General features: G+C 29.0%; 3 protein-coding genes and 2 pseudogenes across 5 annotated transcripts in view; 3 read left to right on the forward strand and 2 right to left on the reverse strand.

The window, feature by feature from the left end:
* The window catches only part of LOC113869527 (pentatricopeptide repeat-containing protein At4g20740-like), a 2456-nt gene extending 10 nt beyond the window's left edge, over positions 1-2446 (forward strand). Inside the window, exons 1-2 of the mRNA XM_027505888.1 lie at positions 1-2202; positions 2298-2446. The exon at positions 1-2202 is cut by the window's left edge and continues 10 nt beyond it. Coding sequence (XP_027361689.1) covers positions 1-2156 — 2156 coding nt within the window. The 3' untranslated portion in view covers positions 2157-2202; positions 2298-2446. The remainder of the gene's footprint in view (positions 2203-2297) is intronic.
* Positions 2447-2883: 437 nt separating this feature from the next.
* On the forward strand, positions 2884-6078 carry LOC113870463 (annotated as a pseudogene).
* A 628-nt stretch (positions 6079-6706) lies between these two features.
* LOC113868806 lies at positions 6707-13674 on the reverse strand (annotated as a pseudogene).
* Positions 13675-24569: 10895 nt separating this feature from the next.
* On the forward strand, positions 24570-32314 carry LOC113868375 (bZIP transcription factor 16). Of its 2 annotated transcripts, none has more exons than XM_027503854.1 (13): positions 24570-24965; positions 25440-25548; positions 25639-25695; positions 25781-25855; positions 26840-26929; positions 27025-27084; positions 27198-27367; positions 28364-28418; positions 29174-29216; positions 29339-29628; positions 31093-31170; positions 31278-31403; positions 31810-32314. In XM_027503854.1, the coding sequence occupies exons 2-13, from the start codon at positions 25480-25482 to the stop codon at positions 31924-31926; spliced, it is 1230 nt and encodes a 409-aa protein (XP_027359655.1). In that variant the 5' UTR covers positions 24570-24965; positions 25440-25479; the 3' UTR covers positions 31927-32314. The 2 variants fall into 2 exon arrangements, with proteins under 2 accessions (XP_027359655.1, XP_027359656.1); XM_027503855.1 differs by having other exon boundaries at positions 24618-24965; positions 31278-31362; positions 31810-32217.
* A 7952-nt stretch (positions 32315-40266) lies between these two features.
* LOC113868374 (putative disease resistance protein RGA3) lies at positions 40267-43913 on the reverse strand. Of its 2 annotated transcripts, XR_003505359.1 has the most exons (3): positions 41284-43913; positions 40739-41132; positions 40267-40555 (listed from the first exon to the last, which is right to left on the reverse strand). XR_003505359.1 is itself a non-coding variant. In XM_027503853.1 (2 exons), exon 1 carries the CDS (start codon positions 43837-43839, stop codon positions 40768-40770), a length of 3072 nt encoding a protein of 1023 aa, XP_027359654.1. In that variant the 5' UTR covers positions 43840-43913; the 3' UTR covers positions 40268-40555; positions 40739-40767. The 2 variants fall into 2 exon arrangements, 1 of the variants encoding a protein (XP_027359654.1); XM_027503853.1 differs by having other exon boundaries at positions 40268-40555; positions 40739-43913.
* Positions 43914-72089: the final 28176 nt, after the last annotated feature.

The raw sequence follows: 72089 nt of genomic DNA on the forward strand, positions 1-72089 counted from the left end.
AAGTTCCCGGACCAACTAAACCCAACAAGAAGTTATACTTCTTCTACGGTCACCGCAAACCCTCCCAGAATCGCCCAACCGTTCGTGGAGGCCTCTTTTCTAATCGCGAAACCCTCACAAACCGTTGGAAACCCAACAAGACCCAACCCTTTGACATTAACAAGTGGGACCCTCACTTGCTCTCCAACCCAAACCCCTCACCATCACCATCACCAGAAGCCTCGTTCTCAGCCTCCATACGCCTATCTCCGATTGCGCGTTTCGTGCTCGACGCATTCCGCAAAAACGACGACAATTGGGGTCCTGACGTGGTGTCGGAGCTCAACAAACTCCGAAGGGTGACCCCCAATGTGGTTGCGGAAGTGCTCAAAGTGCAAACCAATTACACTATTGCTTCCAAGTTTTTTCATTGGGCTGGCAAGCAGAAAGGTTACAATCACAATTTCGCATCCTACAATGCCTTTGCGTATTGTTTGAACCGCGTCAATCAGTTCCGGGCAGCAGATCAGCTCCCGGAACTGATGGACTCGCAGGGCAAACCGCCGAGCGAGAAGCAGTTTGAGATTTTGATTAGAATGCATTGTGATGCCAACCGAGGGCTTAGGGTTTATCACGTTTATGATAAGATGAGGAATAAGTTTGGAGTGAGGCCTAGGGTGTTTTTGTACAATAGGGTTATGGATGCATTGGTTAGGACAGGGCATTTGGATTTGGCGTTGAAGGTTTATGATGATTTCAGGGCGGATGGGCTCGTTGAGGAGCGTGTGACTTTTATGGTTTTGATTAAGGGGCTGTGTAAGGCTGGGAGGGTTGATGGGATGTTGGAGGTTTTGGGGCGGATGAGGGAAAAATTGTGTAAGCCGGATGTGTTTGCATACACTGCTTTGGTTCGGATTATGGTTCCAGAGGGGGATTTGGATGGGTGTTTGAGGGTTTGGGAGGAGATGAAGAGGGATGAGGTGGAGCCAGATGTCATGGCTTATGCTACCCTGATCACGGGTCTGTCTAGAGGGGGGAGGGTTGAGGAGGGGTATCAGTTGTTCAAGGAAATGAAGAGTAAAGGTTGTTTGATTGATAGAGCGATATATGGATCGCTGATTGAGTCATTTGTGGGAGGGAATAAGGTTGACTTGGCTTTTGATTTGTTGAAGGATTTGGTGAGCTCAGGGTATAGGGCTGATTTGGGGATCTACAATTCCCTTATTGAAGGTTTGTGCAATTTGAAGCGGGTTGAGAGGGCTTACAAGCTTTTCCAAGTTGCTGTTCGGGAGGGTCTTGAGCCGGACTTTGTAACCATTAAACCATTATTGGTGTCTTATGCTGAAGAAAATAGATTGCAAGAATTTTGTGAGTTGGTCAAGCAGATGAAGAAATTGGGTTTTTCGGTTATTGAGGATCTCTCCAAATTTTTCTCCCTCTTGGTGGAGAAGAAGGGACCGAAGATGGCATTAGAGGCATTTACTCACTTGAAAGCAAAAGGTTACGTTAGTGTTGAGATATACAATATTCTTATGGATTCTTTTCACAAGATTGGTGAGATGAAGAAAGCATTATCACTATTTGATGAATTAAAAAGCTCAAACTTGAAACCTGACTCATTTACATATAGTGTTGCGATTCTATGCCTTGTTGATCTTGGTGAAATTCAAGAGGCATGTGGTTGTCACAATAACATCGTTGAGATGTCAAGCATCCCTTCTGTTGCTGCTTATAGATGCCTTGCTAAAGGTCTTTGCAAAATTGGAGAGATTGATGAAGCCATGATGCTTGTCCGCGATTGCTTAGGCAATGTTACTAGTGGACCAATGGAATTTAAGTATAGTCTTACCGTTATTCATGCATGTAAATCAAATGATGCTGAAAAGGTGATTGATGTATTAAATGAGATGATTGAACAAGGTTTCCCTCCAGATAATGTCATATATTCTGCTATCATCTCTGGCATGTGTAAGCATGGAACAATTGAAGAGGCCAGGAAGGTTTTCTCAAACATGAGGGAGCGCAATTTCTTAACAGAATCAGACACAATTGTGTATGACGAATTACTAATTGATCATATGAAGAAAAAAACAGCAGACTTGGTGCTATCAGGTTTAAAGTTCTTTGGTCTAGAATCTAAATTAAAATCAAAGGGTTGTAAGCTGTTGCCAAGTTGAAGACAATTGTGGAGACTGTTCTCATTTTTGTTCAACATGTTGAATGCAGAAAAGCATTTACGGTCAGCCATTGTTTTATTTGGTTCTTGAGTGTCTTCCTTCTGGTATCTGATATATTCAATTTAGTGGCTGTGAACACTAATATATTACCGAGAATTAGGCATGTGTTGCCAGATATTGTTGCATATCCTATAACAACGGACTGTTGCATGATGGAGGTCCTAAGTTCTGAGTTTTCATAGATTGCATCCTTTAACAAACCAAGTCACTCAAGAAAGGTCATTTGACATCAAACCATAACATAAACTCGTACGTGCTTCATTAGTATATCTATAATATATAAAGCCAGTTTTCAGTAGTCTCTCTTTTTTGGTTGCTTCTGTATTTGCTGAAGTTAATGTCAAGTGAGTCCAAAAACAGTTAATTATTACTCAATTGGAGGATAGGAGAAATGACAGAGACTGGGAAATGTGAGTAGTTGAGGAGAGAAAGATACAATAGTTTGTCTCTTAAATACTGTTGTGGTTGGAGCAGGGATGCAAGACTAATCCATGTATATATACAGCTTTATTGTGTTTTACATCTACTTTTTTTGTTGATTTCTTGTTTCCAGCAAATTGATCTGTGATGGAATTTTCTCAACTTTGCAACTCTGACACCATTCCCCTTCCCTTTTGACAATTTGCCAACTATTAAATCAAATTTTAAGCATATTTATTTTCCTCTTATGCAGAATGCATTTCTTGAATTTGCAAAGGTATTGAAAGCCAAAGAACAGGTGGTAGCAGGTAAGATATATTATCTTACCCTGGAAGCAATTGATGCTGGAAAGAAGAAGATATATGAAGCCAAAATTTGGGTGAAGCCATGGATGAACTTCAAGCAATTGCAGGAATTCAAGTGTGCTCATGTCATCCCTCCCTTTAGGAGTTCAAATCTTGGTGTTAAGCAAGGTAACTTTTTGCTTAAATCTACTCATGAATTTCCATGTAGAACATTCTTTTCTTCACCCCTTTCCTGCACCCTGTTTCCCCAATTCTATGTTGAATTTAGATTTACTTTTAGGTAGCACAGAAGTTATTTTTTTTAATCTGTACAATGTGCAGAATTTTATCTCAGATGTTAGCAATTTCATTGTTAGGTAGGAAATGAAAATGGTAAGGTCTGTTGTGTTATAGTTTCCTTTGTGATATATGAACTGGACTGCATGGTGTCCGCTAAAGGTTGCAAAAATATTATGGATAGAAACAGCAGTCCATTTTAGCATGGAGTTTATTCTTTTAACAATTGATAATAGATAAACATAGCCATAACTTGTATACCTGGAGGTTTTTATAATTTTCTGTCGTATCATTTGGAGTTGTTATCAGTGGATTTGGCAATGTTTGAACTTATTTTGTCCCTCTTGTAAGTACTTGAATTCATCCAACTAAACAAACAATTCACCCCCCAGTTGGCTAAAAAAATAAAACAGAGAAAATTTAAATATCTTTACTGGAGAAATAATTTTTAGCTTCATCTGACAAGTTAACTTTATAGTTACTGGAACTTGAATTACTACTAATAGTTATATAATGGTCTAAAATTAATCAAGACCATCTGTTTTTACTGTATAAATAATTAAGCCATCATTTGGTTGATGAAAAGAAAATGAAAAGGGTGAAAATAGGTAGATAGAAAATGGCAAAAAAACGATTAGAATTTTACATTGTTTTGTATTGAGAGAAAAAGAAAGAAAATGAACAAAGCCAAAGTCAATTTCTCTCTTTTCTTGTTTGGATAAATAGAAAAAGGTAATAGAGAAATTATTAGTTCATGTAAAAGACAAATATGACCCTGCATATAGTTGAAAATGAAGAACAGAAAAAACACAAAACAAAACTCATGAGACCCATGCTTGGTATTAATTTTCATATTAAGTATGCACTTGCAGGCTGCAATCGCTAAGCTACAAGGGAGATGAAAGGTAGTACTGTCATAGCAAGAAAATTAAGGGGGTGTTTAGTTTGAGATGTATTCATTTTTTGTTTTGACTTTTAATTATAAAATTATTATTTTGTTTAATTTAAATTTGATTCTTATTTGTATTCCTGTACAAATCTTTGAAAACAGGAAACAAAGCAAAAACAAGGTGGCATTTTTTGTCATTAAATGTGGAAAAAAAATAAAATTCTCATACCAAATGGTCCTGAAGGTATCTCTCCCGTTGTTTCTGTGTAAATTGCAAAGAATGAAAAACTTCACAGTATCCACACTTGTTTTATCTGTCACCCATTTTTTCTGCTTCACCAAACTAAACAAATTCTCTTCTCCTCACTTTCTCTCTTTCCAAATTCTTTCTTTTTTCTGTCTTCTTTACTCTACATAGTGCAAATATGAACTCTATCCGTAGTGGAGTCAATAGCTTTGGATTCAGTTGCAGTTTACCCTAGGCTGCTTGTAACATAGCACTTGCGAGGGAAAGCCCTTATCAAAGGGTAATTGAGATGAGCTTGAAAGACCCTTTTCCAGCTGGGGAAGCTTTAGTTGGAGTTCTCTTCTCTAGATGATTCTGTTTTCAAAGGCTGATGAGGAGGAAAGCAAGGGTATGGAACAAAGGGTTCCTACGTGGCACTTCTTTTTGGATCAAAGAGAAGAGAAAATTGCTGTCTGTTAGTGGAAGTTTGATGAATTTCTGGAACAGTTGTTTCTATTCCTTGGCATTATTAAATGCAAAGTTTGTTCGTGACTACATGAATATTTTTTATTGCTTCAGATTAAAGTGATCTCTTGGTTTCAACTTCTCTTGCAAAATAAACTCATTGCTTGAAACCTTCAAATGTTTTTCCTGTGTTTTCAATATCCTGTGCAATGGAAAAGAACTTCCCACTTAGTTTACAAACTTCGGGTTTGTGGCTCCTTATTACCTCTCCCCCGCACATGCTTGAGTTTGGTGTCATGAACAAAAGGCTCAGCACCTCTTGTCAGCAGTTGATAAGAAACTAGAGGGCATTGTATTTTCTCCCCCCTTGAGCTGACAGTAAGTTCTCTTTATTGGACTAGTTATATAGCAAGGACTGACTATGTGACGTTTTGGCTATAAAGCTCTCAAGAGGTAGTTGAATTTTACCTTATATTGTTGCAGGAGTTGAGCAATGATTTTATAGTGCAAATTCGTCATTTTCATTCTTCACCTCTACCATAATTTCTGGGTCATTTAAAGATATGCTGAGAGAAGTGATACTCCATCACCCCTCCAAAACTTTCTAAATTTCAACTGTACATACACATAATAACTTATTATTAAGTATGTATTGCACCATCAAGTTTTTGTTTGATTCTCTGCCCCTGCTTGTGCTGATTTTGACTGCACAGTTGTTTCTCCTAGCTTCTCCCTCTTTCTTTTATTTCTTAAATTGTTATTTTCCATTTAAATATCAACTATTGTTTCTAACAAGTGTACCGCTTTTAATTCAGAGGGACCCAAATTAGGATGGCATGAAGCAGCAATTCATGCTCCTGAGGTCAGGGATGCTGCAAATTATGCTGTCAAGTCCATTGCACAGAGGTCCAACTCTGTCTCCTTATGAACTTCTGGAGATTGTTCTAGCCAAGACCAAGGTGAGCAGTTCTATTATTAATTTCTGTTAATAGCATGCTTTCTGTATCTGAGTATTCAATCTCCATTTATTGTACACTTCTGCCCCTTTAATAATTGTTTCTTCCCCTCCTTTCTAGGTACTTATTTCTATTGCTTTTTATGCTTATTTATCTTCTCAATTTACATTCTTTGGTAAAAATGCAGGTCATCAATGATTATGTCAAATTTAACTTGCTTCGGAGGGTAAGCAGGGGAATCAAAGAAGAGAGATTCAAGGTTGAAGTAAAGAAGAAACTAGGAGGAAAGTTTTATGTGAGCTGGATGGAAAAAGATCATTCCTGAGTTGATCAACTAACTGTATTTATTGATGCCAGTGGAGTGATGCTGTATGAAAAATTTACTTTTAGTTTGAACGTGTTACTGTTATGTGCATTGCTCTGAATGTTGTAAAGGGTAGGTAATACGTATACGAACTATTTGAGATACATATGCTACATACCTTTCATGTTTTATCTGTAAATAGTGAGTATATAATTAGTTTGTCTTGTAAATCCATTCTGTTTTAGTGTTCTTGTTTGTATACATGCTTTGTGTTTCTTTTGGTAAAATACCTTTACTACGTTTGTGAAAAGATAACCGATGCGTCGTTGACTAGTTGATGGAGCATGCATATACTCTCACCTGCTATTTCATTTGTCGAGAAATTTTTTATGAGCATAGAACTAACAGTGCATTCATAATCAATCAAAGTATTACAATACATTAGAAGAGAGACAACATGGAAAAATTATGAGAAGGGATTGTTTTGTGTCTAAAGAATGAGTAGTTAAGTTGGTGCTCATATTAGAATTGCAATTCTTTTTCTCAAAGGGGACTTAACAATCGACAAGTAATGCTTAATATAGCATCTGATGTTCATTAAGGTAAACCATTAGCTTCCTTCCACCGAAAAGTAAAAAGTATATAGATTGTGATTTGAATTATAGTTACATAAACAGAGTGATAGCAACAAGGAAAATTTGTGAATGGAATAAAAAGCAACATTATAGGAAAAATTAAATCTCAGCACGCACACGTTTGTACAAGTGTGAGGGAAGCCTAGGAGAGGGCACAGCCTGCAATGGGGTTCTCATGAATGTGACCAATCCAGGGCTCTCTCCCAAGTCAATCTCCTCAGCCTTCATTCCTTCAGGTGGGATCCAACAGAAATGGAAGTAGCCTATAATCATGACCCTTCATGTCCACATCCTCCTCAAGAAATATCTCGGGTCGGAACTCCAATGGATCCTTCCACACGGCCGGGTCACGGGCTACAGCCCATACATTTACATGCACATTTGATCCTTCAGGAATATCGTAGCCTCCAACTTTCACATTGGCATTTGCACGATGTGGGAGCATAGAGGGGTTGGTGGGTGAAGCCTCAGTGCCTCCTTTGCCACATATTGTAGATATGGCAGACTCAAAATGTCGTTTTCAGTCATTATCCTTTCAAACCCAACCACACGGTCTAGCTCCTCTTGGGCCTTCTGTTGCACTCTCGGATTTCTTATCAACTCAGCCATGCCCCACTCTACTGAAATTGCTGTTGTGTCCATCCCAGCTGTGATCATGTCCTATCCAATGAAAAACAATCAACTTTATCAATTCTTTTTTCAAACACCAAAGTTTTAAGAACAAAAATGTTTTTCTAATTTTAAGAATACAACTTACCCAAAGGAGATCAATGATGGTGTCTTCACTAAGGTCATATTTTTCTTGCAAAATGAGGAGGGCATCTACAAAATATTGCTTTGCATCACCAGATTTCTTGCGTGCCTGAGTGTGCTCTTCCATGATGGCTCTCGTGAGTCTGTCACGGCGAGCTCCATGCTTTGCAAAAGCCTCTTCTTCTAGTGGGAACATCCAACGCAGCCATGGGATGTGTTCTGCCATAGCTAGAGATGCTCCTAGTTTTAACCCATTTTCCACAATAGCCTTGAATTCTACTCCTTGTTCATCCATCACCCCTTCTGAGTTCACAAATCTTTTTCCAAATGCCAATCTTGTGATGTTGTTGAATGCAACGGCCCCCACGTACCTCTTCACCAACACACCTTTCCCCAAATTTTCTGTTCAAAATTTTACCATTGCATATTTGCTATATTAGAATACTCCTATTGATTCTTTAAATTTATTGAAATAAAAATGCAGTTTTTATCCCATGTAACATTTTTTTCCGTGAAGATGACTTCATGATTACAAAATACAAATTATATACTGCCCATTAAAGATGGAAATAGGTCAGGTCAAACCAGACTTTACTCTAAACAGGCCTGACCTGTAACATAATTATTAGGCGTGAGCCTACCTTATTACCTGTTAAAAACTTTATTTTAGGCCTGACCTAGCCTGAAGCATGTTAAAAAAGTTTATTATAAAAAAAATTAATATTAAATAAAAATATAAATATTTTATTATCAAATTAGTTTATAAATTTTTTAATTTCTATTTATGTTATTAATAATTATTAAATAATTAAAATAATATTTATATAATTTTATAAATAAATTTTAAAATATTATTTAAGTATTAATTATAAATATTTTATATTAATTAAATTTATATTTATATTTTTCTTGATTTATTTTTTAAAAATTATATAAATAGTAAATATTTTATTTTTATTTTAAAAACATATTTTGTTTGTTTAAAAACATCTTATATTCAACAAATAAAGTTATAATAAATACATAAAATTAATAATAAAAAATAATATTCACATAATTTGTTGAATCAATTAAAAAAAATTGTTATATTTTAAAAATAAATAAATTTAACTTAATGCAATATATATATATATATATATATATATATTATAATGACAATAATAATAATTATTAAATTAATAAAATAATTACAAAATATTTAGCTTTATTTGTTTCATTAATTTGTTATTTTAAATTAACAAATAAATATAAAATTAACTACATTATAATATTAATGTAATATAAAAAATATTATTGATACAATAAATTAAAACATATACTTATATATTACATATAAATTGATAAATTAACTAATAATTTAATTAAAACACGTGCAAGTTACAAAAATATATATTATTATATAATTTATTTATAATTATATTATTTACTACATAGTCTGATTATATATATATATATATATATATATATATATATTAATATATATTATAATAAATTTTTTATTTTATTTTCTTATAATTTTTTATAAATATTTTCTTTCGAATAAAATATAATTTATATTTAAGCAATTTCTATTTATTATAAATATAAAAATTATAATATAATATATTAATATAATAATTAAATATTAATAATAATAAAATAAAAAATACGAAAAATTTATTAAAAGAATATTAATATTTTATTTTTAAATTTTAATTCATTTAGTTTTGATCGTTTCTTATTCTTCTTCAGCTTGTTTAAATATAACAAATATAATAATTTATAATTAAATAAATTTATTTTTTAAATACATGTAATCGTGTATAAATATTTGTAGTTTCAAATATAATATAATTTTTATTTATTATAAATAAAAAATTATAACATAATATATTAATATAATAATTAAATATTAATAATAATAAAATTAAGAATATAAAAAATAAACTAATATAATATTATTATTTTATTTTTAAATATTAGTTTCTTTAATTTTGATTGCGTTCTAATCTTATTCGGAGGCTTTGCTGCTCTTTAGCTTGTTTAAACAAATATAATAATTTATCTTATACTTATATTCAAAGTAACTATAGATAATAATAAAACAAGAATAAAAAATAAGTACGATAACAGCTTTGCCTTGTGCTAGGTTTGTGATTTGTTGTAATGTAGTGAATACAATCAATGAAATTTTTTATTATAAATTTTATACCAATAAAATTGCTTAAGAAAAGATAAAAAAATAAAATAAAATTTGTATAATATTAAAAATTTATAATGATTGTTATTATTGGATAATATTAATAAAAATATAATTATTTTATTATCAAATTAGTTTACATATATTCAAATTTTTATTTGTGTTATTGATAATTATTAAATAATTGTAATATTTTTATACAATTTTTTAAATAATATTTAAAATATTATTTCAGCATTAATTATAAATATTTTTATATTATAAAATTTTTATATTTTTATTTTCCCAATTTAATTTTATAAAATTATTAAATAGTTTAATTATTTTTATGATAATTATATTTTGTTTGTATAAAGACATCTTATATTCAATAAATAAAATCACAGTAAACACATAAAATTGATAATAAAAAATAACACTTATAAAATTTATTGAATCAGCTAAAAAATTATTATATTTTAAAAAGTAAATAAATATCGTCATTATAAAAATTGTAGATAAAAAATTTTTATATTATAAAATTCATAGATGCAGAAAAATAACATATGAGTATAGGAAGAATTATTAAAATTTATATTTAATTTAAAATAACTTATATTTTTATATTTTTATCTTAATTAAAAAATATGAGATAAAACTTAATATACTATATACTATATATATATATATATATAATGACAACAATAATAATAATTAAATTAAAAAAATAATTACAAAATATTTAATTTTATTTGTTTCATTAATTTATTATTTTAAATTAACAAATAAATGTAAAATTTACTACACTATAACATTAATGTAATGTACAAAATATTACTGATACAATAAATTAAAACACATACTTATATATTACATATAAATTGATAAATTAACTAATAATTTAATTAAAACACATGCAAGTTACAAAAATATATATTATTATATAATTTATTTATAATTATATTATTTGCTACATGGTCTGATTATATATATATATATATATTAATATATATTATAGTAAGTTTTTTATTTTATTTGTTATTATTTTTTTTTATAAATTTTTACTTTCAAATAAAATATAATTTAGATTTAAGCAATTTTCATTTATTATAAATAAAAATAATTATAACATAATATATTAATATAATAATTAAATAATTAAATTAATAATAATAATAAAATTAAGAGTATAAAAAATATGTTAATATAATTTTATTATTTTATTTTTAAATTTTGTTTTGTTTAATTTTGATTACCTTTTATTCCTGTTCAAAGACTTGACTATTCTTTAAATTGTTTAAATATAATAAATATAATAATTTATTATTAAATAAATTTATTATTTAAAAAGTGTAATCATATATAAATATTTTTAATTTTTAATAGAATATAATTTTTGTTTATTATAATTATAAATAAATAAAATTATAACATAATATATTAATTTAATAATAATAGAATTAAAAATATAAAAAATATATTATTAAATAACTTATTATTTAAATATATTTTAACAGGTCTATTTTTAAATTATATAATATATATATATATATATATATATATATTTAAACAGACCAGCTTGTCAGGTTTAACAGACTTTATAAATAGCTCATACCTGACTTATTTATTTAAACAGGCCTTAAAAAAAGCCTAAGTCAAATTTTTTTATTAAAAAAGTCAAGTCAACCTGGCCTGTTTCCATCATAGTGCCATATAGCGTTACTAATTTGAACCGATTTCATGTACAAGTCTTACAACTTAAAACAAAAAAATTGTGAAATCATATAAAGTTTATGAGAAATTATCCTTCCGTGTGTTACTAAAGCACCGAAAAATTAGGTAGACCAACTTAAATTGGTGCACAGTTTAAGGGAGACGAAAGGAAAAAGACATTGAAGTTGCTTGAACATATAATAAGCAAGTCATGCATCATCATCGTAATGCAACCAACTTTACCCAACCACTAGATTAATTGTTAGATAAAATAAAAATAGGAAAAGTTGCTGTATCTTATTATTAAAACATGTTAAAATTTAGCTAAGCCAAAACATTTTATAGAAGTTTTGATTTTATCCGACTAATTGATCAACATTATTTCATACTGCTAAATTTGCTTGAAAATTTTACCTACGTTCCATTACCAAATAAATGTTATCATAGAAGTGAAAGACGCCCAAAGTCTCAAATTGCATCAATTGCTGTCTCTTTTTGGTCGGTCACTTAAGACTTTACTTAATTTGTAGCTCAATTGTTACTAAACCCCCAACCAATTCACACAACTAGAGGGTGCCCCAAAAATTATAACTATATTTTAAGAGGGAGGATTTATTTATTTATTTGAAAGTCAATTAGCAATTAGAGCTAAATCTTTTATTCTATTTTCCCACTTGCTTCACTCGGTTGTGGACCTATAAGTCTATTTCCTATTTCTTTTCTCTTTTTTACATTATATCTATGAATATGAATAAATAAATATAAATAAAATAATCAATAGATAAAAGGAAAACCACACGATGATTCAAAAGCCCGTTTGACGAAGTTGGCAAAATAGTTGCTCTGCCATGTCTTTTATTCATCCATATTTGACTACGCTGACAGTGATGTCCAAACGGGATTCCCATTATATGCTTATTATATATATTAAAATTTTAATTAACAATATTTACTCGTTACTCTATATGATAGTTAATATATATGTACAGACTCTGCATTTTTTTTAAAATTAAAAAGTATAAATATCATGTAAAAATTCAAAGTGTAAATATTAAAATCCAAATAAAAATAAAGAAAATAATTTTAAAATAAAAAAGAACGTTTTGTAGTTCTGGTGCACAAATACCCAAGTCAAAATGTAACGTCAATTTCAACATACATACCCAACAGACTTAATGACAAAGCTTTTAATTGTAAATACAAAATTATTTTAAATAAAATCTTCTACTTAATTACACATATAAATCAATATTTTCCAAAATAATAATAATAATAATAATTCTAATGTATATATGAGTATCTTCCTTGTATGTAATAAAAGAAGAAAATTACATAATTATTTTCCATCACAAATATTAATGATTTTGAATAAATTCCTATATTTACATATATAATTAATACTTCTTGAACATATACTTTTGCTAATTTATATAGGAATATCTGCCTGAAATGCTAATAAAAGAATTGCATTATTGACATAAATTAATTTCCATGACAAATTTATTTTTAAATATGATTTTTTTTATCTCTAATCAGAAAATGTTATCTTCTTCTTTTCATTTAAAAATAATTATATCCACCAAACAAAAAAAAATCAATAAAATATAAAAAAAGATAAAATATGAAATGATAAATGCAAAAATGAATGAAAAATTTTGAATACAGATCCGTCGTTTCTTTGTGATTAATGTTATTCAATTATTAATGCGTTATTTTTCAGACAGAGAAGGAAACGTACGACGAAACACGATTCCTCACAAAACACCATAGAAACCTAACAATAACTCAAACGAGGCATGGTGTTGTTCATTCAGAAAAGAAAAGGAACACAATTAAAACTCAAGCCAAACAGTAAAGAACGTACCAGTATTGGTGCAGTCCATGAAAATGGATTCAACCATGGTGGTGACTTCATCTTCCCTAATAGGCCTCAAAGCATCAAGACGCTTGGCTGAGAAAAGCTCGAGCATGCACACCTTCCTCACCTTCACGTAGTGCGGCCCATAATCAGCCCAAATCAGATCCTTCCCGTCTCTGCTGAACTTCGCCGCCGAGCGGCTCCGGTGGCGGTCGGCCAGATGCTGATCTTGTCCTTCAAAACCTCTCTGGCCAACTCCCAGCTGAAAACGATGACGTTTAGCATCGAACCAATCCAGACCGATATGATGGATCCGTATCACCTTATGACTGCGCCCACTCGGCGTAGCAGCGGAACCGAACGGGCTTTATGTCGTAGAGGTTACCGACAACCGGCCAAGGGCGTGGACCCGGAGGGAGCTTGAACCTTAGCCTTCGATACAGCGTGTAACACAGGAAAAGGGTTATGAGTGAGATTGGAATTATGAGAAACAGAGCCATTTATTGAAATTGATGTTACTTTTCGGTGGTGATGACACTGTGTGTCTGAGAATAGTTGGAGGCAGGTTGATATTCATATATATTAGCAAAATAGAAGGTGAAAATTGGATATACGGGTAATAAACGTTTCCTTCAATATATTGTAAATGGCTAGCATCTATTCAATTTTTCTTTTTCTGTTTTTTTATTTTATTTTATTTTATTTTTATTTCTGTGGGTATAACAAAAAGTACCACTAATTGACTTGAGGTTACCAACCACGTAGCAAAATAGAGTAATGAATGAATAAAGCATGGGAAATTAAATTCCTTATTTATAATAATGAGGTGGGCTGAGCAGTTCTAATCGTTTTGACTTTAGGACGAAATTGAAGTCATTACAAAAATGTTTTTAGAAACTTCAACAAGTGTCTACATTTAGAGATAAAAAAAAATGAAATATAAAAAGCAAAATAATAAATTTGGTGAATGAAATGATTTGATGTAAAAGAAAGGAAAGAGGAGTTTTAATGATTAAAGTGTTTATAAATTAGAGGTGCAAGTATTGTTACGTCTAACATTAAAAAATTAACAATCTTTTTATAACATTTGTTTGATAAGTTCTAAAACAGTAAAAAAAAAGACATTTTCATTTTTGTACGTACAAATAGTTATTATTTACAACGGAGTATAGGTGAATGGGACAATTGAGTTGATAAAACAGAGTTAGACATTGTTGTTTAAATCGCGATTAAGATTGTAGGATTGCACAATTTTACTACTCTAAACGACCCTCCCGATCTTAATCGCAATGGAGATCGCAAATGTGGAAGATTGACTTAGATCCCGATCTTTTTCATAGAATCATAGGATCGGAGATCCGATCCAATCCTAAGCGCAGCTTTCTGGAGCTGATTCTGCCCTTGGAGCTTTTTGGTTGGGCTTTTATGGGTTTAGATACCCAAACAAGTAACAAAAACCGGATACAGGTAGAGGAGGGAGCAAATCCCAATCGATGACATCAAGAAAGGAGGGTGACGCGTGAGAAAATACGACAAAGAAGAGGGCGACGCGTGAGCACTCTGATGAAGGAGCGGTCAGCGGGTTTCAGCTGATCTGACAAAGGCGACTACAATGATAGGATTGATTGGAGGTCAAACTTTGGTGGCGACATCGAAACAGTGGCGGCGGCGCTAGAACAGGATGGTGAAATGTAAAAAACCAGAGATGAAACAGTTAAAAAATTGGCATCGGTAAACAGTGAGTCCATTGAAAAAAGAACAAATTAGAAATGTCTCTTTAGGCTTTAGATATTATGTTGAAAGAAAAAATATTGAATTCATATATTTTAAGGTATAATGAAGTTATTCAAATTTATAAAAAAGAGTATATATTTAAAAAATATGTAAATATATAGTTAATATGTTTATAAAATTCTAATAGATTCTAATATATATAAAGACAAATAGTATTTTGATGAAATTCAAAATGGTGAGCATGAGCTCTTTCAAAGGAAAAATCAAAGCTGAGACTCTCCAGAATTAGTATTCTTTGTCTAACAACTAGGAAACAAATGAATGTGGCATTTAAACCTATTCTTTAAAAAATTTGTGTTAGTATTCTTAGATAACATTTTGTTGTATAGCTTGGATTGGCAGTCCAATTTATTTCACTTGTTCAAGATGTTGAATCCAATTGTCTGTAGAATAGACTGGGCACATCATTTCTCAAGGAGTAGACATGGATAACAAATTGGCCAACTCAGCAGCAGGTAAGTAACTCTCACCCCAACACGTTTCTTTTTCTTACATCTATACACTTCTCATATTCTTGGCTTCCCACAGGCTGATCCATATCTTGTATTACTTCATGATCCACACTACTCATATTCAATACTCTATCTCAATTCAACAATAATTACAGAGTATAAGGGACTTGAACATGTCTCACAGTTCAATCAGTGGAAGAGACTGTTGAAAAGTCAAGAACGGTGTCCCATTTTCGGTACTTAACATTCGGTTGAATGTTAGCGTTTTCGGTGCCTAACTTTGGTTGAAAAATTAGCAAATTGTGATGTTTTGTTGCCTATAAATACGAAGCTCTTCCATCTATTATTCGCATCCCATTTCTGAGAGAAATAGAGAGCAAATAAGAGAAAGAAAACGAGAGAAAATAGTTTAACTTTTGGGTATAATTGGGTTATGAGTTGTGAATGGTTGTGAGTATTTTTAAGTGTTATGTAAACACTGAGTGTATTTCCTTTTTTTTCAGTAATATATCTGCAGCAGTCCAGAGACGTAGGCATTATTGGCTGAACTCCATTATCAATTTTGTGTGTGCAAATATTCCGCATTTATTTTTCACTTCCACAAATCTGACGTTACAAGAAAATTCGGCGTAATTTTCTCAACAACTGGTATCAGAGCTGGTTCGAAATTCTGCAATTTTTTGTGAGAAATTGTCAGAAACGATTCTGAGGAGAAGTCAGATTTGAGTGGGAGTGATGGCCACAGATGAAGGAAAGGTGAAAATTGAAAATTTTGATGGTACAAACTTTGGCTTTTGAAAGATGCAGATCAAGGATTATTTGTATCAGAAAAAGCTGTATCAACCTCTCACAGGAGCAAAGCCAGAGGGCATGAAAGAGGACAAATGGAATCTTCTCGATTGACAAGCCCTTGGAGTCATCCGATTGACGTTATCTCGTAATGTTGCTTTCAACATTGCAAAAGAAAAGACCACGGCGGATCTTATGAAGGCTCTTTCTGACATGTATGAAAAGCCGTCTGCTTCAAATAAAGTTTATTTGATGAAGCGGTTATTCAACCTTCGGATGACAGAAGGCGCATCAGTAGCGCACCACATAAATGAGCTCAATACAGTCCTAACCCAATTGAGTTCAGTTGAGATTGAATTTGATGATCAGGTACGAGCATTGGCACTTTTGTCCTCTCTACCAGAAAGTTGGAAGACTACTGTCACAACTGTGAGTAGTTCGATGGGAGACACTAAGTTAAAATTCAATGACGTTCGTGATCTGATTCTCAATGAAGAAATCCGACGAAGAGAGTCAGGAGAATCATCAACCTCTTCAGTATTGCATACAGAGTCAAGAGGAAGAAATTCAATCAAAGGAAATGGACGTGGTAAATTAAAGGACAGGAGGTCCAAATCTAGAAGTCATCATAGTTCTCACAAATCGAAGGCAATCGAGTGTTGGAATTGTGGGAAGTCCGAGTACTACAAGAATCAGTGTAAGAGTGCACGAAAGAATCAGGAGGCGAAAGACGAGGCAAATGTTGCTTCCACCTTTGGAGGAGATAATGCGTTGATATGTTCTTTAGAGAGTAAGGAAGAGTCTTGGGTGTTAGACTCTGGAGCATCTTTTCATGCCACTTCGCAGAGAGAATTCTTCAAGAACTATGTTCCTGGAAACCTTGGTAAAGTTTACCTTGGTAACGACCAATCATGTGAGATTGTGAGTAAAGGTGTAGTGAAGGTTAAGTTGAACGGGTCTGTATGGGAATTGAAAAATGTCAAACATATTCCCGACCTGACAAAGAACTTAATCTCAGTAAGCCAGTTAGCCAGTGAAGGCTACACAACAGTCTTCCACTGTAATAACTAGAAGATTTCAAAGGGTGCAATGGTAATTGCTCGTGGCAAAAATAGTAGTACTCTTTATAAGACAGCAGGAGCATGTCATCTGATTGCAATTGCAGCAAATGAAAATCCCAATCTATGGCACCAGAGACTAGGCCATATGAGTGAGAAAGGGATGAAAATCATGCACTCAAATGGTAAGCTACCAGGTCTTCAATTAGTAGAAATTGACATGTGTGAAGACTGTATACTTGGAAAACAAAAACAAGTTAGCTTTCAGACAAGTGGAAGAACCCCAAAGAAGGAAAGACTCAAGCTTGTTCACTCTGATGTTTGGGGTCGAACATCTATTCCATCCATTAGTGGGAAGCAATACTTTGTGACTTTTATCAATGATTACTCTAGAAAGGTATGGGTATACTTTCTGAAATATAAGTCTGAAGTATTTGAGGCTTTCAAGATGTGGAAAGCCATGGTTGAAAATGAAACAGGATTGAAGATTAAAAAGATCAGAACCAATAATGGTGGTGAATATGAAGACACCAGATTCAAGAAGTTTTGCTATGAGCACGGGATCAGAATGGAGAGGACCATGCCAGGTACGCCTCAACACAATGGTATAGCTGAGCGTATGAATCGAACGTTGACTGAAAGAGCCAGAAGCTTGCGTGTGCAGTCAGGCTTACCAAAGCAGTTCTGGGCAGAAGCAGTCAACACAGCAACTTACTTGATCAACCGAGGTTCATCGGTACCATTGGATCACAAAATACCAGAAGAGATATGGAGTGGAAAAGAGGTAAAACTCTCACATCTTAGAGTTTTTGGCTGTGTAACATATATGCACATTAATGATCAAGGCAGGAGTAAGCTTGATCTCAAATCAAAGAAGTGCACTTTCATCAGTTATAGTGAAGATGAGTTTGGCTACTGCCTATGGGATGATAAAAACAGAAAGATGATCCGCAGCAGAGATGTAATCTTCAATGAAAGAATGATGTACAAGGACAAGCATAGCCAAGTGCCAACAATGCAAAACAGATTGAGCCAGTGTATGCAGAAGTGGATGATGTCCCAAAAAATCCTGTAGTTGAGAATCCTCAGTCAGAGGAATCAACTGAAGAGAACAGTGAGCAGCAGTCTGACACATCAGAGGCTCCTATTTCAACTCCTGTATTGAGAAGGTCTTCTCGACCTCATGTGCCTAACAGGAGATACATGGACTACATGTTGTTGACTGATGGAGGAGAGCCTGAAGATTATGTAGAAGCATGTCAGACCATAGATGCCAATAAATGGGAGCTTGCTATGAAAGACGAGATGAAGTCGTTGATCTCCAACCAGACATGGGAACTAGCTGAGTTACCTATAGGAAAGAAGGCACTTCACAACAAATGGGTGTATCGGGTGAAGGAGGATCATGATGGCTCCAAGAAATACAAAGCCCGACTAGTTGTCAAAAGATTTTAGCAAAAAGAAGGAGTTGGCTACACTAAAATCTTTGCTCCAATTGTAAAGCTCAATACTATCAGGTCTGTCTTAAGTATTGTGGCTAGTGAAGAGCTCTATCTTGAGCAATTGGACGTGAAGACTACATTTTTTCATGGAGACTTAGATGAGAAAATCTACATGCATCAACCTGAAGGTTTCTCAGAAGAAGGGAAAAAGAATATGGTATGCAGATTAAAGAAGAGCTTGTATGGCCTGAAACATGCCCCAAGACAGTAGTATAGGAAGTTTGAAAGCTTCATGCACAAGGAAGACTTCCAGAAGTGCAATACTGACCACTGTTGTTTCTTCAAAAGATATAAGTCCAGTTATATCATCTTGCTACTTTATGTTGATGATATGTTAGTAGCAGGTTCAGATATGAACGAGATTAGAGATCTAAAGATGCAGCTGTCAAAAGAATTTGACATGAAGGACTTAGGTCCAACAAAGAAGATTCTTGGAATGCAAATCACGAGAGATAAGCAAAGAGGAATTTTGCAGTTATCTCAGGAGGAGTACATCAATCGTGTTTTACAAAGATTCAACATGGGCAAGGTCAAGCCGGTTAGCACACCTTTGTCCAGTCACTTTCACCTATCCAAGGATCAGTCCCCTCAGACGGAGGAAGAAAGAAACTTCATGGCTAAGATTCCATATGCTTCAGCCATTAGAAGTTTGATGTACGCAATGGTGTGTACTAGGCCAGACATTGGCCATGCAGTGGGAGTTGTAAGCAAGTTTATGGCAAATTCAGGAAAAGCTCATTGGGAAGCAGTCAAGTGGATTTTGAGGTATCTACGGGGCACAACAAAGAAGTGTTTGTACTTTGGAAAAGGAGAATTAAAAGTACAAGGCTATGTAGATGCAGACTTCGGAGGTGAAGTCAATCACCGAAGAAGTACCACCGGTTACATTTTTACTGTTGGTACTACAGCTGTCAGTTGGATGTCGCGGATACAGAAGATTGTTGCTTTATCCACTACAGAAGCTAAGTATGTAGCAGTAACAGAAGCCAGTAAAGAGTTGATATGGCTTCAAGGTTTGTTAACAGAGCTGGGATTCATCCAAGAAAGGAGTGTTTTGCACAGTGACAGTCAGAGTGCAATACATCTGGCGAAGAATTCAGTGTTTCACTCTAGAACAAAGCACATTGATATACGTTATCACTTCATCAGATCTCTGCTTGAGGATGAGGTGCTAACATTGAAAAAGATTGTAGGAAGCAAGAACTCAGCAGACATGCTAACAAAGGTGGTGACTATTGACAAACTGAAGTTGTGTTCAACTTCAGTTGGCCTGCTAGAATAACAGATCATGAAAAGACTGCTACATTGATTGAGGTGTGAAGATAGATTGAAATCAGTCTTCAAGTGGGAGATTGTTGAAAAGTCAAGAACGGTGTGCCATTTTCGGTACCTAACATTCGGTTGAATGTTAGCGTTTTCGGTGCCTAACTTTGGTTGAAAAATTAGCAAATTGTGATGCTTTATTGCCTATAAATACGAAGCTCTTCCATCCATTCTTCGCATCCCATTTCTGAGAGAAATAGAGAGCAAATAAGAGAAAGTAAAAGAGAGAAAATAGTTTAGCTTTTGGGTATAATTGAGTTATAGGTTTTGAGTGGTTGTGAGTATTTTTAAGTGTTATATAAACATTGAGTGTATTCCCTTTTTTTCAGTAATATATCTGCAGCAGTCCAGAGACGTAGGCATTATTGTATGAACTCCGTTATCAATTTTGTGTGTGCAAATATTCCGCATTTATTTTTTACTTTTACTAATCTGACGTTACAAGAAAATTCGACATAATTTTCTCAACAGAGACCTTGACGTCATTGTGGTTCTTCCACAACAGCCTGAGCCTGATGATAAACAAATGTGTTTGGAACCCTGCTAGACCGAAGTAAGCTTTAACTGGGACGTAACCTTACCAGCCCATGGTTCAAAGACTATGCCTTGGGCTGTTTCCTTGAACCCTGTGACTTTGGCCATGATAACCCTGAGAACCAAATGGTCATGGTTGCATGTTCAGATGCGGAGAATGCTGCTTTAACAAATGAAAGTGCCACTGCCGCAACACTAAGGGATCCCAGATCTGAAATTCATGCTTGTCTGTATTTTTCAGCATTTCATTAATCGCACTTGGTTGGATTAGCACTGCAGAAATTTTGACAAAATGATTTTCAAGTATCAAGTCTGATGCTTTATACTCACATCTGTAAATAATCCTTGTGATTTTCAAGTTAAGGTACTGCAAACAACCCCCCAACCCTCTTTCTCCGAGATAAATCTAACACTTCGGATATTATGTTTCTTATTTCGATAATATCAATTACAAAGCTATACTTCAAGAAGGATATTCATTAGGTGAAAGGTTCGTGAGCTTACATTTAAGCGTGATTTTCTGCTGCTTCTGGCTATTGTGCGAGTGTTTCTAAACTTATAGTGTACATCAAAATTTCTTCTTTTTTTCCCGTCACACGTCCAATATTTTAAAAATTGACGGTTCACAAAAAATGACGTATTTAGTTTAAGTCTCCCACTCCAGTCGATCAATTGAATTCATGAATTGACAGCATAATCTCAAAGTTCATGGATTTATAATGTTTATAACGACAATTGACGTAAGGTTGTTGCCAAGTCGAATGTCTTATTCATCGCTTGCTAAAGTAACATAAATCAAGAGAGGGGTCGCCTTTTAAGTAACTCCAAAGGGATTTGTGTTCGCTCATAATGGTTGTTAAAATCAAGAGTAAAATAAAACTATTTTACACCTGTCATGTTTAAGTGTGAAAAACTATGAAGACATAATGAACTTACCATTTCGATTTTTGGTATTTCGCTCAATAAATAGTATATTTTTAATGAAATGCTGATTACATTATAAACCTTTATAAGGTTACAATTTAGATTCATCTTACATGATTACTGCATTTTCAATTGAGATTTGACGACAAGCTAAACTATTCAACATGAACTGAGGGAAACTACAAGCTCAAAAGAAAGACACCTACCTTGCCCCTCCCTCCACATTCTAGGGCAGCATGATCATCCAAGAAAAAACTATACATTTAGTGGCGCGATGTAAATTTAAGCTTCCCTTCTGGGTCTGTTGCGAGGGGGTGGCAGGGCAGGTTCTTCTTGCACAAAAGTTTCTATAATATCCTTAGTCATCGTTGTCGTCGTCCTCGTCATCTTCATCGTCATCCCTATCATCAACTTCCATGGTAGCTTCATTCTTTGCCAGCTGGTATTTGCAAAATGTCAAAAAATAAGGGAAAAATAACACTTATTTTTATGAAATCAATTTCCTCATTAACAACAATAATAACCAATTCAGCATATTATTTATCAAAACAGAGAATAACTGACAACTATAGTTAAAAGGGATCAGTTAAGAGACTTTAATTCTACATATGATTGGCCCGTGTAGAGGCACAAGTAGATTTCATATACTTTATAGGACATGTAAATAGAATCACATACCCTCTATGCATGTTGTCTACTGACTCAAGTGTTTCAGAAGAGTGGAATTATTGGAAGAAAATTATTGATTCTGTTCTTTATAGAAATGGAAGATCAATTTTGCAGAATTTCTGATTCAAAGATTCAGTAGTTTGATCTTGTTAAGTCTTGAATTGGGATCAAGACAAAATAAGACCTATTAAGGAGCTCATAGATGCTATAACAAAACTATGTAAGACGCTATCCCAAATGTGAGAAATATCCATCTCTTTCTTTCCTTTTTTAATCCTCATGTTGTCACAAGACTCATTATAACGGATAAAAGACTCTTTGGAAGTACCACACTGAGATATGTTAACAAAGTTTATTAAAAGAAATATGTTAAAAAATTACATTATTAACATTTTTTAGTTTATTACTATAAGAAATTCTTTATATAAAATAAATTTTTTCTTAAATTATAAATATCTTATGTCTTCAAATTTAAAAGCACGTCCGGAATTTCTTCAAACATGTAGAAGACATGTTAGAAGTTTCAACAACGAAAAAGCTTCACATTACCGAGAAGAGGCAATTATCATCAAGAAAGAGGGTTAAACGGTGTTACCTCCTCGAGCCATTGTTGGTCGAGCTTATCGGCCATTCGAACGGAGGCTAAAACGGTAACAGCGTGGAGAGAGAGTGGGAGCGCGATTGAAAACACTATGCTGGTCGTGCTTGTATCAGTACTTGTTCAACTCAGTTTTATGCAAGATTTACAATAATAAATGAGAGTAATTATAAAACTAATATCATATCTTATATTTTTCAAAATTGTGAAATTTGTATTCTTTGAATTTAATTGGAATGTACTCACAATCATTTAATCGTAATTTTTAGTATAATTAAATTTTATTAACTTCTATAATTTACATAAAAGGTCATCTTTGCCATATTTTGTAATAAATTGATAATATAATTTTTTTACACTTATAATATATTAAAATTAAATTTATAATTTTTTAGATCTAATCCACAATTGAAAGTTTGGGTCCAAACTTAAGTACACTAAATCAATTTAATGAGTAATGACACTTATAATCTAATACACCTAATGAATTTTTTTTTTGCGAGTATTATCAAATTTAAATAAATAATTTAAAAATATTAAATAGATATTTAAATATTTAACATATCTTATAATATTTTAAATACATTATAGTTATTAATCATAAATGCTGTATTATATTAAATAAAAAGATTACGAGACTAAATAATAAATTATTTAAAATTGAAATCAATGTTATGTTAGTAAATAAATGCTTAACAATTTGAAATGATGGAAAAAAAATCTTAAAAACATCTTTATTTAAAAATTTTCCAAAATATTCTCATCAATTAAAGAATTTGTATTCACAAATTATGTATAAATATCAATAAATAAAAAATAAGCAAATTTTTAAATTAAAATTTATGAAAAAAAGCATATACAGATGTGTTTGTTTTTATATATTCAAATTTTTTATATTTAATTATATAAAATACATATGTTTTTAATCATTTTCATATTATAAAAATTTAAGTTACTAAATTATAAAAATTAAAAGGCTAAACGAAAAAAAATATAAAATAAATACAAATTACTAAAAGAAATACATAAAAATCATACAACAACTTTTATATTGACATTTATATTATGAATAAGTAAACATATACAATGAAACTAAAATTAAATTTTTTTAACATGTTGAATAACATTTAATAAGAATTTGAATTAATTTTTTAAAAATTGAAGAAAAGCATAAAGTAAAAAAAAATGAAAATTTATCTGCCCTTGAATTAAAATGTTTAGTAAATAGATTAACTTTAAATAACGGTGGATAAATTTTTATTTCTCTGTCCACTCTTTTTTTTTTTTACTTATTTTCATTTTATGGAAGTTAAACTAAAAAATACATACATAGTATTAATTTTTTTTATTAAAAAAATCATATAACTTAATATATTAATAATATTAAATGCTATAAATTTTAATAAAATTTTATTATTTATTAATATTTCTCTCAAACATGTTATAAAAATTTATAATATGTTGCACAACACATGAATATGAACATTAATATTTCTAAAAAGACAAGAAAAACAAAGTTTATGCATGGTATTGACTTGAAAAATTAAATTCTTTTATGCTATATTTATCTATTGAATGAGTAATGTAGTGATTAAAAAGATAAGTATACACTATGCTTAGAAGATTAAGGGTATGATAAGGCTGTGAGTGTTTAAGTTAACGGATAGGAATATCTTTATGTAGGATATTGGATATCGGCAACGTTGAAGTAAAAGCCGAAAAATATAATGCAAAAAATGAACCAAAAAAACTGTGGGAAAAAGGAGTAAATGGGGATTTCACAAACTGTGCAAAATGGGAACGAAAATCTCACTGGACAGCGACACCGTACGACGACCCATGGGTTCCTCTCCGTGAACACCCAAACCCAAACATTAACCTTAACCAAACAAACCCTAATTTTCGATCTCTCCCTAATTCTTTGTACCCTTCTCATCCATTCCTAAATAAAATCAAGATCAAAATTTAGCTACAATTCTCAAATAAATTTCCCCGATTAACCCTCGTGTTTCGCTGAATTCTATTTCTCTTTCAATTTTTTCTCAGTATTTAGCTGTCGCTTCTTTGTTATTTTCGTCATCCCGGCAGATCAGGTTTTGATTTTGCTTCTGTTCCAGCTTTGGAGGATCCACAGTCTCTCTTTGAGTGGTAATTTGAAAATTTTTCAACTCTATTTGCCATGAATTATATTGAATTATTCATATGCTAGCTTGTTGAGATGTATGAATTTCACTTTGCAACCTGGATTTTCTAAGCTCTGATTATTATTGCTATGTCAATTTTGGTAGAGATTCATGTCGTAGTGTTATTATAGAGGTGAGCGGAACTTGTGAGTGCTATCTTGGGTTTGGAGATAATGTAGGGCAACATCTAAGGGTTGGATTTTGGCATGGTTTACATTGATTGGGAGGGAAAAGGGGGTAATGTATTAGTTCACTGTTGACAGGACAGCCAATACAGGTGATATAAAGGTTGTAACTTTGTGGATTAATTCAACACAGGGGCATATGGTTCAAGTGTTTTGTTTAACATGCTTACTTTACAATGATGGAAATTGATTGAGTTTTGATGGAGAATGGTGTCTCTTAAGCTATCTTGTAACGTAAGTTACGTTTGGTGCAGAATGGTTTACTTTATTCTTGTAAGATACTGATATAAAGGTATGGGCAGCAGTGAGATGGATAAAACCCCAAAAGAGAAGGAGTCAAAGACGCCGCCACCTACATCACAGGTCTAACTGGGTTTCTTTTATTTTATCTATATTGATAGTTAATGGTAGGTAGTTCTTGTTTGATGCCGAAAGCATTTGTTGTTTCTCCAGGAGCAATCTTCAACCACCAGCACTGGAGCAATCAATCCTGACTGGTCCGGCTTTCAGGTTTTGAATGAAAAAAAGTCTTTGTTAGTTTATCATCTTTATTATTGTCAAGATTGGATTTTAATTTCTCCAGCTTTCTTGATAGGCATATTCTCCTATACCTCCGCATGGGTTTTTGGCATCAAGTCCCCAAGCTCACCCTTATATGTGGGGTGTCCAGGTATTTGCCTCTTATATTTTTAATGCCCAATCTCTTGTACATTATACTGTTTAATGTTTTAACCCTGTGCTTTTGCTTAGTCAAATATAACAAAACAAATCATGGAAAATAATGAAATATGAAAACAAATCCTAAGATATGTTAAATTATCCCTTAGTCCATACAATGATGGTATTGTGAACTATATTCTTGATATTCTAACACTCCCCATCAAGCTAAAACTTGCAAAGTTGTAAGCTTGTTACAAATGAATGCTGTAAAATGAAAAAAGAAAGGACGGTGGAGATGAGACATTGGAGAGATAAGTATTGCTTGAAAGATAACTTAGCAAGATGGCTGGAATGATGGGCAGAAACAGCAACTTAAATGTTAGGCAATGGCAATGGTGGTGATGGGGGCCAGAATGATGGTTGTGGGATATCAATTGAACACTGGTAATGGCACCCGTGATGGTGACTGTATTAGCATTCTTTGTTGATGCTGATAGTTATAAAGGTGGAGCATTGTTCATAGCAATGGTGGTGGGGGTTGGTAGCATTTGAAATCATTGTTTGGTAAAATTTATAGTAATTTGTGACTTTCTTATCATTAGGGGCAGTTTTTCTTGGGAAATACTTGCCTCTCAAATGTGCATATATTATGATTAATGATGATTCTGTGCATATATTATGATTAATGATGATTCTAATTCCTTGCATGCTTTAGGTGTAATTATTGTATCAGGAAGCTGTATGTGTGAAAAAGGACAGGCTTGAAATTGCTAACTAGGAGCAGAAAATTATTCTTACCTTTGCTAATGAATTCTATAGATTTTGGCCCTTGATTGTTGAACTTGAATGGTCTTCTTTGGTTATCATTATTTGTTCTTTCTATCGTTCTCTACCATGTCTACTACTAGTTTATACTTCACTAACAATATGAAATATCTTGTTCAAATTCTGTCTCATTCTTCCTTTGGTTCATTAATGAAATTTTTATTTGCAGCATATTATGCCTCCCTATGGTACTCCACCACATCCCTATGTTGCAATGTATCCCCATGGCGGCATATATGCTCATCCATCCATGCCTCCGGTATTCTTTGCAAACTATGCTTTTTTGAAGTTATCATGTCGTTGAAATCACTAATTCACCCACCACTGTTTGCCAATTGCCTCAAATTTATACAGGGATCTTATCCTTTTAGTCCTTTTGCCATGCCTTCTCCAAATGGCATTGCTGAGGCTTCAGTGAGTTTTTCCCTCTCTGCACTTTTGTGCTTTCTCTGTTTTTCTTTGTCTATCTTTTCCCCCTTCCCTGCATGACCCAAGTAAGGAAACATAACCCATGAGTTCATGTGCAGGGAAATACTCCTGGCAGCATGGAAGCTGATGGTAAGCCTCCTGAGGTGAAGGAAAAATTGCCAATCAAAAGATCAAAAGGAAGTTTGGGTAGTTTGAATATGATCACCGGGAAAACTAATGAACATGGTAAAACACCAGGGACATCTGCTAATGGAATTCATTCAAAAAGGTGAGATATATTGTGTTGATTATTGAATCATTTTCCCTCTTATTTGTATCAAAGAACTCCTGCTTGGCCTAAGAAAGACACACTTCGCTCCCAAATGTCCTGCAGCCTGCTAATTGCCAAATTGTGAATTCTATGCTACATGAGATGTATAATGCATCCACTCTTTTTGACATGGTGTTAGTATTTTTCTATGACATGTCACCGGTCACTATCATTGGTCATTGTTTCTCTAGCTAGGGAATGATCTAACTAATATGTATTTGGAGGGCTAAATTATGTACCTAATAGAACTTAGTGTGACATGTCCAGGAGTGTACTCTTGGCTTCCAAACTGGATGAGTGAATATGAGCCACTACTCAGTAATCAGTATACTGTCTTTGTATTATTTGTATCATCTGTATCCATATCTTTATATTAATAAAATCTGTGGTCATACTTTTGTGGTATTCCAGAACATGGAAACAAAGCTAGAAAATTATTTTACTTTGTTCAAACAAAGCAACTCCATATAGGTCACTTTGACCAGTGATTTTGTTGCAGCCTTTCAGACCCTAGTATTATCTGAACCACAATGATAAAATATAAATGGCTTAGGGATTCAGAATAGCATATACTGTTGAGTTGGGAGTAAAAGCACTAGCCACTTCCTGAAGTTTATGTTTCCATCATTAGTGTCCTTTCAAATTTTTAGTCTGATGAAGTGAAAGCTCTCTTTTACAATTAAGTTGGACTTCTTTTGTTGGATATTTTAATGTTTAGATTGCAGAAATTGCATTTAATATTTATCTTCAAATGTCTGAGGATCCCTATGCAATTACTTGGTATATGTATATTTTTTAATTTATTATCTGTAGCTATATTTTCCTTTCAACAACTGAAAATATAATTTTAGGTTTGAAAAATGATTTATTTTTCCAAGCCTGTTGAGTATGTTGGCTTGCCTTTTGTGATTGCATACTGGTGACTTACGCTGATAGGAAATCTTGGATTTACAGTGGTGAAAGTGCAAGTGAGGGTACTAGCGAAGGAAGTGATGCTAATTCTCAGAATGTAAGTTCAGGGACAGTTGTCAGTTTTCCACTATGTTGTCAATATGTGCCCATTAACACTTATTTGCAGTAATTATATATTTTAAGGAGTATAATATATGTAAAAAAAAAGAGGTAAAAAGAATATTTTTTCATAGCAAAGTTTGAAATTATGTAAGAATTAAAACTGGAGAGAATGGTGTCGTGCTTTCAATACCACCAAAACATAATTCCTATAGGATTGTTATCCTGATAGAAGAATTTAATCACGTTATTCTAAAAACTAAGAACTGTAATTTACCCAGTATAGATGATGTTATAGAGGGCCTTAAACGATTAACAACTTTTGAAATTCTTTGTCTATGCTTTTAAAAGCTAGGAAATTATAAGTAAGCATTGAATTGCAATTTGCAAGTCTCAAGATGAAAAGAGCTTATGTAATTTATAAAATCAGCATAAAGTATTTAGAAGCTTAGTACAAGTTTTTGGTCACAAAATATCATGAAGTACTAATGGATTTCAATCTTGTTATTTCCTGACACCTATTGTAGGTTTAGTATGTAAAAAATTTATAAATGTCAATAATGTTTAAGCACTAGATGTTGGGTGAAGAATATGACATGGTACTGGGGTACATAGCTCATGCTGCTTATGTTTATTGGACATTCAACTGACTATCTTCCGAATGATGCCATAAATACTTTATTTGTGTTTTTTGCTCTTCAACTGTTTGGTTATTATCATTGTGATAGTTATTTGTTTCTCGGTTTTTTATAGGACTCCCAATTGAAATCAGGGGGCAGGCAGGATTCTTTTGAAGGTTTGGCATGCTTACTTTGTGTTGTTTCAATATAAGTTCTAACTTTCTTTTGTGTAGGGCTATATGTAAACCCATAATGTTTCTGTTGTGCTGAAATGTACCTTTTTTCTATTGAATTACAGATGAACCATCTCAAAATGGCAGTTCTGCACATACTCCTCAAAATGGGGGACTAAATACATCTCATTCAGTGGTCAATCAAACTATGTCTATCATACCTATCTCTGCAGGTGGTGCTCCTGGAGCTGTTCCTGGTCCCACAACAAACTTAAACATAGGAATGGATTATTGGGGTACACCAACTTCATCAAACATTCCTGCACTGCGTGGAAAGGTTCCATCTACTGCAGTTGCTGGAGGGATGGTTACTACTGGATCACGTGATAGTGTTCAGTCACAACTCTGGCTACAGGTTACTCTTGACAACGTACTGATGATATGATGCATATTTCCTTGATAACATATTATGGCTGTTCAATGTGAAAAAAATAAGGTCTACCTTTTAGTGCATAATGAGATTTTATAGCTTTTAGTGCATGCTGGAGGTTTGTAGACTTCACAATACATTTTGAAAACGATCACTATTTGCAAAAAAAATACTAAAAGGAGATGGAGTTGTGAAATAAAATAGGATTCTAAGTTGTAGGGTGAAAAAATAGTTGGAAAAGTTAAAGTTTGTAACTGGCATGCTTTATGTGATCGTTAATATTAAGGTTGATATGGGCATGTGAGTACATTGACAATAGTTATTCAAAGTTAGTACTGAATTTTAAGTCTTGACATGTTTGGCAACCTGGTGATCAACTTTCAAACTATGAATCTTGTCAGCGAATTAACCAAATGCCCTCTGCGTATTTCTTCATTAAGATATCTCTTGGTTTTATGTATATGTATTCATTTGATTATACACATCAGTACTTGGGGGTTAATCTGCTGCAGACTATTTAGACTTTGGTGGGTACAAACTTTGCCTCATAAAGGTTGTTTTCTCCTAACCACCACCCTTAGCTTGAGGGTTAGTCTCGCAGGCCTGAGGGGATACCTAGTCAAAGAAAAAAGGTGGTTTTCTTTTAGTGAGTATATCTATGTTGTTGTGATACTTGCTGAAAGCATTGTTCCGTTGGAATGGTTACTTATTAAATCTCTAGCAAAGCCAATTTACTGATTGCTTGTTGGATTTCTTAATCTGCTATAGATTACTGATTCTTCAGTAGATGCTAAGTTTGACTCAGCCAATGGGCTTACCTAACTGTTTTACACGAGTATGTTGCACCTTCTTAATTTGCCAAGAAAGGAACTGAAAAATAAGTAGTAAAAGGCTGTTAGTTTTTGTGTGTTTGAGGGGAGGGGATGCATGTGTGAAGTTACGTTGGATATTTAGTGTTGGCAGCAGTTCCATAACCGGGGCATAAAGCCTTCTTAAGAATTGATAGGCATATTAGAATTGATCTTTCCCTTCTGGAGGAGAAGCTTTGTTGTAGCACCAATGCCTGATTGGCATCTTCACCCAGGTGTTTGCGGATTATATAATTATTTCATTTTGTTCCTCCAGCTTCTTCATTCATTTTTGTTTTTTTATTCTTGTGCTTGCCTCATTGTTTGATTAAGTTATATTGTTCCCGATCAGAATTATTTTACATTTAGTTTCTTTCCAAGTAAATTTTTTGTTCCCTTTTTCAGATAGGGAGTTTATAACTACCCATTGCCTTTTTTGACATTTTCACCTGGGGAACACACATTTCTGATTGACCTTAATTAAAAATTTGCAATACTGCTCTTAATTCTTGTCTGAGGCCTGATTTTAAAGTTGTATCTCGGATTATCAGTCTCCTCACACCTCTTGTTTTAATATACATATTTTTTGGTTAACTTTTAGGATGAAAGAGAGCTAAAAAGGCAAAGGCGGAAGCAGTCTAACAGGGAATCTGCCCGCAGATCCAGGTTGCGTAAGCAGGTGATGGAGTACCCTATAGCAATTTCCTTATGATTGGTTGATCATAATTATCACATATCTAACTCCTGTTTGATTATTATTTTTTTAATTTCTTTTCCTTTTTTCAGGCTGAGTGTGATGAGCTAGCTCAGCGTGCCGAGATTTTGAAAGAAGAAAATGCTTCTCTCCGGTCAGAAGTAAGTCGAATCAGGAGTGAGTATGAGCAGTTACTCTCTGAGAATGCAGCTCTTAAGGTGATGCACATTTGAATTGTTGATTCAGCAAAAGTTATCCATAGACCTAGATGAACTGAGTTATAACTAAATAATGTACTGTTGGTTTGAGAAAATGTTTTTTATTTATTTTTTCACTTTTAATTACAAAAATGTTGCTTTATTTTTATTTTGTTTCCTATTTTCAAATATTTGTATAAGAAACAGTGAAAACAACCTATTATTATTTTCATTGTTTGACTATTTCCTATACAAATATTTGAAAAACAGAAATATAGTGAAAATAATGTGGGATTATTGTAATTAAAAGTGAAAATAGAAAATATTTTTTAAAAAACTAAACGAGCCTAACCTACTCTACTCTGCTAGAATCCCTTAATATCTGAAAGATTATGGGAAGACTGAGCATACTGTTTAATAAATGCAGGAGAGACTTGGGGAACAACCTGGGAATGATGGTCTTAGGTCTAGCACTAATGATCAGCATGTGGGTAATGACACTCAACAGAGTGGGCTGACAGAGGCTGTGCAGGGTGGTCATTAGCATTACTTACCACTGAATGCTGCATTTCAGGGAGATAACCTAACTTAATAGCAAGAGCAACATCTTGTTCCGGATAGTTTCTAGTTCAAGTTGTATTAAAGCTGACCATTTAGTCTTAAGAGATGTTTATGCTCTATGATCCTTCATTCCTAATTTGCCTTTTTTTAACTCATTCAAATCAACCTGGATTGTATGTAGTGTGTGAATTCTGTGTCGTGTGCAGCTTCAAAGTTAGTGTTCGCATTGAGCAATATAGTTTAATGAACCAGGGTGTTGTCCATTACATGGTTTCCTGTATAAATAATTTATCGTGAAAATAAAGAAAAAAAAGGAATATTTATGAATTCTGTTTCATGGCAAGCCTGCTATCTAGTTGAAACGTAGCCTTACATGCAATACGTGTGCCCAGTTAAAGCATTTTTTGGTCTTGTGCTTGGTTAAAACTCAGCCTTTTATCTACGGTTGCTTATGAAATTTTCGTCTGTTGCTTGCACAGACAACTCAAAGCAAACAGAATAGACGCGCTGTGGGTAGAGATGAAAACAGGTCGGGTTAGGTTAGACTTTACTCTAAATAGGCCTGGCCTGTTACATAATTATTAGGCCTGAGCTTGACTTGTTACCTGTTAAAAGCTTTATTTTAAACTTGGCCTAACCTGTTTAAGTGGTCTGACCTGACCTGAAGTCTGTTAAAAAAATATATATTAATAAAAATATAAATATTTTATTATCAAATTAGTTTATATATTTTTTTTTAATTTCTATCTATGTTATTAATAATTATTAAATAATTATAATAATATTAATATAATTTTATAAATAATTTTTAAAATATTATTTAAGTATTAATTATAAATATTTTATATTAATAAAATCTATATTTATATTTTTCTCGATTTATTTTTTAAAAATTATATAAATAGTAAATATTTTAGTTTTATTTTAGAAACATTTTATTTGTTTAAAGATATCTTATATTCAACAAATAAAGTTACAGTAAATATATAAAATTGATAAAAAAAAAATAACATTCACACAATTTCTTGAATTAATTAAAAGAAAATTACTATATTTTAAAAAATAAATAAAAATAACTTAATATAATATATATATATATATATATATAACGACAATAATAATAACTATTAAATTAAAAAAATAATTACAAAATGTTTAATTTTATTTGTTTCACTAATTTGTTATTTTAAATTAATAAATAAACATAAAATTAACTACATTATAACATTAATATAATAAAGAAAATATTACTGATACAATAAATTAAAACATATATTTATATATTACATATAAATTGATAAATTAACTAATAATTTAATTAAAATACGTGCAAGTTACAAAAATATATATTATTATATAATTTATTTATAATTATATTATTTATATTATTTGTTACATGGACTGATTACATATATATATATATATATATATATATTATAATAAATTTTTTATTTTATTTTCTTATCATTTTTTATAAATTTTTTCTTTCAAAAAAAATATAATTTATATTTAAGCAATTTTTATTCATTATAAATATAAAAAATTATAACATAATATATTAATATAATAATTAAATATTAATAATAATAAAATTAAAAATATAAAAATTTATTAAAAGAATATTAATATTTTATTTTTAAATTTTAATTCATTTAGTTTTGATCGTGTCTTATTCTTCTTCAGCTTGTTTAAATATAACAAATATAATAATTTATAATTAAATAAATTTATTTTTTAAACACTTGTAATCGTGTATAAATATTTTTAGTTTTGAATATAATATAATTTTTATTTATTATAAATAAAAAATTATAATATAATATATTAATATAATAATTAAATGTTAATAATAATAAAATTAAGAATATAATAAATAAATTAATATAATATTATTTTTTTATTTTTAAATATTAGTTTCTTTAATTTTGATTGCGTTCTAATCTTATTTGAAGACTTTGCTGCTTTTCAACTTGTTCAAATAAATATAATAATTTACTTTATATTTATATTGAAAGTAACTATAAATAATAATAAAAAAAATAAAAAGTAAACACCAATCAATTAAATTAAATAAATATACATTTAATTCAAAGTAACTATATATAATGACAACAATAATAACTATTAAATTAAAAAAAATAATTATAAAATATTTAATTTTTTTATTAATTTGTTATTTTAAATTAATAAATAAACGTAAAATTAATTACATTATAACATTAATGTAATATAGAAATTATTAGTTTATTACTAATACAATAAATTAAAACACATACTTATATATTACATATAAATTGATAAATTAACTAATAATTTAATTAAAACATATGCAAGTTACAAAAATATATATTATTATATAATTTATTTATAATTATATTATTTATATTATTTACTACATGGTCTGATTATATATATATATATATATATATATATTATAATAAATTTTTTATTTTATTTTGTTATTATTTTTTTATAAATTTTTACTTTTAAATAAAATATAATTTAAATTTAAACAATTTCTATTTATTATAAATAAAAAAATTATAACATAATATATTAATATAATAATTAAATTAATAATAATAAAATTAAAAGTATAAAAAATATGTTAATATTATTTTATTATTTTATTTTTAAATTTTATTTCGTTTAGTTTTGACTACATCTTCTTCATGTTTAAAAACTTAACTATTTTTTAAATTGTTTAAATATAATAAATGTAATAATTTATTATTTAAAAAGTGTAATCATGTATAAATATTTTTAATTTTTAATAGAATATAATTTCTGTTTATTATAATTATAAATAAATAAAATTATAACATAATATATTAATTTAATAATAACAGAATTAAGAATATAAAAAATATATTATTAAATAACTTAATTATTTTAATATATTTTGACAGTTCTATTTTTAAATTATATAATATATAATATATATATATATATATATATATATTTTTTTTTTTTTATACAGGCTGGCCTGTCAGGCTTAACAAGCTTTATAAACAGCTCAGGCCAGGCCTAAACCAGGTTAGGCCACAGACCCGCGGCCTGACTTGTTTTTATCCCTAGCTGTGGGTGCAGTAAAAAGCAAAAAGAGGTGAGCAAAAACAAAACTTGTAAGCCCATTTTTAAGAGTAGCATGGTCAAAGTCGATAATCGCTTAATAAACAAAAATGAGGTGTCATAATAAAATTTACATCAAAATATTAAATAAGGTTTATACAATTCAAATGAACTGCACGAATATAAATGGGGATCGGATCAATATAATGGGGTTTTTTTTTCAGTCAATGTCAGATTTGTAGAATTTTCCTAATCCTATGTTTGGGAGTTAGGTTTAGGAGGAGAGAAGGGAGAAAAAGGGTTAGAAGGAGTTTAATTTTGTTTAGAAATTGCTTAATTAGGAGGAAAAAGTTTTGAGAGGTTTTTCTAAACCTTCTAAAATTTTTAAAAGCTTATCTTTTGAGTTTTCTTATTTTGAAAAATTTTCTCTCTCTTATTCCTTCATACTATTTCACAAATAAAATTATAATTTTTTTTATAAAAAAAAGTTAATTTTTTAAGTAATAATTTTTTAAAAAAATATTAATTTTAAAATTACTTATATAATTAAATTATTTCTATCACGCTCCTTTCTTAATATTAAACTTTAAAACAAGAAAAAAATTTAACCTTCTTTTTCTCTTTCTTCCTTCAAACCCTGCTCTTCTAAACTCAAACAAAATCCATTTACTCTAAATGAATGGGTATTAGGTCTTCAGCTATTTTAGTGGATAGTGAACACTGATTGGGTTGAGTTTTTTTTATGGGTTGAAAAGTTAGTTGGGCTTGTAAGCATGACGTTAATGAATACATCAAGACAAGACATGCATTGATTATGAATTTAAATTGTTGCTAGTAATATTTTTACTTCCGTGCTTTATGGCTCTATCTATTTATTATAATTTTGTCAATTCTTATTTCTTATTATAGTTCTTTTAAATCAGTTTGTATATTTTATTATCTGATTATTGATTTTAATTACATTCTTATTATTTAAGTTTGTGTTTAACATGTCCATCTCATCCATTTGTAGTTGTAAACATTTGAAAAATTAGACACTAAAAGGTTTGACTTTCAAAGGCAGATTAGATTAAATGGCCTGACTGAAATTGGGCCAAGTGAAGGCTCAAAAATGCTAAGCAAGGATTAAATGCGGGTCAATTTAGGTGTAATATATTAGGTTTTAAGGGGTTGGTTTGATCGGATACGAATTGTAATTTTCTTAATTAATTATACCTATTTCAACCAAAAAAACAAAAAACTTTTCTATACCTATTTTCATTAAGACACAACTAAACTGGTCCAACTAGTAGCTCAACCTAACCAATCCTTAATCAAGAAAGAAAAGATGAAATCTTAATTTCGTTTTTGCACTGTTATAGTTCCCATAGACTCCTCTTCTTTCCTGATTATAATTAGAGAAAGATAACAAAGACGAGACCAAAAGGATCATGGTCGTAATAAGATATTTGTGTTAACTGATTATTGTTGTTCTTGCCATGCAGGCATCCTTGATTGTATGTGCTTTCTTTTAAAAACACTTTCCCTATTGAACAACCACCATCGAACATCTTTCCCAATTTTCGGAAGAAGGTTAGCTGAAGAGATTTTGCAAAAGACGAGCATAATAAGAGGAACAAAGTTTGTGAATAAGAGACCAAAATTTGAAGCAAGTCAATATCAAAAGTTATAAATTGTTCAAACTTGCCTGATCACCCTGTAAGTACTCAAACTGACACCTGAGTTATCTGATGGCTTGAAATTGAAATCGACCTAAATATTAGGATAGTCAATTTGTTTTAATTATCTATGTCGACGAGATTTAAGAAGAACAACTTTTTTTTTTCATGTATTGTTACATTTTTTTTTTCTAAATTATATATATTGTTTATTAGAGGTAATTTTGTTTAAATTGAATAAGAGTATTAAAGACAGCAAAGCTCTCATTCTATGTATTTAATACATATATATTTAATAAAAATTAAACTCAAGACCACATATTAAGTTATAACAAATTTTGTTGGTTGATTTATGTGTTTGTTAATATATTGTTAAATTTATATATGAACATGAATTTACATTTAAAAAAATAATATTATTTCAACTAATTATTTATAGTATGAACCATGTTGTGCTTTATGAAGAACCATTTAATAGTTTGAACATATTTTGTTTAAAGCATGTTTAAGGCTTTAAGGAATATATTAAAATTATAATATTGTTTATTATTAATATATAAGATATATATGTAAAAAATAATTATACTATTGATAAATTCATATTTTACTATTTTTTTTAATATAGTTTTGTTAATAAATAAGTAGTAAAGTGGTAAGTAAACTTGAAAATATCATAAAAATTACATAAATATTCATAATTGTGTAAATAGTTTAGAATTTTAGATTTTATTTTAATTCTGAACAATTTACTTAAAAAAACTTAATTTTTGTGCAGAAGCTTGAGCTGGGAATTTGAAGTTGATATTAAAATGAAAAAAGTAAAAGAATTGAACCTAAAAGAACAAGAAACAGATGATAAGTGGTGAAAGTGAACACTCTAGCAGCAAAAATTCTGAAGAACCTTGTGCGTGTCCATTCTATGTGTTGAGAGTAATTACATGTGAGGCTTTTCCATACAGAACACTTATGCGTGGACACTCTTACCACTTAAAGTGTGCACGCAAAATAACAAAATTTTAAAAATTACTTCTAAGTGTCGACTTTAGATGATTTGAGTTCCTATTTCAATTGTAGAAGCTTCTAGAAGACTTTTCATGCTATAATCCTCAAAGATCAAAGTGCGAAAATAGAAGTTAGAAGTTCAGATTGGAGAACTTTTATTCATTTTTTGTTATTTTTCACTTTGTAACGGTTTTAACTTCCAAGAGAAGTCAGAGAGAGAGAGATTAGGAGCAACTTTCAAGCTTCATTGCTAGAGGAATCAAGGTAAAGATTAGGTCTTAGAAGATGCTCTTCTGCTCCTTGTCTTCTTCTTCTCTTACTTCTCCTTCTTATATTGTAATGTTGTTTTAAACCTTTTGGTTAAAGATCTATGGATCCAGATTTGATATTGTGATGTAGTTTTGGATCTGAATCTTGAGATTTTAATTGAATTGAGTATATAATTCTGTTCTTAATACAGTTGTGAACTAATCCTTCATTCAATTGAACTTAGAGGAATCTTCATCAATGAAAATTGAGTTTATTTCTCATATCTGAATTATATGCTTAAGTTATTGATATTTTAGGAATAAGTATCACGATCTAATAATCCTATAATTTCTAGAACTTAATGTAGTATTTAATTGAATTTCACCTAAGAAATTAGGAAGGTTTAATTAAATATTAGGATCAATAAAGCAAGGAATTATCCTTTAGTTAAAAAGGTAAAATTGATTATCAATCAATTAAAATTCTCAAGAGTCCAGAACATGATTATATTGCAATTGAAAATTTGGTGAAGTGATTCCTAAGTATTTTTCACATAGCATTTTCAATTTAAAGTTTGTATTTTGTTTTACAACAATTTATTACCTTTTATTGTTCTTAATTTTCATTTTTTTACATGTTACAAATCTTCCAAATGAATTATATGGTTCAACTAATTGTCAATTTGTGAAGTGGTAATTGAAAATAAAATTCTTGTGGACGATACTTGAGACTCATTGATTTCTAAAATTTTATTACTTACTATAATTATCTAGTACATTTGCTAGTTAGTAATTTTATGCAAAGAATATTGCTGTATTCTATTTTTACGTAACAACTATCTTTATTCTTATTTATCTATCTAAAAGAAAAGAAATTGCACATATAAAATTTTTAATTATTTCATTAGAATCAATTGCTAAACTCATTGATTTACCTTTATTAATGAATTTTTTTTTTTACTTTTTAACATTGTATAAATATTTTATATAGACAAAAAAAGTATCAGTAAAAGAATAAGAATTAATATTATTTTAAATTTCTATATAGATAGATAAATAGAAATACTTTTTTTTCTCTAGACAAATATATCAAAAACAAATAATATTTGATATATTCTAGAATAAAATATGGTTGATGATATTGTAGAGGTTATTCTGAAGGTACAAAAAAGATTTTATGTATATTTTATTGTAGTTAAGTATATGATATTAGTTTGTTTTTAATTTTTTAACTTAAAATTTACTTTTAAAAATATTATCTCTTAAATTTACGGTTATTAATATATATTAATTATTGACGTTTAATTAAAAACACTATAAAATAAAAAATTATTTTAAAATAAATTATATTTTATTTAATAATATTAAAAAATGCTGCAAATATATTCAATAAAGTTTTATTTTAGTTGAATTAATCTTTAAAATTTTATAAATTTAAAATAATATAATTGAAATTGTTAACTTGGATTTTTTTTTACAAAATTTGTTTGAAATATAAAATATAATTACATAGTATAATTATATATAAAATTACATATATAATCTATTTTAAACATTTATCCATTTTGAAACTAAGAACTTAATGCTCAACGTCCTAGACTCTGTCTTACTTCTGCTTCTTTTGAATGTGTTAACTCGCTATTTGATCAATCAACCTTTGAGCAAGTTCGCTCTTTAGAGCTTAGTCCTCCCTTTCATGAAAAGAAACTAAAAATATATTAAAATGAATATTGAAGCACATAACTCATAAATCTAATGTAAGTAAATAGTAGTATTTTTTTTATAGTGCCACCAAGGTATTCCTTTTTTTTTTTTAATAATTAATTTATTAAGATATTTTGTTCCTTTAAATGTATAGTTTGTTTTAAAATTAAACTATTTTGTAGGAGTCAAGTCTACTGGCTAATGAAAACTAAGAAAACGTAAAAAGATAAAAGAAGCTAAATCACTTAGAATACACAAATTAACTGGTCAAACGCCAAAAGAAGTCACATCAATGCATCAATATTCACAAACAAGAACGATATAGTGACATTTCTTATTCTTATACAATTTCAACGCCACATTTTTATGGGAACAAAAGGAGAGAAACTTACGTTTCTTATATATATACACTAAAATGTGAGATTTAAAAAAAAAGTTATAAAAATATAGGAATTCAAAATGATACAGATGCCTTAACTGAAAATTTTTAAAAATACTAAAAATTATATAAAAAATATATAAATTTAAGTAACAAAAATATTCTTTTTTATAGTTTTATATAATTTTTAAATATAATAATTTAGTATTTAATAATACTTTTCCCAGATTACTTGAGTTTCTCCTGATCTCCCTCTTTGTACCAAAAAGGTAAAGTGTGGAAATAATATAAAAACGAAGGAGTGTCAAGTGAAGGAAACATTGTTCATAAACAAATTCTACACTACGAGCAAATATAAGCTGATGAATAAAATTTACAAAAATAGCGGAAAAATCTTTTGGTGTGCCATGGAGGAAGCACTTTATTGGTCTTCTTTTCTTAAACCAGGAATGGGATTATCATGGCATGTAGCGACGAATCCTGAATCCAGCGTGCGTGCATCCATGCCATTGACCATCATCATCGATCTTCCCGGCTCCTTCAGAAAACCTGAACAGCGAACACGAGACAATGTAATATTGCAGAATAAAAACCGAACACAAACCCATAACCAGAACTACAACACGAAATGAGATAAATGATGTATCAAATGAAATTAAAGTGGCGTATCGTAAGTAAGGAGAGTTCAATAACAATATTGAAGAGGTTGATATCAATCATAAGTTCACATACCTGACAAGAACAAGCTGGGCTTGAAAAATTTACTTCACCTGGATGTTTTCTTTGCCAATATGCTTGATTTGTGGCCAATCGTCCCCGGTTTCTGGCTGACACCTTGGCAATAACAAGGCACAGTCCGAAATGATCAAGGAACTTAAATTCTTGAGCTTTTCCATCGCTTTGGGCATCGATTCCAACTTGTTGCACTTAGAAATTTCGAGTTTACGAAGTGAGGTGACATTGCCTATAGTATCCGAAATAGACGTTAAACCGTTACAGTCATGTAGATAGAGTTCCCGCAGAGAGGTAACACTCTCGTCAAATGAAAGAGACTTGAGAATTGGAATTTCTATCAACTCTAGATAGCGTAGGTTTTTCAGATTGATTGAGGCGTCAGGATTGAATTCTGCACAGTTCGCAAAGGTAACACGGTGGAGTGAGGTGAGATTTTGGAAATCAAGGGACAACAACTTCAGATTATTGCAGTTTTGAATGTGAAGTTTCTCAAGGGAATTCAAGTTTTTGAACCACTGGTCTAGCTGGTAGGAATCCCTTACGCCATAAATCAGGAGATACTTCAATTGGGAAAGACCCCCTTGTTGACTCATCGCATCGGCCATCAGTCGTAGGCTGGAATCGACGAGGAAAAGGTCTTTATCAAGAGCACCACAGAGAGGCATGCAAGTTAGGAGAGGGCAGTCAGAGACACATAGCTTTGAGATTTTAGCAAACGAGGGTCTTTCCTTTAGCTCTTTCTCCGTTGGCCACCAATATTTGAGCTTAGGGCAGTCGGAAATTGTAAGTTCCTCCAGGACTGGATAGAAAGATGCAGTGTTATTGTTAGCGTCTTGGGCAATGTATTCCAGATTGTCCAACCTAAGAAGTTCGAGAATCTTGATTTTGGGGAGGTTTTGATTCAGTGGTTCGAGAGATTTGCATCCGGAGTCGCACAAGCTTAGCTTAACGAGATTTAGGGAGGTAGAGAACCAATCAGAAAGCCCCGAACCTTGGTAGCCCACAAGGTTTAGAACTTTTAGTTCAGAATGAGGCTTAAGAGATTGTAGCAGTGTCTTATGGCGTTGTTCCTCTTCCTTTTCCTCTCTCTCATCCTCGGTATCCCATCCTAGGGTGAGGCGCTGAATGCTGCGTTTGCCTTCCAAGAACATGGTTTTCTGGGTTTGTTGGAATTGCGGCACTCGGTTGAGACACAAAATTTCCAAATCCCCTTCCAAATTTGTGAGATCATCGAGGTCCCCAAGGCCTCCCTTGGAATCGTTCTTGGAAGCCACAAAAGCGGACAGGGAGTATAGATTTTTGAGCTCGTTCATTTTGCGAGGCATGTTAGTGAGAGCCAGGCATCCATCCAAGTGCAGGTGTTTGAGGTTAGTAAGATTGTAAATGTCCTTTGGCAATTCTTTGAGGTGGTAACAACAAGACAGTTTCAACGTCTGCAGCTTGGAAAGCTTGGTTATGGAATTAGGGAGCTTGTCCATGTTATTGAGAGAGAGATCCAGATGCAGCAAGTCACCGAGGTCCCCAATGGAGTTGGGCAACTTAACAATCCTCAAGTCACGTATATCCAGCACGCACAGTTTCTTAAAGCTCTTGAATATACTATCAAGAACCGGCGCCGTCATTGCATTCTGCCGCTGAAGCCGCGACTGTGTCTCGGAGATGGAAAGAATGGTCTTGAGCTCTTTTGCCTCTTCTCCGAGAGCTGAAATTCCACGCGAGAAGTCTAAGCTCATGAGATCAAACGAGGCTCGCCGAGGGTTCTTATGAACCTTTTGGCCGTTTGGATCCACGGTGATGTTGTCCCGATCTACGAACCTTGCCACGTCATGCATTAGGGGGTGCAATCTGAAGCTGCTCACTAAACCGAGCTCGTCTTCTTCCACATCTTGCAAAATACCACTCTCGCAGAGTTCCCTCAATCGATTACGACCATCGCCTTCCGTTTTGGCAAACTCTTCCGCCATCCACAGACAAATTAACCTCTTCGCATCAATCAAGCAATCTCGAGGAAACAAGGAAAGATAAGTGAAGCAGGGTTTGTCAAGAAGCTGCTCCTGGTAACACGAGTATGTTACGGTTAGAAAATTCTCTGTCAATTCAGCCAATTGGTCGGATGCACCATGAGAGCTGAGCAGCCTCGCCATTGCTATTATCGCTCGAGGGACGCCTCTGCACTGCCCCGCCATCTTCCTTGTCATGTCGTCTGTGACGCTGGTACCCGCACCCTGTCCACGAATTTCCTGAAGCAAAGTCCGACTTGCCTCTTCGTTAAGTCCCGCCAAGTGATACTGCTTAACAGCAATGTTCCTGCCCACAAGACAGCTCCGTGAGGTTATCATTATAGCCGCAAAAGAGAGACGAGCATCCTTTCTCTGTATACCGCGCTGCAATGCATTCACTTCATTGTCTCCAATCTCAACTCTCAAATCATCCAGAATTAAAAAAATTCTTCCTGTGGGATTGGATTCAACCACCGATTGTTCAATGGATTCAGTGTTAAAGGGGTTGTCAGAGGCACTGACCCAAACCGGGCAGCCAACCTTCTTTCTGATTTCGTCATTCTCGTAAATGTGGCGGGCGAGTTTGCTCTTTCCTATTCCTGCAAGCCCCACAATGGCAATCACAGGGACAGGACGGGCAGGGTGATTATTTTCACCCAGCGAGATGAGTTTATGTATAATTTTCTCCTCTTTCTTTTCTCTCCCAACCAATCTTCCCTGAAATTCACGCTCCGATTCAGTCAAATTTTTCCACCAGTTTAAAATTTTTTCCGTGCGTATAAAGCGTTTGAGGTCCTCTACCACTTTGTTCTTTTTTTCATCGACGCTGAGGTGGTGACTCCCGGAAGACTTGGCTTTGATAGACCACCTCCTCGAGTTATCGCTGGGGGGTGCTTCTTTCAATTTCTCCCAACCAGCAAGCACGTCCCCAAGCTGCTGCTGCAAAATTTCTTTGCCACTGCTGTTCTCTATGGTCCTGGCTATCGCTTCAAGTTCCGCCAGGAGCCCTTGGCTATAGCTTGGGAAATCCTCATTGTACTTTTTCAATACCTTGCTTAACGTTTTTGCAATGGTCTCCCGCTCCCCAGATGAGCTCATTGTTTCAAGAGGATGAGTAATTGATACAAAGGAAAAACTCACACGCTTCAGACTACTCAGGATAGCACCGTAACTGTCCTATCTTATTCCTCTGATCCAAAGTACTTATATTTTCATGAATTTTACAAGTATATATTTCTTTAATTTTAATGTATATAAATTAGATATTAAATAATTTTAAATTATCTAAAATTTTATAAATATTATATATGTAATTAAAATTTTTAATTTAACAATTAATTTTAAAATAAATTATTGAATAAAAAATTAAATTTATATTAAATATAACTGGTGTAAGATAAAAAAAATTATCAATTATATTACGTATTTGATAGTTTTAAATTATTTATATTTAATATAATAATAATAATTATTATTTTCTAAATTTTATTAACTTTAAAAATAGTTAGTAATATTATCTTTTTTTTATTAGATAAGGTTAAAGCTCATTTTTTAAAAATAAATTAACTAATATTTTAGAAAATCTTAAACTATAATTATCCTTTTTAAAAGGAAGAATCAATAAGACAAAGAGAATTCTAAATAAAAATATTTTTGAGAAAAATTATGAGTTTAATTAGCCAAAAAATTCGTATACGTCATTCATGATATACATAATATATACTAATAATTATTTAATTTAATAATATTTTCTAATATATGAAAAATTCCCTAAGATTTATAATTTTAGAAAGATTAGGATAAATTAAAGATTTAAGAAGTTTTAAAGTATATTAGGTAACTATGATAATTTTAAATTAATTAATGCAAATGATGATTTGACCATTAATTAAGCTCTATAAATAAATTGTAAGTACTAATTTTGGGATGAGAGTATTTTTATGATTATTTTTATTTTATAAAATGTATTATTTACAGTATTCTTAACAAAAATTTTAACAATTATATATCTTTAATTTTTTGCACAAAATTTTTTTTATTGAAAATTACCGAGTTTATTATTTTCATCCAATATTTCTAAAAATTTCAAATATTCTCACATCCTCTCTTATAATTCTTTTCTTAAATAATTATAACAATTGTATTTTTAATATTAATATATATATATTACTCATATATTTATCATAGTATTATATATATATATATATATATATATATATATATAAATTATATTTTTATTAAGATTTATAGGATAATTTATCTAATCTTTAGTGGTATGTTATGTTTGATTGATTCTATAATTATATAAAATTATCAAATTTTACGTCTTTTGATCTTATAATGTATTTTGATGTTTCGGATTTACTATTTTACAAGATCACAAAAATACTTGCATTATTATTATTATAAGAGTATAATAATAAAATAATTTTTTATTTCTTTTTACTAAGAGCATATTTGTTTGCATCTTTTTAAAATAAAAATTTTATTTTTAAAAAAAATAAAATACAAACAAACATATCCTAAATATCTTGAATTCGAATTTTTGGAATTATAATTTAAATTCATACTCTTTTTAAATCTTACTTGACTCCCTACTAGATAGGATGCATACCTAGAAATCAATAATTTGAATTTTTTCTAAAATCTTACACATTCTAATTATGTAAATTATAATAATAAAAAAAAGAAGCATTTTAAATTCTTTCCGTGTTGTTTTTACAAATCCTATAAGGAGAAGGCTAATGATATTCTTTTTTAACATACTTTTTTATTATTAACTAAAATTTATTAAAAATTAAAAAAATATGAACGAAAAAACATTAAAAGTGAGAAAGAATAAAACTTGTCTAATTTTTATAATTTTTAATAAATTTTAATTTATAGAAAGTATTTTGCTAATATTATTCAATATTAAAATTACAAATGTTCCTTCATAAAGATTATAATTATAAGGGCATATGTTTATTAAATATCAAGCAATAGAATTGATGTAGCAGATATTTAAATTAAAAGATAAATAATGTCGCAATTGAAGTCACAACGAGACAACGATAGCTTAGAGAAAAGAAGAATTGTAGAAAAAAAGGTTGTAATCAATTTTTTTTAGTAATGATTAAGAGTCCCTATCACTATTTATTAAAAAAATATTAAAAAACTTCTAATAAAAAAATCTTTAAAATTAAATTTAGATTCGAGAGTCATTTATGTGTAAGAAAGATATTAGAATGTCCATTGATTAAATCAGTTATCTTCTAATTAATTGTGTAATTTTTTTAAATTTTAAAAATATTTATTTCACTTTAAAAGAAACTAATTAATATTTTTTAATATTTTTAAATTTATTATTATTATTTTTTATATTTATTTCTAATTTTTACGATTTTTGAGATATTTTAATTTTATTTTTTTAAAATAAGTAAACACAATAAAAAAATTTACATAAATAAAAGGAATAAGTTATTTATAAAAATATATTGAAGAAATATATTGTAAAAAAAATAACTTATTTTGTCACTTTATTTTTTATTTTTTTTAAGAAGTAAAATAAAAAAATTTTGTTTTTTATTTTTTATAAAGAAAATGTGCTTGAAATTATTCTTTGTGTGAAACAATTTTAAAAAATATTTTGAACCTGAAAAAAATTTAAAAAAAAGATTTTAGATTTAACGGGTCAAGTTTCCACTTCTATATATTATTTGTCTGTAACGGAGGAATCAAAGTTGTCTGTCACGTAGTTTTTTTAAAAAAATTGAGTTTTGATAAGTTTTAAAGATTTTCTTCCATTCTTTTTTTTGAAAAACTTGATTTTTTTTATTATTATTTTAAGTAAATATACTCTTGCACAGAGTTTAAGTTAGCACATGACTACTCAATAAATTCTTACGATCCAAGCAACGCTGAAGTGGATCTTCAATTCTATCAAAACCGTTTGACCGTTACGTGGATTCAAAATATTTTTAATATTAAATTTTCTTATTTTAGATTGTCCACTCTTTTTGTTTAGTGAACAAAAAAGCATCTATATGTCGTGATGAAGATGGACAAAAAGAAATAATTTTAGAGTTTAAAAAGAAAATTAGGATTTTTAGGATTTGAAAAAAAAAAGGGAAGATTTTTAATGGATTGGGATTTTTTATAGGGTTAAAAAAATGATAACTTTTTTAGGGTGAGAGAAAAATTAGAACTTTTAGGTTTTTAAAAAAAAATTTTTTTAATCAATTAGGTTTTTTAGGGTTGAAAAGAAAAAGAAAAAGGTTTAGGGATAGACAAAATTAAGACTTCTTGGGTTTACAAAAAAGGATAATTTTTTAGGATTTAAAAAAAAACATTTTAGGGTTTTAGAAAAATTAAGATTTCCTAGGATGTGCAAAAAGGAGAGAGTTTTAGGGATAGAAAAAAAATTAGAGTTTGCAAAAAGGAAGGTTTTTTGGGATAAAAATATTTGCACTTGCAAAAACATAGTTTTAGGGTTAGAAAATATTAGGATTGTAAAAAGAGATGATTTTTATTTTAAAAAAATTGAGACTTTTAACATGAACAAATAAGTAACAAGAAGAAACAAGAGCAAAATACACATAATAAATAAAGAATAAGATTAAAAAAAAAGAACAATAAAAAGATCTTATGTGATCTAATAAATAAGAATTTTTATTAATTTTATCCTTAAACTCTTTATGTTTGTTCTCTCTAGTTGACCTCTGATTCTCCGAATATGCTTAAGTTTGTTTTCTATTAGAATATTGATATTTTCCTCTTCTTTCTCCTTGTTTTTTGGTTCTTTCTTGAATTCTCTTTTTTTTCTCTTCTTTCTCTTTGTTTTCTGTGTTCTCTATTAAATTCTCTTTCTTTTTTGTTTCACCATGCACTTAAAGAGGTTAGTTTTTGTTTTACCGTCTCTAAAAAAGTGTCTTATTCTCCGAGAATCTAAGCTTTCTATTCATAAACATTTTTTAAAATCTTAGATGCCATTTAACATACAATTATTTATTTTAATAAATGCTCCAACATCCTATGACCCCTTATTTCTCGATGACTAGTAATTTTCCTTATCTACTCTCTTAAAAATTTATAAATTAATTTGATCATTTCTAAAACTAATTTTAAATTAATTTTTTATCTATTTTTTTAACCTCCTACAAAATTGATTCATTATATTTAATATTTAATTTTAAAATTTATTTTTGAAAGGAACCCAATTAAAATTAAATATTTACAAATAAAAAGTAGACAAATTACAAAATTAATTTAAAGTGTGAGACTTTGATTTCTTCTCATAATTATTTATATAAATTTTAATTCAATTTTATTCAATTGTGTTAAAACATTTATCAATCATTAAATTAATTATTATCATTTTTTAATGATCATATAATGATATAAAATTTATTATTTATATATTACTCTACTAATCAAAATAACAAATAAAAAAAATAAGAATATTAAAAAATTTAAATTTATTAAATTCAATTAACTAATTGAAAGTTTAAGCGATAAATTAAATCTTTTAACTATTAAATTCATATTATCGCTTAATTCTATTAACATATTAGCAATATAATCATTTGTTAGTTGATTAACTATAATTTATTATTGATTAATCAATTCAAGAATAGTATTAATATTAAACATATATAATTATAATTAATAAATAATATTAATGTCATAAAATCAAACTAATCTAAAAAAAAAGTTACATAACAGGAAATGAGCACCTCATCCTGAGCAAATCCATTTAGAACATAACTTGCAATTAGAAGATATTTAAAAAATATTAATAATAATAAATATAAAAATAATAATAACAGTAATGTTGTTTATAACTATAATTCTTAAATTAATTATATTTATAAAAACAAACTACTACTGTGCAATTGGAAATATAATAAATAGTAATTATTAAAAAATTCTAATTTTTAATGATCTAATATTTATTAATTCAGAATTTTTTTTATTATTCCATTTAATATAAAAAATTACTGCAACATCATATTAATTTTTAAAATTTACTTTATCTATTACTTAAATAATATTACGAATTATATAAATAGTTAAGCTAATTATTTAAATTTAATTTCTACTACCGTTATTTTCAAAAGATCATCTTTTTCACCGCAAAAATTAATATTTGAATCACCTGAAAAAATACAGTTAATTTAAGTATATTTATTGATAAAAAACAGTAATACACAAAATAATTTCTTACTTCAGACAAAATATAAAATTAATAAAAAGTAAAAAATATAAACCAAGATTTCAAAAAGTTTTTAGGAGAGTAACGTGACAAGACGAAGTACATGAAATGCAGAAATGATCATAGAAGTGAACCAAGATCCTCTCAGGTAGTTGCATTATGTAGTTAATTGTTTTTTCACTTTTTGTTTAAACAAAAATTTTTTGCTTAAAGTGTCAAAAATATACTAAACTTAGTAAACTATTATTAGCGTAAAAAATATAAGAAATTTTGGGTTTTTTACATAAATAAAATAAAAAATTTGATATTACGTATATACACCAAAATAAAAAATTTTATATAAATATTATAAATTAAATTACATACAAGTCGATTAAAATTAACTTTAATATTAATATACAAATCGATTTAAATCTTTTTTCATAACAAAATCAGGTATATATAGTAATTAATTTAAATCGTTTCTTGTATTGTCATTAACATAAAAAAATGTGGTTTCTATGGATCTTTCGTAGTTTTAACCATTTTCAGTGCAGGATATCAAACTTCTGTTAGTGTTGCTTATTTGGAGAAAATTATTATTACCCTTCAAGTTGTCATTTTCATATAAGTTTTGCCGATCATCTACACTTTTGATACTTCTGTATGACATTATATTTCATGCCATAAAGTTTAATAGGATGTTTGGAATTCTGAAGATTCATTCAAACTATTGGTCAACAGTGGTGCAGCTGCTGGCCAAGTAATATACCATGTGAGATTTCAGCTCTTTCATACACTTGCACTTTCATGGAATCGTATATTTATTTTGCTCTCTACATTCTGCAAATTGAAATGTGGCTTATTTTGCTATAAAACATGTGCATTTCATACTCATATCCACATAATTTCACGTAAAGCATCCAATTGTTTATGAGCTTCTGAGGTAATATTTCATCTCCCCTTCAAAGTTTGATATGATATTCATATAATCCATAATAAAATTTCTTGTTTACAGAGTTTGTTAAACAAAAGTCCATTATAATTGATTTTTTTTATAACTGAAGTTAATTATAATCAGTTTCTTTGTTTTATTACGATATAAGAAATAATTTAAATTAATTTTTGTATATATCTAATTTTATCGATTTGTATATTAATATTGAAGTAGATTTTAATTGATTTTTATGTAATTTAAATTAAGATATTTATGTAAAAAATTTTATTTTTGTGTATATATGTAATATTAAATTTTTTTTTTATGTAAAAAACCCAGAGAATTTGAGTCCGTATTTTTACCCGTGCGTGAGATGAAAATAATTGATACCTTACACATTTTATTCTTTAACCGCTTAAATTCAAATTTCAATTCCTTGTCACGTGATAAAAAATAATCAAGATAAGAAAATTATATTAAAATAATTAAACTTTAATAAATAAGTTTTTAATAATAATTATAATAATGTGAACCCTGAACTTCAAAAACTCCAATACTCTTTGTAAGTTGATATGATGGCGTGAATCTTTAAAGAAAAAACGTATTTGTATCCAAATTTTATAAAAAAATAAGAAAAATGAAACATAATAATTAAAATGATAGAAATAATGAAATATATATATATATATATATATATATGTATAATAAAATTGTGAAAAAGTGTTATATGATATAACATAACAAAGAAAAACATTTTTAAATTCGTAGAATATAACGGATGAATTTTTTTGTATTACAATTCCAAGAGTTATAAGTGTTGCATTTAAAAAACAAAGAAAATATTAATTTAGTTTATAAAACATATTATTTTCAGCTTTAAACAAATTTAACGTCATCCTCCAAAGGTTCGCTTACGTTTCTTCCCCATTGTTACGACCGTTTACGTTTTAAATTAGGGTGTAAGGTTTCTAGAAAATTTAACTACAATGAGAAAAACAATATATTTATTTTAAGTTTTGTTAACCTGATTGAATTTAAGTTTTTTTTTTTTAAAAAAAAAACTCATCTTTCACTCTATAAAATTTACTTAGCCTTTTCCTTTGTAAGCGTGTTTAGTTGTTATTCCAATTTCTTTAGGAACTGTAATTTGAATATCGTTTGTTTGTTTAATTACAAGTATACTTGTTTAACTGGCGTGGGCGTGTTCAAATAATATATATATATAAAATTATTTTTTTATTTTTCATATTTTAGCAAAAAAAAAAAAAAAACACCTAGATAATTCTCTTCCGTACAGAAACAGTACTATCCCAAGGACGGGTTTTTACTCTTACCTCAGTAGGAAGGTGCCTATGTAGCTGCAGCAGTACACAGCTATTAAGATATAATTAAAGTAATGTACGCTTTACTTTTCTATATTTTTTATATAAAAAAATTTAAATCTTAAAACTCACAAATAATAATTTTTGCAGTATAAAAAATTGATAAATTCTATGTTGTCAAGATGAGAGAGTATTTTATATTTTTTAAATATTAAATAATTATGAATTTTAATTTAAAAAATAAATTCAATGCGTCTCAAATTTGAGAGCAAACATTGACAAAATTTCATATAAAAAAAACGAAATCATGACAACACCTAACTTTACATTCAAATATCTGCATTCAATTTGCCCTTTTGCATGGAAGAAACCTGCGTAGACTTGTCTAAGTCAAGATAAAAACAGTTGTAAAGCACACTTTACTCTACCATTTTATTTGAGAATAATTTGTTTGTGTTTTGTTGAACAGGCCTCGAACACATCAAATATAGCAATTTTTCTATAATTAAATAGTTCATTTTTTAATAAAGAAAAATTCATTATTTTAATGAATGCTTCAACAGTCTATTTAATAACTTTATTAATTATATTTCAAGAATTCGAATTCAGTTTTGTTTAAGTAAAAACTAAATAATTCAATAAAATAAAATTTTACACTTTGACTTAAATAAAAATGTAAAATATAGTGACTGTACTGTCTCAATTACAAACTGAATTCTTGTCGGTATTTCAATAATTATGTACTGCATCAATTGCAGGGAGGGTACATCCCAACTTCCTTCTGTCCTCGGAGTAAAAACGCCTGTCCTTGGGACAGGACTGCTGCTGTATTACCAAATTTTGGGCACTTAATCTAATAAATGTAAATTTAAAAATAAATTATTAAAAATATATAAAATTTAAACAATGTACATGTTTATAATAATCAATGTCATCGGCAGAAATATAGAAATACAGTGTTTTTTTTTTTTGCATATTTATCCGAATATGATCTTAAAAAAAACACTAGCGTGACTGATTTCTAGCATATTATCTTTGAGATGGATAATAATTTGATACACAGGCGTGGACATCACTAACAGTAGGATCTATGTACATTAATAGTATGATTAAAAATGGTCAATAGCCATATCTATCACCAAAGTTTATGTCATGTGCACTGTACAAGAAACGCAATTATGGTTGTCAATTATTTGATGATCAAGTTGTCTTATATTTATTTTGATTCAATTTCAATCGATGAGACTTTTTTTTATGTAATGCGATTCACAAGTTTTTTCTTAACTTCTACTTAAAAAATTAAGTTTAGATATTTAAAATTAATTTTTTATTACAAAAATATTTGTTATATCAAAATTATAAAATATAATAAATAACTTTTTAAAATTGCTGTTATTGATTAGAAAGTGAGATTAACAAAATTCCAAAAGAAATTATTTCCAGAAACCCCGCATTTTTTGGGAAGAAACGTAAGCAAAACGTAGGAGGATGACGTTAAAGTTTGTTAAAGCTGAAAAATAGTGGTTTTTTTTTTTATCAATTAAATTAATATTTTTTTTTCTAATATTCAACCCTTTATAACTCTAGGTGTAAAATACCAAATTTTACATTTTTTACATTTTCATTTATTTTCTAAATTTTAAAATATATATTTCATTTTGCTTATTTTTTATATAAAAAATTGGATACAAATATAATTTTTTCTTATATATTAATGTTGCATTACAGTACACTATTATTTAATTATAATTAATTTAGAAATTTAGATTTTTTTTATTGTGATGGGAATTGGACATCAAAAAATAAAAATAAAAAAAATGACATTTTTTTACACAAAATTTACTTAAATAAATATTTTTAACTTACACGAAATTTATGTATTTCTCATGAAAGGGGAGTGAGCTAAGTGTGGGAGAAAGATAGAATTGAGGATGAAGAAATTAAGTAGTACAGGCGAAGGAGTGAAAGGAGAGGAGGGTGGATGAGTTGGGTATGAAAAAAAAAGAAAAGAAGGTAAGTATGGGACAAATAGAGAAAGAAAAGAGTTAAGTATAAGATGAAGTGAGAAAAAGAGAGAATTCAGGGAGGATGAGAAGAGTTGAGTGTGGGAGGAGTAAGAGGATTGAATACGAAAGTTAGGAAAAGAGTAGTAAGTATAAAGAAAGAGAAGGAGAGTAGAAAGTTGATGGAGGTGACGAAATTTGCTTAAGCTAAAAAAAATTTATTATTTTTTCTATTTTTGTTCAAATAAAAATAAAACTCAATACCTAGCTCTGGCCACAAGCTCACAATGGAAGAGAATTTATATTCTTAATTTTAGTGTGATTCTATATTGGTAATGTAATTTTTTATTATTATAAATGACACTTTTAAACTACTTTTCATTTTTAAGATATATTTGTAATATGTATAAATATAAATAATAATAATATATGTTGTATTACCTATAATGCTAATTTTAGCACTTCTAAATAAAATATCTAATTTTTATTTATATGCACCCTACTTTTATTGTATACTTTAACAATGGAATAAAATTTTACTTTAATCCTTGAAATATATATAATCAATCAAATAAATCCTTCAAATTGCAAATTTAAAAATATAATATCTAAAAATAATAAATTTCAATTACTTTAGTTTTTAATATTAAGAGACGTTAAAAATAAATAATAAAATGTAATTTACATGATATGTAAACACACATGTGAACTTCAAATGATGTCATATTCGTGCGTTTATGTAACTATTTATTTTTGTTACTATAATTAACTTAACACGCTATAGTGAACTGATGTATAATTTTTGTAAGATATTTAATTTTATTTGAATATAGATAAAATAAAAATATATTTGCATAACGTTAACAAAAATAATCAAAATATATTACAAAAATTTATTGTGAAATTTGATAATAAATAAATATCATTATAATGTCATATTATGCTTTCTTTAAAGTATATTTTAGAAAAAATTATAGATAAAAAAACAACGATAAATATTTTATTTTTAAATTAAGAAAATTTTTATAATTTAAAAATAAAAAATTAACCTATTAAATTTGTATTTTTATCAGAAATTATAAATATAATTAAAAAAATTAAGTTAAATATTGACATTGAAACATGAAAATGAAACCACCTCCACCATTATAATTAGTTATAACACACTTTTAACCTCTTGTAGAATAACAAAAAAATAAGTATAGTTGATGCTATAAATTATGTTTATTTATTATTATTAAAATATGAATATATATATTATGTAACCTTATTTGAGAAAATTATTTTTTTATTTTTCCTATTTTAACAAAAAAAAAAACTCTTTCTCTTCCGTACAGAAACATTACTATCCCAGGGACTAGGAAAGTGCCTATGTAGCTGCAGAGCAGTACACAGCTATTAAGATACAATTAAAGTAATGTACGCTTTACTTCTCTATATTTTTGCATATAAAAAAATTTAAACCTTAAAACTCAAATAATAATTTTTGCAGTATAAAAAATTGGTAAATTCTATGTTGTCAAGATGAGAGAGTATTTTATATTTTTTAAATATTAAATAATTATGAATTTTAATTTAAAAAATAAATTCAATGCGTCTTAAATTTGAGAGCAAACACCGACAAAATTTCATATAAAAAAGGCGAAATTATGACACCACCTAACTTTACATTCAAATATCTGCATTCGACAACCCACTCAAGCTCAATTAATTGTATTTATTTTTCCTTTTGCATGGAAGAAACGTTTGGCGTAGACTTCTCTACGTCAAGATAAAATAGTTCATTTTTTAATAAAGAAAACTTCATTTTTTGCATATTTATCAGAATATGATCTGAAAAAAAAAAACACTGCTATGACTGGTTTCTAACATGTTGTCTTTGAGATGGATAATAATTTGATCCACAGGCGTGGACATCACCAACAGGAGGATCTATTTGCATTGATAGCATGATTTTAAAGATGGTCAATAGCCATATCTATCACCAAAATTCATGTCATCTACACTGTAACGCAATTATGGTCGTCAATTATTTGATCAAGTTGTCTTTCATTTCCTCTCTTTTTATGTAACAGCGATTCACAATTTTATTTCTTTTCTTATTGTTTATCACTCAAACAAGTTTATTTTCTTAACTTTTACTTTAAAAATTAAATTTAAATATTTAAAATTAATTTTTTATTAAAAAATATTTGTTATATTAAAATTAAGATAAATAACTTTTTAAAATTGCTGGTAGCTGGTTAGAAACGTAAGCAAAACGTAGCAGGATGACGTTAAAGTTTGTTAAAGCTGAAAAATAGTTGTTTTTCCTTTTTATAAATTAAATTAATATTTTTCTTTTCTTCTAATATTTAACACTTTATAACTAATGGAAGTGTAAAATACCAAATTTTACATTTTTTACATTTTCATTTATTTTCTAAATATTTAAAATATATATTTCATTTTGCTTATTTTTTAAATATAAAATTAGAAACAAATACAATTTTTTGCTTATATAGTAATGCTGCGTCACAGGACACTATTATTTAGTTATAATTAATTTTAGTGTGTTTATGTATTGGTAATGTAAATTTTTATTATTAAAAGTGACACTTTTAAATAATTTTTTATTTTGATATATTTGTAACATATTTGTAGTTAAAAATAATAACATATATAGTATTATTTATAATGTCAATTTTAACACTTTTAAATAAAATATTTGGTTTTTGTTGATGTGTATCTTACTTTTATTAGATATTTTAGCGGGAAAGTATATTTTTACTTTAATTGAATATTTTAATAATAAAGTAAACATTTACTTTAATCTATGAAGTATGTATAATTGGTTAAATAAGTTCTTCAAATTATAAATTTTAAAAATATAGTCCCTGAAAATAACAAATTTTAATTACTTTAATTCTTAATATTAGGAGACGTTAAACATAAATAATAAAATACTATTTTTTTAATAAATAGACTTTAATCAATATTGTATTTGTGCATCAAGTAACTCTTTATTTTTATTTTTAAAATTAATCTAACATGTTGTAATTAACTAATTTACAATTGTCTTAACTCTTCATTTTCTGATCACTCTTTTAAATTCAGCCATTTAAATTTACCTATTTTTGAATATTAAGACTGTTTTTATTCACTTATTTTGCAAAAGATAATAATTAATTATGTTTTCATCCATTTTTACTAGATTTATGTACTTGTTTTGAGAAAGTTATGTACAAAAATATCGTATTTAACTTGTATCTTTTACTTTTATATATATATATATATATATATATATATTATGTGATTAAATATTTATATTTAAAAAAGTCACAATTTGTGTTTATTATGTAAGTTTTTTTTATTGTGGACTAACCTGCTTGTTTTTTAAAATATTTATGGGATTAATATGATTGATTTTCAATTTATTTACATGGTAAAGGAAACATGTGTTAATATAGTAAAAACGTTTAAATAGAAAATATATTTTAAAAAATATTATTTTAAAAATTTATTTTTAAAACATATTAAAAAATAAATCAGCTTCAAACATTACACATATTGAGTGTTTAATAAATTATTATTTTTAAAATATTTATCAAATGAGCTGCACACTTTGCGGGTGTTTGTTAAAGTTTCTTTAAGAAAAAAAAATTATTTATGGACTTGATAAAAACAGTTAAATTATTTTATAAAATAAAAGAAATTAAACCCACAAGTAATTATTGACCTGATTTTTTTTTTCTATAATTAAACAGTTCATTTTCTGATAAGGAAAAATTCATTATTTTAATGGATGCTTCAACAGTCTATTTAACTTTATGTTACTAACGTTGCCCAGAGCATCCTTTTTCTTTGGTATGCCAAACCAATTAATCTAATATATCTTTTACTATGAAATATTTTTTGATTTATTTGAATGCTGAAATATTAAGACACCACCTAAACTTATCTTCAAATCTCTGCATCAAGAACCCACTGACAAGCTCACATAACTGTATTTTTTTATTGCATGGAAGAAACGTTTTGCGTAGACTTCTCAAGTCAAGATAAACAGAACAACTGTCAAGTCATTAATTGTATTTAAATAATTGGGTACTGCTGCAATTGCAAGCAGGTACACCGCACCTTCCTTATGGCCCTGGAGTTCTTGTGTATTGTTTGTCAGAGAAAACTGCTTCTGTCCCTGCAGTAAAAGCTCCTATCCTTGGGCACTTATTATAATAAATGTAAATTTAAAATAAATTAGTAAAAATATGTAAATTGTGGGAAAAAGTTATTTTAATCTAGTATTTAATTATTAGAAGTACAAAAATATGATGTATTTCGCATATTTATCAGATAATATATAGTCTTTCAAAAAATTGCCAACAACGATTTACAGAGAAACAGAATCATGACATGACTGCATACTCACACTGCAGTTTCATATGTTCTAGACTTTTATAAAAACGCCGACGGCAATTTTCAGAGCAACAATATCATGGCATCCATGGTCAAGCGTAGGATGGACTTTTTAATAAATAAATAAAATTTAATTTTTTTTTAAAATCTGTTTAAATAAATAAATTAAGTTTAAACTATGTATGAAGCTTGTTAATTTTGATATATATATATATATATATATAATAAAATTTAAAAATAGAGTTGTTAAAATATATTTAAATAATAAAATTATTTAATAATATATTTTTTTATATTTTTAATTCCGTTATTATTAAATTAATATATTATGTTATAATTTTTTTATTTATAATTATAATAAACAAAAATTATATTTTATTAAAAATTAAAAATATTTATACATGATTATATTTTTTAAATAATAAATTTATTTAACAATAAATTATTATATTTGTTATATTTAAACAAGTTAAAGAATAGTTAAGTGAACAAAATGTAATCAAAATTAAACGAAATAAAATAAAATAAAATATAAAATAATAAATTATATTAATATATTTTAATATTTTTAATTTTATTATTATTAATTTAATTATTTAATTATTATATTAATATATTATGTTTAATTATTTTTCTTTATAATAAATAGAAATTATTTAAATATGAATTATATTTTATTCAAAACTAAAATTTTATAAAAAAATGATAGAAAAATAAAATAAAAAATTTAATATATAACCTCTATATATATATATATATATATATATATATATAATAGAACTATATAGTAAATAATATACTTTTAAATAAATTATGTATAAAAATATATACTTTTTATAACTTATTACGTGTTTTACTTTTATTGGTATAAATTTTTTTACTAAAGTATCTATAAAAAAAAATTAAATATCAATTATGTAGATCATAGCCACACACTTAAATATAAATATGTCAAATTTTAAATAATTATTTTATATTATATTTAAAATTAAAAATATTTATATACGATTACACATATTTAAAAAATAAATTTATTTAATTATAAATTATTATATTTAATACATTTAGATAAGTTGAAGAACGTCTAAGTTTTTGAATAGAAATAAGATATAGTTAAAATTAAATAAATTTAAATTTAAAAATAAATATTAATATTCTATTAATATATTTTTTATATTTTAATTTTATTATTATTAATATTTAATTATTATATTAATATATTATGTTATAATTTTTTATTTTTAATAAATAAAGATTGCTTAAATATAAATTATTTTATTTAAAAGTAAAAATTTATAAAAAAATAAGAAAATAAGAAAAAAAAATATTATAATATATATATATATATATATATATATATATATATATATATATATATATATATATATATATAATCAGACAATGTAGCAAATAATATAAATAATATAATTATAAATAAATTATATAATAATATATATTTTTGTAACTTGCACTTGTTTTAATTAAATTATTAGTTAATTTATCAATTTATAAGTAATATATAAATATGTGTTTTAATTTATTGTATCAGTACTGTTTTTTATATTACATTAATGTTATAGCGTAGTTAATTTTATGTTTATTTGTTAATTTAAAATAATAAAATAATAAAATAAATAAAATAAATAATTTTATAATTATTTTTTAATTTAATAGTTATTATTATTATCATTATATATATATATATATATATATATATATTATATCAAGTTTAAATTTTTATATTAAATTTTATCACATATTTTTTATTAAGATAAAAATTTAGAAATATAAGTTATTTTAATTTAAATATAAATTTTATTAATTCTTCTTATGCTTATATGTTATTTTTCTGCATATATGAATTTTATAATATAAATATTTTTGATCTACAATTTTTATAATGATGATATTTATTTACTTTTTTAAATATAATAATTTTTTAGTTGATTCAACAAATTTTGTGAGTGTTATTTTTTGTTATCAGTTTTATGTGTTTACTGTGATTTTATTTATTAAATATAAGATGTTTTTACAGAAACAAAATATAATTATCTTAAAAAATAAACATCTTTAACAATTTAATAATTTTATAAAATTAAATTAAAAAAAAAAAAAAAATAAAAATTTTATAATATGAAAATATTTATAGTTAATGCTCAAATAATATTTTAAAAATTATTTATAAAATTGTATAAAAATTGTTGCAATTATTTAATAATTATCAATAATACAAATTAATAAAATAAATAAAATTAAATATTTTATAATTATTTTTTTAATCTAATAGTTATTATTATTGTCATTATATATATATATATATATATATATATATATTACATTAACGTTTAATTTATAATTTTTTAATTGATTTAATAAATTGTGTGAATGTTATTTTTTTAATCAATTTTATGTGTTCACTATAATTTTATTTGTTGAATATAAGATATCTTTAAACAAACAAAATATGTTTCTAAAATAAAACTAAAATCTTTAATATTTAAATATTTTTTAAAAAATAAATCAAGAAAAATATAAATATAAATATTATTAATATAAAATATTTATAATTAATACTTAAATAATATTTTTAAAATTATTTATAAGTTTATATAAATATTATGATAATTATTTAATAATGATTAAAAACATAGATGAAAATTTAAAAAATATGTACACTAATTTGATAATAAAATATTTATATTTTTACTAATATTAAAATAATTTTTTGTAACAGGCTTTGTTAACAGGTTTCAGGTTGGGTCAGACCACTTAAATATGTAAGGTCTGACTGAAAATAAAGCCTTTAATAGGTAACATTTAGGCTTAAGCCTAATAATTATGTTATAGGTCCGTCCTGTTTAAAGTAAAATTGACAATAACTGATTGTTAGACCATGCATATTGTAAATATTCAATTTGATTTGGATTTTTAAAAAATATATTTTTAAATTAAAAATTAATTATAATAATTTGATTTTGAAGGAGGTTAAAAAAATAGATTAAAAACTAAATTTAAATTTTTAATTTTTTAAATTTAAAATCAAATTTAGAAATGATAAAAGTTGTTTGTAGAATTTTAGGAGAATAGATATGAAAGTAAAAAAAACTGATTACTAGTCATAAAAAATAAGAGAGCCTTTATTTAAAAATAAATAAATAATTGTAAATTAAATGAGATCTAGAATTTTAGAAAATATTTATAAATAAGAAGTTTAGGTTCTTAAAGAAGAGAATTTTTTTTTTTTTGGAGGGGGACACTTTGATTTTTTAGGGAATACCAATTAAGAAAATCAAACACTCTTTGAGAGCATGAGAAAAAAAAAAGAGAGAATTCAAGCGAAAAAGCTCAAGAAACAAAGAGAAAAAGGAGAGGGTTAAAAAGAAATCAACTGAGAGCAAACCAAAGCACATCCAAGATCAATCTTAGAGAACAAACCAAAAGAGTTGAAGGATAAAGCTAATGAAAACTTTTCTTTAGCATATCAAGTAATATTTCTTTATTCTACCATTTTTTTGTTGTTTTGTTTGTTATCCATTACTTGTATTTTGCTCTCATTTTTTTTTGTTCATTTTTTGTTCATATTAAAAGTCTCAAATTTTGTTTCTAAATAAAATATCTTTTTTTTTTCCTATTATGTGTATTTTGCTCTCATTTCCTCTTTTTCCTTATTTGTTCATACTAAATGTCTCAATTTTTTTAAGCAAAAATTGTCCCGTTTTACAAACCTAATTTTTTCTAATTCCAAAACTATGCTTTTGTAAATACAAATATTTTCACCCTAAAAAACATTCCCTCTTTGCAAACTCTAACCTTTTTCTATCCCAAAAACTCTTTCCCTCTTTGCAAATTCTACGAAATCTTATTTTTTTTTTTCTGCGACCTAAAAAGGTTATATTTCTTTAAAACCCTAAAAAATTATCTTTTTATGAACCTTAGGAGTCTTAATTTTTTCTATCCCTAAATTTTTTTCCAAACCCTAAAAAACTTAATTGATTAAAAATATAAAAGAGAAAAAAAAACTAAAAATCCTGACCTTTCTCCAACCCTAAAAAATGACTTTTAAACTCTAACATATTTTTGCAAACTCCAATTTTCCCAAACTCTAAAAAAAAAAAAAAACTATTGTTTGCTTTTTTAATTTTTGTTTGCCTTTGTTTCATTTTATTTTTCATTTGTTTCTCTCTTGTTTCCTTCTAGCAAGCAAAAATTTAATGTTAATGTCAAATAGTAATTTTTTATAGTAATTCTCAACGGAATCAAACTTTTCTTGATATCTGTTCTCAACCCATTCAAAAATCTCTGGCATCTCCATTCTTCAGAAGTTGGATGTAAGTAGAATCGATAAAGCCGCTTAAACTAAATAGCGTATTCATATACAGACGAGTTCCCTTGCACCAAACTCAAGAACTCCCTTTCTCTTGCAACATAGACATGGGGTGAAAAAACTTCCCTAAGAAGCTACTCTTGAATACTTCCCAAGTAATAGCCTCACTGCGAGCTTCTAACATAGTGCGGGCTCCTTGCCACCATATCTCAGCATCTCCCACCAACATATATGCAGCATAAACAACCTTCTTATCTTCCGCACACCCTATAATGAGAAATACTTTCTCAATCTCTCAGATCCAGAGCTCAGCTGCATCTGGTCTGTCAACTCCAGTGAACTGAGGAGGTTTACTCTTCCTAAACTCTGACAGCCCCTGATACTCAGGTGGTATCACTGCTCCATAGAGTTGTCAAAACAGGCAGTCCGATCCGACCCGGCCCGATATGGGTAGTGGGCTCAAACGGATCAGGCTTAATTAGTCCAAGATAAAAATAAACTTATATTTTTACTGCCCAAGCCTTACCCTATACGGGCTACGGGCTTCTGCGGGCTGGCCCGACAACTCAAATATTTTTTTTTCTTTTTCTTATTTTTGTAACATGTCATTTTTTACTGTTTTTATAACAACAAATCATTATTTTTATTGCTGTTTTTAGTGTTTGTAACATACTATGTTAAGCTACTTTTGCAAGAACTTAATAGACCACTCATTTTTTATGTCCAATTTTTGTATTATACTATTTATTTGTTTTTTTTAAAGTTGTAAAAGGTCACTGGTTTCTTTTTTTTATTGTTTTTGTAGTAGTGCAAAAGTATATAATTTAGACTTGTAATTTTAGGGTTTTGAACCTAAAATATATTCCCTTTCAAACTCCTTAAAACTCAGAATTTAATCTCAATATATATATATATATATATATATATATATACGGGCTGCCCGAACCCGCATAGGCCGACCCGGTTAAAGCCCTATCAGGTACTGGGCTTATTCAGACTGGGTCAAAATGGCCCAAGGTAATTTCAGGCCTTATTCAGACTGGGCTAAAATGGGTCTAATCCATTGGGCCAGCCCATTTTGCTGGCTCTACTGCTGCAGCAGTAACTGTTGCTACTGCCTGAGCTGCAGTGGCTACTTGGCTTGCAGCTTGCTCAAGCTGGACTACCTCTAGAATCTGCCTCACAACGACAGCAATAGCCTTCATAGCGTGAGCCATCTGATTCACGTCAGGTGGAGGATTTGAAGCAGGTCTTCTAGGTGGTCTTGCCATCTTTAATCACAAAACAAAACCACTTATAATGTCTACAACAATTCACATATCAAATTATCTACTCAGCTATTCAGCTAATTTACTTCAATAAGCACAGTTACAACAAGCTATGCTTTATCTCATATCAATACAGCATATGCACACACTTAGCATATAACAATATATGAGAACAACTTATCATAACATCTCAAATCAGTCAGCACAATATCATCTTATCACTCACAGTCTAATGCAAATACCAAAACACAACTTATTTGGCTATTTCACATAGCTCAGCTCAGCAACACCTTACTTAGCCACCCAAAACTGCCTATAGCTCACCCAAGCCTCATAAGCCAAAATTCCTCACATTCATTATGTTAGAGAATAGGGGTGATCAAGTTTGTTTCCCACATAATCAGCCTTCAGAAGACTTTAGCTATTCACAACTAAAATTCCTTACCCCTAACACCAAATTCAAAGCCTAGCAACCTCACCCTGTAGGTTTACCTAGACCATTACTCTGATACCACTAAAATGTCACGACCTTTTTTTATAAGGAATCATTAACATTCAGCAACAACACTAATCCACCATTTATACCTTTACATCAATTATATAAGTATAAATACAGAAAGTATAAAGGCTCAAAATCTTCAACTTTAACATCCCAGTTAAAGAAAACAGCAAGCCTCACGGACATTTATATATACATCAAAATTTACACAATTATCTATTTACATTACAATTTTGGGTAAAACTATAACCCAACAGTCTAGACCTATACTCAAATCTACACCAGCAAAAGTGTGTAACTCCATTGCTAACTTCAACGTCTCTCAGCTAGACCTTCCAACATGAGAAGTAGGTGCGTTACCTGTATCTTCTGCTCACGTACCATCGTACGATCATTGCAGCACAAACGTACCAAAACAACAAAACACAAGAGTGAGCTTACATAATATGCAACCTTATCAATAAACTATGAATGAACATGTATAAATGATTTACACAGCTTATAAAATCAACACACAGCGCATTACAACATTTTAGCAGAACAATTCAGCATGTCTAGCCCATTCCCAACCTAACAAATGCAAATGTAGCAATTCAGTTTCCATCTAGTTTTACAGCCTAAGTAATCTAGATGAACTGTTTTCCGGTCTCGAAATGACCCATCCTGGTATCTGGATACAGATACAGCACAGCTTAACGTTCTTACCTAAATATGTAACTCGACTCTATAATGATCATGATCATGCAATATAGCAAAATCAGTATATTTCAGCACAACAATTATTCATATTTAGCCTCAGCAATTCGGCTAAATCAGCATATTACAGCTCAGCAATTTCATAATCAACATTAGCAATACAACTAATCAGCACAGCATAACAATAAATGCATTTTACATAGTATTTAACAATACAACAATTTCTCATATTCAGCCATTTCAACCTTACATATTATCTCACTCAGCTCCAGCCACTCGGCTATATATAATTTCTAACAACGATATTAAATCTCTCAGCATGTGTTATCTTAACAAGATTAGGTCGCTCACATATCAACTAGATATCCCAGCTCACACTCTCGGCTCATAACCCACTGCATTTCAACTTATCCTATTCTAGCATGTTTTTCGAGACAATTATCTCACAGCGAAGGAATCTGCTCAACTACCCAAACTCTCAATTTTAACCTCAAAGTTATTTCTACAGCCCATCATCCTTAGCTAAAATGCAATTCCTTATATCAATAACTCAGCTCCCACAACATAAACTAGCTCAAGATAGGTAAGCTCCCCATACCTAGAGTAAGTTACGAGATAACATTCTGGTAGTTCCTGTAGAGAGATCAACCGTTGAAACACCGCTTGATCGGCTTAGATCTACTTAAAACAGCTAGATCTAAGTCTCTCGAGGAAAAGGAAGAGAAAACAAAGCAAAAAGGAGAATTGAGCTCCAAGAACTCACCTAAACCTCGACGAGATAGTAGATCTCACTTTGATCGGGAAGGATCTCGGCTTCAAGAAAGCTTTCTCTAAGGATCACAGCAGAGAGAACAGAGAAAAATGAGAGAGGAAAGCTGTTTGGTGTGAGAAATGACGTTTATGGACGCTGAGGTTCCTTAAATACCACTTCAGCGCGTGCAATCTCGCTCAAGTGAGTTACTCCTCGCTTGGGCGAGCTCTGCCCTTGCCTGGGCGAGCCAACCCTCGCTTGGCCGAGCATACTAGACAACAAAACCCCTCAATTTTCTGATATTCTCGCTTGAGCGAGCATCTCGTAGCTTGAGCGAGCTGCATCTTGCCTGGGCGAGCAGCCATCTCGCCTGAGCGAGATTGGGTCCAGAGAGCTCTCCAATCTTCCTGCAACCTCTCGCTTGAGCGAGCACCTCTCACTTAAGCGAGGTTAGTCCTCGCCTGAGCAAGATCCCTCCTCGCCTAGGCAAGGTTATAGCTGCAACAATCTTACCTGATCTCGTTTGAGCGAGACTAATCTTTCTTGAGCGAGATACCTTGCACCCAGACTCCAAATTCTCTCTCTCGGATGAAGTATCATAAGTTCTTAACCATGTTTTTGAAATTATTCAGACTCAGCATACTCAATACTCGTTCTACAGCTCCTACTCAACAGCATCACAGCACAGCATATCAAACTAAATTCAGCTCATCACACAGAACTTATACAGCCTTTATATTACATTTCAACATAATCCAAGTTTACACCACCCCAAATCAATAGGTTAATGATTAAATAATTACATAATAACAGCAATCTGACAGTAGAGGTCTTGCTTAGGCAAGCAGAGGTTTCACTAAGATGGAGAGGCTCGCTCAGGTGGCCTTGCAGGAAAAATTGGAAGCTCTTTGGACATCTTCTTGCTCAAGTGAGAACAACCTTCGCTTAAGCGAGAATATCAAAAAAATTCTTAGAAAGAACACTGTTTTGTGTTCTCACCCAGACGAGATATGTCTCGCTTAAGTGAGAGTGCGTAGGGCTGAGGAGTATTTAAGAAATTTTTAGCATGAAAATTTCATTTCATTTCATTTTCTAGTTCCATCTTCATTTTCTCTGAATTCTCACATCCTTTTCTTAGATAAAATCTCTTCAAACTCTGATTGTTACTCAAATTCTAACATGAACGTCTAATTTAAGCGACTTCAAGTAAGTTTCTCTGAGTTTAATTTTAGATTCTCTGTTCTTGTTTCTTTGTTTTTCATTTCTTAAGGGTATCTCATGTTATCTAGAAAAACTCCTATTGTTAAACAATAGTCTTCATCAACCTCTCTCCAAATACTCATCTCGAGGTAAGGAGTGCTCTATTTTATCATTTTATTGTATTGTTTATTTTGTGCTCATGGGAGCATTATTACATAATTAGTGTATGAGAATATATGTTTGAATAATAGGAGTTGTGAGAGAAAGATGATGATATAAATTTTGATTTGAGTGATTATGTTGTGCTTATATGTAATATAGGATGAGAATCAAGTGTGGAGAGGTTATGATAAAGCATGACATTATAGATGAATAACAAATGATAATGTATATTGAAAGCGTTGAATGTGTTATTATCTTTGTTGGATTTGAAATGGCTATATTGTGTTGGTGATACGCGTTTGGAAATGTTTCAGATAAATGAAATCTTGTAGTTAAAGAATATGTGATTGTGATAAAAAGTTAATGACATTAATGATTGAGACTGTATTGTGATGTTATAAGTGATATAGACTTAGTTTGGAAGTACTTTACTAAACACAATCTTTTAGATGAATAATGAAAGTGGTATGAAGAGGAATATGATATGAGTATAAAATGTTGAATATGGGATGAGTGAAATGTGCTAAATGGATATAGTGTATATACAAAGATACACTTGGGTATAGAGTCTAGAGATGATGAAAAATTTGGAGGAAATGTTGGGTGGTGAGCAACATTCGTGTATGTATACACACTATTTCTAAGAACGAATGCATCACATGACTTTACACGTCACATGACTTTACACTTGTTTCCTGATTAGACTTATGACTATACCTTTGGCAGTATTGTATACTTTGTATCCGTATGCATGGGCTAACCGGCAACTATTTACTTAATTGTGTAAGACCTCAAGAACTGCTGAAAGTATCGTATATTTGAGAACGTTTTAACGCTAACCGCTCTCTAAATATATTGTTACAAAGCAGTTCTTACTAACCACTATCTACGTTAGTGTATAATACTAGAAATACAATGACGCAATTTGTTTGAAAAATAGAGGCTCAAACCACTAGCAATGTGCAAGGAAGTAAAGATGCTGGAGAGTGATCAAACAGACAAAAAAATAAAGAAACGAGAAAGAAGATGAAGAAGAAGGAGAAAATGTACTTTTATTATATTCTGCAAACATATTTTCCATATGTAAGTGCATCTAGCGTTTTATTAATTGACTTATAGATAAAAAAAATCTATCTGTAAAAATATTGCATTTCATTTATGTAATCTATAAAGATTTACAGATAGATTTATCCAAATATTTAAAAAATCTATTGTTTTAAATTTTCTATCTATAAATTTATCTATATTATAGATTAAAAAAATTCATCTATAAAAATTGTTACGTGAACACGTATTTTTAATAGTGTTGTGAACCTGAAATATTAATCTAATCTGGAAACATTTTCTATGATAAATAGGTTTTCGAGGAGATCTGCATTGTTCATCCCTGTCTCCCTTTTGAACCAACCAAACAGAAAACCCATCATAAAAAGTGACCAGTTCACGAACTGCAGGAGACAACAGTTACAAAATTCGATTTGGGCCATAGTCGATAGTCACCAGGGTAATGGAAGCCACAAATGTCGCATCGAGTGGAATAGTTCAAGAAGCACTCACGAAAGACAACTACAAAAGATGGAAAACACTAGTGAAAAACTATCTTCTGGGGAAAAATCTCTGGACTGTTGTTTCTGATTCGGCTAAGGAGGATGGTGATCGGAGCAAGAGTGATTGGAGCAAGAATGACGCAGAGGCTTCTGATTCGGCTAAGGAGGATGGTGATCGGAGCAAGAATGACGCAGAGGCTTTGCATATCATTCAACTGTCTTGTGGACCAAACATTCTTGATGAAATTATTGATTTTAATACCGCTAAAGAAGCCTGGAATCATTTGTGCGGGCGTTACGGCTCCGAGTTAGAAGTCATCCCAGATATTGAGCGAGGTACGTATTTAGATATTCAATATAGCTTACACTAACAAAGAAGCGTGGTTAGTGGTTACTTTAATAACAAAATTTAGTTGTAATTTGTTAGGTGTTATTGGTAATGTTTATTAATTAAAATCAAATTTTTATTTTTATAATATATTATAACATTTATGTAAATTTTTTATTAAAATAAAATTTTAATTTTGATTAATGAACAATATTAGTCGTACCTAAAAATATAATACATAAATTTATTTTTATTTTAATTACCTTAAAAAATTACATTATATTATATTTATTTATTTGCATAAGTTTAGAAGAAGAAGAATTTATTCTCCGGGTTACGAGAGGGAGTGTAATATTTACGTTTAAATGTGAATGGCAGGTGTAACAGACGATCATCTTAAGCAATATGAACAGCTGTACAGCCACGTGGAAAATGGTGAATGGAATAAAGCATTCCCAATCGTCAAAACGGATAAGCATGCTTTATTTACGGTCTCCAGTTCAGATACGACGATTCTTCACGTTGCAGCAATCGCGGGGCATGTGAACGTTGTCAACGGATTAGTGAGAATAGGGAAAGAGAAATTAATGAAGATGCAAGACAAGGAAGGTAATACAGCTCTTGCTCTTTGTGCTCGTTATACCGGAAATCTTAATGTAGCAAAGTGCATGGTAGAATGGAAATATGTGGTCGGCAAGGATCTGCTTGCTATGGAGAACAAAGCCAGAGAAATCCCTGTTCTTCTGGCTGCTGCTAAGGGACACAAAGGAATGACTCGATATCTTTTCTCCAAAGGCTCCATCGAATCGCTGAACGGACAAGATCCTCACTATCGAGTTTCGCTGTTTGAACGATGCGTCAAAGCCGAAATATTTGGTAAGCAATCCACAAATTTCTGCTTTACGGTCTTCGCTGCTTCCGTACATGCACTGTCAATTCATTTATCGCTTATCCCGTACTTTGTCGAGTTGGACATTCATAAAATATAATTTTTGTTTTTTTCTCTAGCACTTTAAAAAAAATTTCAATTGGTTTAAATGATTTTTTTATTTTTTATTTTTAATTCTTATTAATGATTTAATATATTAAAATATTGACTTTTTATTTTTTTTTTAAATTTAAAAATAATATTTCATAAAAGTAATAAATAATAAAAATTTGCATAAAAAAGACTAAAACAATTTCTTTCTAAAATTTAAGAAAAAACATATTTACATTAAATATAAAACTTACTTTTAAGTTTTATAATTTATTTTGATATAAAATTAATTTAAATTATATTTTATTATTTTTAGATTTAAATAATATTTTAGTCTTTATACTTAATTCAGATTTATAAATTAGTGCTTATATATAAAAAATTTATAAAACAATTCTCATACGTATATTTATTTTTGATTTAATTACTACCGTTAAGTTTGGAATAAAAGATGTTAAATAAATAAGAGATTAAATTAAGAATAAATATAATATAAGTATTGATTTATATAATTTTTTTATATGTAGAGACTAATTTACAAAATTTTATATATAGAGACTAATTTATAAATTTAATTTAAAATAAATTTATAAATTTTTGATATACCTTTATATCTTGATTTTATAATTCACTCACACCCTTTTCTTTGCTTCCGCCTTTAATTTCATTATCTTCATTCTTTTTCTTCTCCTATGTAAACTTCAGGTTAGAATATCTTTTTCTCTTAACTTTTTATTTCCATAACTTAATCAATTCTTAACATTTTTTATTGAATTCTTTTCTCTTATCAACTACTTCACCATTTTCATTTTCACTTTCACACACACTCACGTTCACACCCACCTACCCTTAACCACAATCTCTCATCAAAATCTTTTTCGTCTTTAAATACACTTTATCAATGTTGCTAACAACAAAATTACCAACATATTCATTTATGTCTTTATCCATTCTCTCAATACCACTAAAATTAAGATATAAATTAATTCTCATACGTATATTTATTCTTGATTCAATTTCTATCGTTAAGTTTAGAGTAAATAACATTAAATAAGTAAAAAATTAAATTGAGAATAAATGTAGTAAAAAGACTGATTTACAAATTTTTTACATGTAAGGACTAACTTACAAATTTGAGTTAAGTATAAGGACTAAAATATTATTTAATTTTTTTTAATTTGACTTCTTAAAATTTATAACCTGTTATCGATCAATCAAAATGGATTGAATAACTAATTTTATTAACTCTATTTAACAGTATTCAAATTATTTTTATTGTCCAACAACTGATAGTTTAAATTAATTTATAGGGTGATAACAAATGAAATTCTATTAAAGTTTTTCCACTTTGAATATATTACATTTAAAAACAAAATTCTACTAATGAAATATATTATGTTAGATAATTTTTTTTTCATTAAATCGAGAATGAGACTGTTGGATATTGTAGCTTTATATAAATAATGTAATTTATCTTATTAACATTGTGATGCATTAATAATATATTATTCATTAATATCACTTATCATATTATTAAAGTTTGTAATGTTTTTATTAATAATTTATTTTTTAATGAACAAAATTTATATTAATAAAATAATTTAAACAACTAATATTTTTCCTCAATAGTATAGGATATTTTTTAATCAAGTTTCTGAAAGGACAGTGACTTAACATAAAGATTTATAATATAATTTTAATTTATAAAAACTTAAATAGGTTGATATCTATTTTTTTTCATCTCTTTATTATATTAAATCATCTATCACATTTATTATAATTTTTTTAATATTGCTTTAGGCATGGATATCTCAAGAAATACTAATCAAGCAGTTTTTCAATCATTATATAATTACATGGGTCGGGGGTTTAGGTTTTGTTACGGATGTTTTACATAACAAGAAAATGTTGAATAAATTGAAAAGTAAAAAATCCAAAGGCAACAACCCCTCCAAGAGATTAAAATATTATCCAAGTTTATGGATATTTTGTGGGTAAAAATACATCACAAGCAAAAATAGTTATATTCGTGAATATCCGTTTATTTGATTTAATAATTTTTTTATTTTCTTATTAATGAGGTGAATACAAAGATTGAAGTGCCCATATTTATAGACATTTATACATATAATATTATTAAATATCCCTATATATGAAAATAAACATGATTCTAACTTTAGTATTTTTAGTGTTATACTTATTTAGATTAGATTGTGGTTAAATGAAATATATAAATGTACAATATTTAACTATAGTTGATTATATATTATATTTAATAGATATAGTATTTAACGTCATTGTCTGAAAATATTTTCTTGTCAAAAAGTTGAAAACATTATTTTTACGAGTATATATTCAATAAAGAATTTACCGATCAATATATGATACATGTAACATTAAAACAAAATTTGAACAAAAGCACGTATATAATCATACTACAGCTGGCTACACAACAACAATAATAATTTAACTATCAATTTATTTAATATATGAGAAGTTTCAATAGTGTATAAAGCAACTATCTTAAATAATTTTTTAATCTTTAATTTTATAAATGTTATACTTTAATCTATAATTTTATAGAATTTCACAATAATTAATATTTAATGCTAACAAAATAAAAGAAAGATTAAAATATAATAAATTTAAATATTTCATAATTTCATAAATTAAAATAATTTTTTTTACAAAGTTTACAAGAAGATAATAGTAACTATACCACAGATTGGATAGCTTATAAGTTAACAAAATAAGAAACATCACACATA

Source organism: Abrus precatorius, unplaced genomic scaffold, assembly GCF_003935025.1.
Source record: "Abrus precatorius isolate BTA unplaced genomic scaffold, Abrus_2018 Scaffold6, whole genome shotgun sequence".
In the NCBI taxonomy this organism is placed as follows: domain Eukaryota; kingdom Viridiplantae; phylum Streptophyta; class Magnoliopsida; order Fabales; family Fabaceae; genus Abrus; species Abrus precatorius.

Coding starts and splice junctions, on each gene's coding strand:
- LOC113868375 (XM_027503854.1), top strand. CDS start 25,480: ATGGGCAGCAGTGAGATGGATAAAACCCCAAAAGAGAAGGAGTCAAAG. Junction 25,696..25,780: donor CTGACTGGTCCGGCTTTCAG/GTTTTGAATGAA, acceptor CTTTCTTGATAG/GCATATTCTCCTATACCTCC. Junction 27,368..28,363: donor AATGGAATTCATTCAAAAAG/GTGAGATATATT, acceptor TTGGATTTACAG/TGGTGAAAGTGCAAGTGAGG.
- LOC113868374 (XM_027503853.1), bottom strand. CDS start 43,839: ATGAGCTCATCTGGGGAGCGGGAGACCATTGCAAAAACGTTAAGCAAG.